General features: G+C 41.6%; 1 protein-coding gene and 1 pseudogene across 1 annotated transcript in view; one reads left to right on the top strand and one right to left on the bottom strand.

Moving 5' to 3' along the window:
• Nucleotides 1-9,819: 9,819 nt before the first annotated feature.
• On the bottom strand, nucleotides 9,820-30,989 carry LOC129691915 (heterogeneous nuclear ribonucleoprotein A1-like 3; annotated as a pseudogene).
• Nucleotides 30,990-62,627: 31,638 nt separating this feature from the next.
• The window catches only part of Bmpr1b (bone morphogenetic protein receptor type 1B), a 320,945-nt gene continuing 314,146 nt past the window's right edge, over nucleotides 62,628-69,426 (top strand). The window contains exon 1 of the mRNA XM_055628294.1: nucleotides 62,628-62,654. The gene's annotated coding sequence lies outside the window, so the exon portion shown is untranslated. The remainder of the gene's footprint in view (nucleotides 62,655-69,426) is intronic.

Raw genomic sequence — 69,426 nt, 5'->3', positions numbered from 1 at the left:
TGTGTGTGTGTGTGTGTGTGTGTGTGTGTGTGTGTGTGTGTGTGTGTTGGTATGAGGAGCGCCAGAAGGAACAGAATGAAAGAAAGATGAATTCTAAGATGCATGAGAAAGAAAAGCAAGCATGGAAACAGACCTCACACCTGGTATGTAATGACACCTCAGGCAATGACTGGAGATCCTTGGAGTTCACCAGCTTCCATGCAGTTCTTCTACTTAACAAGCTGCTCTAGGGAGCAAAGTGTTCCTTGTAGGCCAACACAGCCAGTATGTGTGTAATGTTAGTGTTGGGAGGTACTTCAGCAGCTCAGTCCAACACTTATTTTTGTAGTTGAAAACAGAAAAACCTATCTAGGAAAAGTGTTTTCACCTAAGGTTGCAGGGCCAGTGTGTTCTCTGTTGAATAGGTTTAGAAAGCATCCACATGTGATGGCATCCAAGAATACACAACAGAAAGGCTCGAGATAAAGGTCCTGGCAGAACCACGTACTGCATGACAGTTGATTCTCTCTGTCTCTTTCTCTCTGTGTGTGTCTCTGTCTGTTTCCCCTCCTTCTCTCCCTTTCTCCCTCCATCCCTTGCTCCTTATTCTTTGTAATGCTTCCTGAGCTCACAAAAACCTTTATGGAGTGGTCTGCAGTTCTCCACACAAACCTGTTTGTTTACGCTGCCTGAGCTTGGAGCTGGAAACACGTCTGAGCTCTCTCTTCCCTGAATTTCCTTCCCTGCTCCTTGGAAGGTTAGCAGCTAGGAGGGCAGGCCAGTGGTCTAGAACATACCACCAGTCTTTCAGTCAGAAGTTTACAGAAGTTTTCTAGTGTTGGTGCTCAAATCCAGAGCCTCACGTCAGTGCCCCATTTGCTACACCTCCACTCCCAAAGGTGGAGCAATTTTCAGTATCCTACAGGTTGATAGCTGTCACTGCTGTGAGAACCATTACATAAAGATGAGACATGTTGGGTCTTGGGGGATGGCTCAGGGATCAGTGCTTGCAGAGCAAGCATGAGGGCTTGAGGTCACAGCCTCTGTACACGTGCTAAAAGCTGGATGTGGCTCTGTGTACCTTTATCCTTGGCGTGGTGTGGGAAGCTGACACAGGGTTTGCTGGCTTTCAGCCCAGCTCAGGGAAGTAAGGTGGAGAGTGATGAAACAAAAACACATGGCATCCTCTTCTGGCTTCTGCACACATGCATGGGTCCATGTACCTCCAACTACATGCATGTACATGCATATACCACACGGAAGAACATGGCAACATGACAGCACCTGGAAATAGATCATCATCGCAGAATGACTCCATTTCCTAAGTGGAGATGGTTGGCAGTTTAACAGGTCATGCAGGCAACTGTTTGTGCATGTGTAAGTGCCGCAGACGTGTCTGCTTTTGTGCTGACTGAGGGAACATTTTAACAGTCTAGCATTCAGCTCCCTGTGCTCTCAACTGCCCCCTGCCCATACACATTGACGTATTTTTATTATCACCTTTACCCAACGTTGATTGCTGCTCTGTTTTCACATGAAACTTTCTACCAATTTTTTTTACAGTTTTTTTACAGTTTTTTCAATCTGTAGAAGGCCTTGAAAGCAGTTTGCACACAGCATTTTTCTACGCTTGCAGAAATCAACTTGAAATATTTATTGTCTGATCTGTCTACCTTTAAGCCCATTCCCAAAGCCGTACAGAAGGTGGCTGCTTGCCCTGAGCCTTGCATTTGGTCCCGCCCGTGGCCGCCATGGATTCTGTTTAGCGTGAGTGGAGGTGACTTGCACCTATAATCGTGGGTAAGGCAATTATGAAGTCTGACATTATTCTTGGAAGGATTTTAAGCAAAATATCATAGTTCATCAAAACCTGTCTGCAAAATGCCAACCAGTTAATAGTCATTTATGTACAGAAGGAAAAAATTATGCCTGCCAGACCACCTTCATGTGGGAGATTTGGCCATAAATTTTAAATATCCATTGTGAGAATTATATTATGTGCAAGGAAATCAGCATCCTGCGGTTTTACAAGTGGGCTGCAGAAGGGCACAATGCACAAAGGCCCAGTATGGAGAGACTTGGAGGCGGAAGCAGAACAGGCCTGGAAAAAAAAAAAAAAAAAAAAGGCATTCTTGGGACTCCTGGCACCTCCCAGAGGCTCAAACACGGTTCCTAAGGTGCACTGTTTCCTGAGAGACAAAATGGTGCTGTGTGGTCCAGAATGCTGTAAGCCCAGAACTACTCCTGGGTTTAGGTCGTTCATCTGTGCAGCCTGTGTGGGTCTCCTAACCTGTCAGCTTTAGAAGATCCCTGGGAGATGCAGGCACCAGCTAGAAACCTCACCCAGCGAGAGGGAGCTAACCCCCACAGAGGGCTGGGCTAGCCCGTCCTGAACAATGCCCACACCGTTTGACAAGTCAAAATGGAAAGGGGAAGTCTCATGGGACCCACCCTACATAAAGAGCTCCAGGCAATCAACAAGTCTGGGAGAGGAAGTGGGCGGCTTCCCAGGCGTCGCCCAATACCAGGTCAGCCCTAGAAACACGTGATACAAGCAAAACCAAAGAGACTCAGCAGGTTGCGTTTATAGATTTATTTGCACATATGTATGTACACACACATAGAAAGAGGCCATGAGGTGGGTAGGAAGAGTGGGAAGGAGGAATGGGAGGGGGAAATGGCATCATTACATTTTAATTGAATAAAAAAATGTGCTTCCTACTAAGAGTAGGCAAATTATGGAAGTTTTCCTCTGGCCATAGTGCTCATAAAGGTGGAGCCCTCTCTGCGTACATAGTCGGCAGTGGTGGTGTATTTCCGACATCTTTCTGATACAGAGAAAAATGTACAGTAAAGGAAAGTAGGCGGGAGTCTGAGTGGATCAGGTCACACGCTGCCAAGACTGATGCCTGAGTTCAGTCCTAGGGCTCAGCTCACATGCTGGAAAGAGGGACCCTATTCCTGCGCCTTGTTCCCTGACCTCCATGTGCATTCAGTGCTATCTGTGCATGTACATGTTCACGCATATACACACACACACGCACACCAGGTATAATAAGAAAGAAGAGAGAGAAAGGAGCCCTTCCCTTAAGGCAGATGCTGCCGTAGGACACAGGGCTTGGTGAGCAGTGGGCTGAGTTTCAGCATGGATTCTTATTTGTCTTCATTCACGATGTGATAGCAAAAATCCTGCAGATGGGATGAAACAAGCTGTTATTTCTCACAGGTCTGAAATCTGAACATCCAAGGTCAAGGTGCCATCCAGTTCCGGATGAAGGTCTTTTTCTTGGTTGTGTCTTTACATGGGACGGGGGGATCATCTCATGTCTTATGAAGACCCCTTTCATGGGGTCACTCATGACATAAACATCTCCATATGACATCACACCTTGAACTATGTCCACACTAAAAATTAGGGTGTCAGTACAAGAATTTGGAGGTGCATTCCACTCCCAGCACTCTTTGCTGTGGCAGCTTCCCTTGGCCAGTTGGTGTCAGTGAGAGCTAACAGTTAATCCCAGGCAGTGTTAGCCTTAAGGTGTCGTGATCATACTGCTGCCTTAACCTCCTAGGCCTTCCTCTTCTATGTGAGCACAGGGCAGCAGGCCTCCATCTCTCCCATCCATCCACTGGACCATAGCAATGTTCCTCCCTTTCTTTTTTCTTTCCACCCCAAATATGCACTGAAATCCCCAGTGAGCAGGACAAGGGCCCTGCCTCCAGTCATTAACTCCATATTCGAGAGATGGCACAATGTAATTTCTTTAATAGCCCTAGTGACCAGAAGTCCAAATAGAACTTTCATCACTAGAACCAAGGTGTTGCCAGGGCTCACTTATATTTATGGGGACTCTGAGGGAAGGATTTAGTACTGGCCTTCTCCAGTTCCTGGAGCAGAATCCTATTCCTTGGCTCTTGACCTCTTTCCAATGAGGACATCATTCAGACCTGTGCTTTTCTGATTCTCTTATGACTTCTTCTTTCATGCATCATGACCCTGGTGACAATGTAGGCCACCCTGAGAAGTCAGGAGATCCCTTCTCTAAAGAGTCTTGGTGCAGCCAGTCATTGTCTGCGATTCCAGATCCAATATCATCCTTGGCTACACAGTGAGTTTGAGACTAACCTAGGAAATATGAAACCTAGACTCACAAACCCAAGCAAACCAAACCACAACTTGAAAAGGTCCTTAGTGTAATCGCATCTTCAAAGCCCAATTTTTTAGGTCAGTATCACATTCAAGGTTGTGGTTCTTTGGAACCAGACATTGTGAAAAGTCATGGTTGGCTACCACAGCTTTCATATGGGGTGTATGGCCCATTTATGTTTTAAAAGTAGTGTGGCCTTTAGAATCAGTTCAGACCCAATCCTCGTTCTGTCTGCACTTACTGAAAATACAACCTTAGTCAAGCTGATGCATGGAAGCCTCGGTTTTACAATCCGTCAAAGCACAAAGATACTGTTACAGATGCCATATGGGGTTTGGAAGTTTACACACAGTAATACGTCACTGCTTGTACCTAGTAAAACATTTCAGATGTCAGATGCTATCATTGTCGATGCCTTCGCCTTGAGCAGGAAGCCCTGACAAAAGTTGGTACCCCTTTGGGTCGGTGAAGTTTTCAGAGGTTTCCTGGATCATTTTTTTTTTCTTCACATAGATTTTGATATTGACTTGGAAGTTACAGTTTTCATAAAAGGAAGTAACAGACTGCTCTGGGTCCAACCTGTTCACAGAGAGCTACACAGATTTTCAAAACCAGCCTATATTTTCAAGAACTTAATTTGGAAAGACCGCTCCCAGACACGTTTTGAAGGAAAATTTCAGCTGCGTGGATCTGGGATCCCATCACTCTCAGGGCTTGTGATAGGAGTCTTTGCTGGATTCTGCTTCTCTGTCCTCTTCGAACATTGATATAAACTGTCTGGACTCTGACCTTGATGATCTGGTGTAGTTAGGGCTGCCATTATGAATTAAATGGCACGTCCTATAGAGATGGTCAGAGCTGGGTTCCCACACAAAGCTGATTTCCTGCTTCTTTTTAATTGGCTTGCTGTGATCCTAGAAATGAAAAAAAAAAATTAGTTCAAAACTCAAGATAAAATTTGCCATAAAATTTCGATACCTCCCTCAGTAGCAACCTAAACTGGCAGAAAGGGGAGGGGTCCAGGCTATCCTTTAATCTCCTTTCTCAGGTTCTGGAAACCAACCCACCCATCTCAGGAAGCCCTTGCACACTGCTACTGACAGTGTACTGAGTCTCACAAGATCCACACCTTCTGTGTAGTCTGAAAAACCGCAACAGCAACATAATTTAAGAATAAGTGTTTGCCTGTTTTCCCACCCTTCCAGTACACACACACATGCACACACACACACACACACACACACACACACATCGTACATACATTTGCATATGTACACACAGACTCACCCATGGATGTAGCATACGAATCCCTTGAAGCCTACATGTGAATTGCTACAGAAGGACGCCCTCATGAATCTAGTAAGGTCATTGCTATATTCTCTGGACTCTAACAAGGACTCTTCTCAGTTCACACAGTTTTTCTCTTGAACATCAGTAGTTCTTCTTGGTTTCTTTTCCTATTGCCATGATAAAATACCTTGAGAAGAGAATCGTGAGGGGGAAAGCATTTATTTTGGCTCACAGATCAATGTGCATTATATGATGGCAGGGACACAGATGCAGCAGTAGCTTGAAATAGCTGGTCCCGGGCATCAACCATGAAGAAACAGAGCAGTGAATTGCCCTTTTCCAGTGCCAAGCTCACTCTCTCTGTCTTACTCAGTCCAGGCTTCTTTGCCCAGAGAATGACCGTAGTCACAATTAAGATTTTCCCATATCAATTACAGTCATCAAAATAATCCCCCATAGGCAAGCCTGGACTGCTTATCCACCACGCGATGCTAGAGTCTTTAAACGGACAACACAGAGCATCGTGGAAATAAAGATGACTTGTGGCAAGTGTGTCAGATGATCACTGTCATCAGCAACTCCTGGCACCTAGTGCGCAGGTACTGTGTGACACTGTTAAATGATCAGAATTGCCACCATGAGGGAATTCTAAACTTATGCAAATATACAGTAAATTGCAAGTTTACACTTCTACGGGATAGCAGATTCCTGAAGTATTATTTGCTTTGTGCTAGCTATATGTGATGTGTGATAGATTTTTTTTTTTCTGGAACAAAGCTATTTTAAAGCAGAAATACAAGAAGTTGTTGACATAGGATTAGACAAACTGACCATTGGAGGCAAGTAGGAGGTCCAGATTAAAATACACAAGGACACACACATGCCCTTACATGCACTTACACACATGCGCAAGACGTGTGTGCACACACTCACATGGACTCACATGCAAATGGATGCACTTATACACATGCACAACAGACATTCATGCGCATGGACTCACAGGTACTCACACACAGACACACACAGACACACATGCACTCACATACACACAAAAGTAAAATAGAAAAGGTCTACAGACTTTTCAGATGGTTCCGAGGTCATTGGATGACAGGGAAAATTGTATTTATAATTTACATCACACAGAAACTTGGGGTTTGTACAGATGTCATTGTGCAAAGTCCATTGGAAGAAAGCACAGGAAAAATTACCACTTTGAGGTAAGTGTGAGAGCCTTTTGATATCTCTCCAACACAGAAAAGAAGGATATGGATAAAGTGCTTGTCATTCCAGGTAAGATGACAGTTTCACCATTTTTAAAAAGTGAAAAGCCACTGTCTAGAGAAGCGACAAAGTATGAATCGGCAAATCCATTTTAAAGTTTTTGTAAATAAAGTTATATAATAGAAGAAAGTATGTCTGTGAGGCACATAAATGTAATTTTCAGGGACAGACGTCTTTAAAAGGGGCTATAGGCTTTAACCAAGTTTCAATTTTTCTCAAACTTGTCATTTGAGTTAAAGGAAAGTTAAACTCGGCCTTATTTTTGTAAGTAGGCTTCATGTCACCTGAAACAAATGCACCTACATCGTGAGAAGCATTTTAAATGGAGATGGAGCTCAAATTCACTGCCAGGCGAGCATCACAAATGAACGTCACAATTCTTGTTTGCCCAAGACACAGATGGCTGCTGCTCCTACAAGCCATCCCCGCCCTTCCTTCCTGTGGCCTGCTGATCACACTGTCGAATAACATTGACTTGAGGCTCTCAAAAATAAAGTTTACCGTTAATTTTAGTTAATGATAATTCATTTTAACAGCAATTTAAATCACTTCCTCTGTCCTTGGCACTGTGCTCAGACTTCACAGCGATTCTCCCGCTTACCACCTAGTCATTTTAGAGAGGAGGTTTGGTTCAGGAAATACAGAGGCTGTCACTTCCCTTCTCTCTGCCATCTTTGATGGAAGTAAAAGCAATAGATGAGTCATCCTGCCTTCTAAAGTCCATTTGTTTGACAAACCCGCCATCTAACTTGCATAGCCCTGGATATGCCCTAAAAGACACTGAAATATTCCCAATTTATACGAAAGAGCCTGTAACAATCATACTTTCCTTTTTAAAAAAGTTTATGTATTTATTCATTTTATACCCTGAATGCAGCCCCCACCCTCCTCTCCACCTGGTCCCACCCTCTTCCCCTTTCCCCACTCCCCTTCTTCTCAGAAAAGGGGAGCCTCCCCAACATCAACCCGCCTCCGCACATCCTATCACATTAGGATCGAGTGCGTCCTCTTCCACGAGGCCAGGCAAGGGTGCCCCACTAGAGAGAAGTGGTCCAAGAGCAGGCAACAGAGTCCATGTCAGAGGAAGACCAATCTGCCCATCGGCTACACATGTGTAGGAGACCTAGGTCCAGACCATATATGCTCTTTGGTTGGTGCTTCAATCTCTGTAAGTCCATTTCCCTAAATTGATCTCAGAGACTGAGACAGAGGATAATGGATTCTCCTTCCAGACTTCTCCGGGTGAGCATCCAACTGAGCTCTTTGTGACCCTGGGCATGGAAAGAGGTTTATTTAAGAGGTACACCAGGTAAAGCATGAGGAAGGAGCCGTGCACTTCCTACCGGCCAGGATTTCTCCATGACCAAGGGTTCAGTTGGCCACCCCTATGTCATACGAAGTCACACTTGTTGCTACACTACTGAAATTAATCCATGCTGGGTGAAAACAGCCACAACCCTGAGGCCGACCACCCCTGGCACTATAGAGACCAGCAGCCATAGACTACTGTTAAGTTCTCTGACTTATGGAGACATAAGACTTGTCTTATGGAGAAAAACCCGAAAATGTAAGGGTTGAACAATGGCATAGAAAAGGCTCAGGACCCTTGGGTTGTTCTGCACCAGCTTCCATGAGCATCTCTGGGCACCAGCTGTTAGATATGGTGGTGAGTAGACTTTTTCTTGTATTCCTTATCCTAAGTCTCCATCTCTGGCAGGGACAAACTACGTACTCAAATTAGGAATTAATGACTATTTGAATAAACATGATGGGCACAGTCCAGCCCTCACCATGTTTCTTCCACAAATCCTCGAAGAATTTGTGGAAGCTGTAAAGCCGCTCTTCTCGGTTGACCTGAAAGCTTTCAGGTTGGCTGAAAGCTTGCAGAAGTAGCGCCCCCTTACTGCCTCATCCACACTGAGGGCTAAGGCTGTAGATGAGCGGTGGAGAGCTTAGTGTCAAGGTCTTGGGTCTGACCCCTAGAGTCAGCAGGGGGAGAACAGTGAAGTCCTTGGTGACTAAGATATGGAAAGCATGATTCTTGGGATGTATAAATTTTAATAACAGCATGATAAAAGCTGACTTTCCCTTTTTCCTAATGTCTAGTTCCAATCCTATCTAGCAGAAACCATAGGCTGCTTTGGAAGCCCCTGGCCAATACTTGACTGCAAGAACCGTTGGCATTCTCTACTAGCATAATGAACTAACTGTGTGTGCACTCTCTCTTCTGCACTGGTTCCCAGATCCACACCCCCTGTGGATGTTTGGTACCTGTCTGGACCCCAAGGCTATAGAACTAGAAAGAATGTTAAAAATATTTGTTACTGCACTCTGATCTCCGAGGATTGCACTTCAATTCTTCCCATCCTGGGTCTCAGGAACAGTAAGCCTTCTCTCTGTGATGGCTTTCTCTTCACTTGCCTTCGCAAGGGCCAGTGTCTGAGGAAACACAGCCCAGCCTATGAACACATTGCCCTCCTTCATTTGTTTAGATCCCTTTAAAATTCTTTAATAAAGTTTTACAGCTTTCTGCATAAAATCTCTATGCAACTTTAGTTGTTTTTATTTCTAGGACTTATATTTTATAACTTAAAGTTACAGTTTACTGCTACTGTTTTGCTAGAGGAAAATGTTTAGAAGATGAATTAAGGATTATCTCCTTTTTTCTATGCTTAGAAAGTTTTGACTAAGATAGGATGATTTCTTTATTAAATCCTTGGTAGATATTTCTGGTGAAGCTTTGGAGCCCACAAGTTTTATTTACTTATTCTTTTTTTTTTTTAAGACACATTTATTCAGTGTCATTATCAGACTATTACATTCAGCAATCAACAGCATGGGTGAAAAAAGGTCTACAGTAAAACTCTTTGTTGGCATGCTTTACACTTTCCACAGTCCAGAAACCAAAATAAACTGTTATACAATTAGTCACAAATAGAGTTCTGGAGGTTTTTTTGCCCATACACATGAGCATTGTCTAAAAACAGGTCTTCTCTGTAGCAGCTAGGCCCTGCCACCACTGGGCTTGGCTGAGTTCACAAATCTGCTGTAACCTGTAGCTTCCCTGTCACTTCTCTGGCTCTTCTCTCCTGCTAGGCTTTGTTTCCTGGCTGTGATGTAATTAGAACCTCCTGCCACTGCCATAGCCACTGTTGCTGCTGGAACATCCATAGCCACTTTGGTTTTGTGGTTTAGTAAATTACTGACCTCCACCACCATGAGGGCCAGAGCTGCGGCCTCCAAAATTTGAACACATTGCCCTCCTTCATTTGTTTAGATCCCTTTAAAATTCTTTAATAAAGTTTTACAGCTTTCTGCATAAAATCTCTATGCAACTTTAGTTGTTTTTATTTCTAAATAAATAAAAACAACTTCGCTGCTCCAAAATTTGAAGACTGATTGTTGTAATTTCTGAAATCATTGTCACTTCTACCACCTCCAAAATTGCTTACATCACTACCAAATCCATTCTAGCCATCCCCACTGCCCCAAATCCATCACTAGCATGGCTGCCACCAAAGCTGCCACAACCACTGAAGTTTCCTCTACCAAAATTGTCATTGTCACCAAAGCTGCCATGACCACCTTCAAAGTTTCCAGAACCACGTCGGCCTCTCTGAGTGGATGAAGCACTAGCCATCTCTGGCTTTGACGAGGCTTTTCTTATTTCACAGTTGCGGCCATTCACAGTATGATATTTTTTTTTTTCTGCATTCTTTTTTTTTTATACTTTTTTTTTATTAATTACACATTATTCATTTTGTATCCCCCCATAAGCCCCTCCCTCCTCCCCTACCGATCCCACCCTCCCTCCCCTTTCTGCAATAACCATCTTATCCACGGAGTCATGGCCATCAGAGGTGACATAAGCAAAGCCTCTCTTTTTCCCACTGCCTCTGGAAGTCATGATTTCAGTCTCTTCAACTTTCCCATACTGCTCAAAATAATCTCACAGGTGACGGTCTTCAGTGTCTTCTTTAATACCACCCAACAAAGATGGGCCTGGCGTCTGAGAATCTTCTCCTGACGCAGCTCTCTTGGGTTCCCACAGCTCTTCCATCCACCTTGTGGGGCCTTGCTGTCATAGCGGCATCTGTTTCCTCCACAGTGGTGTGACAAGCCCAAAGCCCCTGGATTTCTTGGTGCTTGGGTCTCTCATTACAATACAGTTGGTGAGTGTCCCCAATGCTCAATATGGCTCCTCAAACTCAGTTGAGGAGCTTAGCAGTTGAGGCGTTAGCAGTTGTACCAGCTCCTTGGGAGACTCTGACTGAGACATGACTGAAGGGCTATGAGTTGATGAGAACCTTCGGCAATGTTTCCTCGGCCACGTCAGCAGGCAGAAAGCTCTCTCTCTCTCTCTCTCTCTCTCTCTTTCTCTTTGTAATATGTGATTTTTGAGGTTCTAATTTTTTTTGTTTTGCCTACACATTTTCATACAACTTGTTTAAAGTATTGTACCATTCAAAACATTTTCACATTTGATTTCCTCTGATCCAAAAGTCACCTAGAAATCATTGCCCAACACTGTAGAGTCCTAGTTATCACCTTGTTTTCTATAATGAACTTAATTTCTAGTGACTGTGAGAATCCCACTTCTCTACTGGACTTCAATTCACTGAAAGAAGATTCACTTTATGGTTAATCATGTTTACCTGTTATAAATCTATTGTATTCTTGAAAAAAAGATCTGAAGTTGTTTAATTCTCATAGTTGTTTATATATATGAGTGTGTGTATTTATAAATTTATCAGTTTATATTTGTACATATATATCCTTTATGTCAAATTTGTTAATACATATATATTTATATATGTCAGGTTACATACATTTAAAAGCTTTCAATTACTCATAAAGCTCTCATTTTATGTTACTATTGTCTTTTTTAATTTTGTCATTTTGCTTTATTACCTTGAAATTACATTAAGTGTATACAATTTTTAAATTACTATTAATTTTGATACATTTAATACATATGTTTTGTCATCATTAAGTTACTGCCTACACGTCTACTGATTTATTTTTGCCTTAATGTGCAATTGTTATAATGGCTTGGGAAACTGTAAATATAATTTCCCAGCTAAGTGAAGGTGATATGAATAAATGCAGGAAATCACTGGTTTACTGCTGGCATCTCAGCTTATTGTGAGTGAAGATGCCTGTGGTGTGTGTGTGTTGTGTATTTGTGTGTATATGTGCGTGGTGTGTAGGGAACCATATGTGTGAGACTTCTCATCCTGTATGCATCCAGGCCTCTGGTTGCTTTCCTTCTTGCCCACCAAAGCCATTCAGGCAAACCTTTACTCTTTTGTTTTGGTTTTTGTTTGTTTTGAGACAAGGTTTCTCTGTGTAGCCCTGGCTGTCCTGGAACTTATTCTTTAGAACAAGGTTAGCCTGGAACTCAGAGATCTGCCTGCCTTTCCCTCCCAAGTGCTGGAATTAAAGGACAGTGCCACCACACCCAGGAAGAGGTAAGAAGACATCAATCATATTACTCATAAATGTATAGAAGTTGAGGCATTTAATTTGATACTTGTAAATAGTACGCTTTATTTGAAAGCAATTATGAGAACAGTGGGCAAAACAATGAACATCCTAAAATGTTATATTTTCCAAATATCTGAGTTAGAAATATTACACATGACTACTAAGATGATAAACTCGGGATGCAAAACCAGAGAGCTTGACCCCAGAGCCTGCATAAAAGGAGGGGACACTGAGAAAAGCTGGGGCCTCCCTCTCCAGATGCTAGCGCCTGATGACGTTTCTACATACCGTGTCACATCTGGAACCTGTTAGAACACAAGGTTCCACCTTTTCCCAGAGGCAAACGCCTCTTTGAGCTCTCTTTGAAATCCAACAGCTCTTTCTGAACAGTTCCCATAATAAAGACTCTTCATGCTGCCAGCACATACTGAGAGAAGGCAAGGGTGTCGGGTTTTCCAGCACGCTACAGTCCCACCTACACTGATGTTCTTCCTGATATACAGGGTGAATCTATCTTCTACACCTCAGGCTGCATTGACAAATCATTAAATCTTTTTTTTTTTTTTTTTTTTTTGACTTGCCTCCCTTCATTGGGAAGCCACAGTAATGATGAGCCTGCTTCAGAACACAGTATGTACCCTCTTCTCACCTCCTTCAGGGTGACACAGTCTTAGGCTTGTTTTAAGAAATGTGCAGACTTTTTAAGTAGCAAATGTCATCCTGTGTCTTAACCAACTCAACTCTCATCTTCCTGAGGCCATTGTTTGGCTCATGGCATATAATACTACGAGTAGGTATAACGTTTAGAACATTAAATAGATTTATTTTCACTCATTTTCAACAATTCTGTCATTTAGAATTCTCCCTTTCCTTCTTGCACTCCCTCTTTAATTGGGGGAACTTTGGAACTTTGGCTGTGGATCTAATACTTCCAAGAGAATATTTAATGAGTTGGTGGCAGTTTTATTGTCCCTTAAACATTTAATGGGCTTTCTGCATAATTTCTTAATGTGTCCTTATTTGTTTACTTTTTATATTTTAAGTATAAAACTGAAAACTTGTGGTGTTGAGTTTTACGGGCCTGGCACCATCCCTCTGCTGGGGCTGTAGTGTTTGCGAGCCTTCCACAGGTCTCTGCTTTCTAGGAGTTAACTGGGAATTTGTCTGCAGCCTGGCATGGTCCCCACAGGTTAGGCTTGGAACAGCATTACAAGTCAACTGTGCTATCTCTATTGACTAAAGAAGATTATAGATATTGCGGATTTCTTTTTATGTTTTTTTTCTTATTATAATATACTGGAGGTGATCATCTATATATTGTTATCAAATTTTAAGGATCAACATCTCTGACTTTTGTCAAATAGCAAATATTTTGTCAAAAAAAGCAAGTATTGTGCTTGCCTAAGCATGTTCTAATAGAAATAAAATTGGAAGGAGAGGGTGAAGGTTGGGAATTTGTCACTTAAATGTACTGAGACCCTGGATTAGGTAAGAACTTTCCAGAATATTTAAGGCTAATCAACTACATTTAAACAAAATATGAGCAAGTGAAAATCAGAACATGTTCTCTGAAACAGTGGAATAGGTTATTTTTATTAAGTTGCTTTATCATTTTAAGTCAGTGTGGTTTATTTGATGAAATAAACGAATAGCTATGCAGGCCTGGAGAGGTGTCTTCATTTATTTGAAATAACTGTTTCACCCTTCTTGATATTTGAATTACAAGATAAAGAACTAACTGCAAACAATATTTCAATATAGATTTTTTTAAAACTTTCTTTTTGTGCACAACCATACTTTCTCTTGATATGTATGTTAACAATATAGAGGGAAAAAACAAAGTTTTCAAAATCTGTTCTTTTTATGTGGAATAATCCTCCAAGATAAAATTGTGAATACTTTAAAATTTTTATTTTTTTATTAATTACAGTTTATTCACTTTGTATCCTAGCTGTAACCTCCTCCCTCATCCCCTCCCATTCCCACTCTCCCTCCCTCATATCCTCCCATGCCCATCCCCAAGTCCACTCATAGGTGAGGTCTTCCTCCCCTTCCATTTGATCCTAGCATATCAGGTCTCATCAGGACTGGCTGTATTGGCTTCCTCTGTGGCCTGGTAAGGCTGCCCCACCCCCCTCAAGGGGAGGTGATCAAAGAGCCAACCACTGAGTTCATGTCAGAGACAGCTCCTGTTCCCCTTACTAGGGTACCCACATGGACACTGAGCTGCCATGGGCTACATCTGTGCAAGGGGTCTAGGTTATCTCCATGCATGGTCCTTGGTTGGAGTATTAGTCTCAGAAAAGACCCCTGGGCTCAGATATTTTGGTTCTGTTGCTCACCTTGTAGAGTTCCTGTCCCCTTCAGATCTTTCTCTCTCCCCCTTCTTTCATAAGATTACCTGCACTTTGTCCAAAGTTTGGCTGAGTCTCAGCATCTGCTTTGATACCCTGCTGGGTATAGTCTTTCAGAGGCCCTTCCTGGTAGGTTCTTGTCCTGTTCCCTGTTTTCTTCCTCTTCTGATGTCCATCCCCTTTGCCTTTCTGAATGAGGATTGATCATCTTACCCAGGATCCTCCTTCTTGCTTAGCTTCTTTAAGGGTACTGATTTTAGTATGTTTATTCTATATTATATGTCTAATATCCACTTATAAGTGATATTTTTCTGCTTCTGTGATAGTTCACTCAGGATGATCTTTTTCTAGTTCTCACCATTTGCCTGCAAATTTCATGATTCCCTTGTTTTTAATTGCTGAGTAGTAGTATTCCATTGTGTAAATGTACCATAATTTCTGTATCCATTCCTCAGTTAGGGGCATCTAGGTTGTTTCCAGATTCTGGCTATTACAAATAGAGCTGCTACAAACATGGTTGAGCAAATGTCCTTGTTGTATACTTGAGCATATTTTGGATATATGTGAGCGCCTTTAATTAATTTGTTTTAATTAAAAAAATAAATGTTTTTGTTTTTTTTAAATTTTTAAACATGTGGGAGAACTCACTGCCATTTCTCGTTTCTCTTTTGGGAAAGACTTTGAATGACCTGGTTGTGGATTACAGCTGATTTAGACAATGGTATATTTGTGCAAAAATCACAGCTATCATCAAAAAGGAATAAGATGGGTATAGTGGCACATACTTTTAATCTCCACCCTTAGATGGCAGAGGCAGGCATATCTCTGTGAATGCAAGGCCAGCCTGGTTTACACAGTGAGTTCTAGAAGAGCCATAGCTACATATCACCATGTCTCAAAAAAATTAAAAGAAAAGAATAAAAAAGATAATTTATTTTTATTTTTGATTGGTCATGGCCCAGGAACACAGATTTAAGTTATCTCAAAATCCATGTTCCAATGTGGAAGCAGTTTCATGAAGTTTACGGAACGAAAAATGCCATGGATCAAGATGAGTTTAAAGATACTTGGGTGGGTTCCTCAGAGAGGCAGTTACAGAAAGACGGAGGAAGCTTTTATCTAGGCTTTAGATGTTATCTGATGATATTCTTAGCTTTCAGGTACTTAGAAGTCTTGAAGTCAATAGATTCCAAAGGGTTTTTTTTTAATCTATTAGTCACAGGATTTTTTTTTTTTTCCAACACCGAGGTGGGCAAAGGAAAGCTGCTCTGGGAGCCAAAGCTAGCCCATGATAAGGTAATTAGCCTCTGGACCTGTAATGTTCCAATCTTTCTACAGTTCTGAACATCTAATCAGTGTCTCTGCAGACACAGCTTATTTTCAGCTGTTTCGTCCACAGGGGCATAACTCCAAACCCATCATCAGAAAAGGGGCAGACAGAATGTGACTCCGTGCTTCATCCTCTTGTTCTCACTTTCTGGAGAGTGACTATAACCAATGGTGACCTTTCCTATCACCTTCGCTCAAGGGTCAGATCTTGAGCGTTTTCTATCTATCTCTGGAACCACTCTTTCCACCCATTCCACAATGCTTGGGGTCTGCTTCACCCCTTTTCCTGTACTTCCTTTTGTAGGAAGCTTTTGTGCCTGCTCCTCCCTGGAGGTGGATCCTCTCCCTGCACTATGACGCTCAACAGATGGGTATATTCCAACCTCGCTATCCTCCAGTTTCTGGGTCACCCTGCTGCCTTTGTCCAGCCCTAGGTGGTCTCTATCCAGGAAGGAAGTCCTCACCAACATTCAGTGTCTTGCTAAGCCACCTTCATTTTGTCTTTATTTCTTTCTTGTTAATGGGATTATATGTGAAAGTTGGAATTCACATTTTAAAGTTAATTTATATTGGTCTAGGCAAGAAGACAGAACTACCACCACCCCTGATTCCCTTTCCTCCTGGCCGTTATGCTAATTAGCTACAGACTTATAGAAGGCTCCCTATTCTCTGGCCATTTTGGTGCAAATCTTCCCTGGAAGAATTTAACCAGCGCTCCATTAACAGCTTGGGGTTCTATTTCATGTACACACTGAATTAATTAGTATGTAATAATTTTATTATTGATGATTAATGAATAATTCATGCACAGTGGGCAAGCCGAAAGGAGTTTAGTTCATGGAGGTGGGCAAACTTGGGAACACCCTGGGCTTCTGAGTAGATTCTTCTTCACTGTTTGATGAAACATTCACTATTTGCTCGACAGGGAAACGTTTACAGTCTAATGAAGGGGTCACAACAATAAAAAACTCCTACAAATGTGTATTTTTCCCTCCCTGGGTAGTTATCACACATGCTTGCATTTGTCTTCTTTCCGAGAGGACAAAAATCTCTTTGAAATATCCTGTTTTCGCTAAAACCTGAAATGTGCTTTATGGTGTAATTCCACATAAAAGCTTCAGTCCTTGCAGTAAAATATAGTATTATACCTTAAACCCTAAACATTCTTGCTTGTGAGCTGAAAATTAAGACTTGAGATCCAGTCAAGCCCTTGCAATTGCTTTTGGAACAGGTGCCGGGGCAAAGCTGTGAAAACAGAAAGCTGAGCGCCAAGAATTCCCAGGGCCTTCAAGAATGGAACAGACAAAACGTAAGGGTGGTCTGGAGGCCCTGCCAAGCACTGGAGCTCACTCTAGTCGCTGTGTATTTTGAGAGCAAATGCACTGAAATAACAGGACCTTTTCCCTTTATTTTTACATTTTGAAAAAATATAGGGTCTCTGACACTTGTGAGAATTTTCTGTCTTGGAGGAAAGGTCTTGTCAGGAGGGCACTGATGCAGTACTTCTCCACTAGGAAGGCAAAAACTTGGGTACCCATTTCTGTGGCCCCCCAGTAGTGGGTTTCCCCACACTTGAGTGTTTCATGGTACTTAGCAGGCCTGGGAGAAGCTAGGCAGGGACTTGGTCCTCTGGTCCTATTCAGGCCTGTACCCTACGCTGCTGTCACACCGGACACTGTGTACACGGAGATGCCTGTGACACCGGGGGCACTCCCTCCCTGCAGAGCTTTGAGGGTCCGCTACCACAGAGTCTCAGGGCTCGGGAGCCCCAGGTTCTTTTTTGCTTTTTTGTCCCACCAGTCAACATCTCAGAAACTCGATTGTCTTGTTTGAACACAGGCTCAAACCTACTTCACAGGGTCAAACAAAAATATTCACAAGTGAGCCTCTGCCTTTTCCCCTTTAGGTCTAGGCACCCGGCCACGGCCAGGCACACACTAGGCAAGAGCGCTCATGTTCTACACACAGCTTTTCACAAGCGTTCTTTTAAAGGCAGAACTTGCCCCATTTCTGGCGGCACACACCTACAGTCTCAGGACAGGGGAGGCTGAGAGTCAGAGTGAGTTTTAGGCCAGTCTGTTCTCTGTGCAAGACCCTGTCTCAAAGAACAAGCAAAAGAGGCACAAGAAGCTATTTCAATGGCATTGTGAACTGTCAACTGATATGATTAGATGTGATTAAACGCTTAGAGAGACTTAGAAAGAGAGAAGTTGGATATATAGCGTCCTGTATCTAGTGTGCCTGGGATGAAAAATGTTTCCAATTTCAGGTATATTAATATTTTGGAACATTTACATACGCATAAATGAGATATCCAGGAGGTGGAATACAAGTCTAAACACAGAATCCACATATCTTTCATAAGCATCTTATACACACAGCCTAAAGATAGTTTCATGTAATGTTGTGTGTGTGTGTGTGTGTGTGTCTGCACTTTTACTGTGACATATTGCATGATACTAGTTGTGGTGTTCAATGTGTTTTGCATTTTGGAGCCTTTTAGTTTACTTGAGACAGAGCCTCATGTAGCCTAACTAACTCACTCTGTGTCTAAGGGTGGCCTTGAAATTCTGATCTCCTCATCCTATCTCATCAGTATGAGGGTTATAGGTTTGTGTCACCTTGGTAGGCTTGTGGGAGGGTTGGGGCTCAAAATCAGGACCTTGCTAAGCAATTTACTTACTCAGCTACATCTCTAGGCTCCAGATTTTGGATTTTCAGACCAGGGAGGCTCAACCTATATCATGATCATAAAAGAATTTTTTTTTTTTGATAAGAAAGAAAACTTTTGAAAAGAGACTAAGACTAAAATAAGAGAACATTAAAGGAAAAAAAAATGAGCGGTCAAAAATATGATGATGTTGGCTAGGAACACAGTCCATCCTACAGCCTGATGCCTGGTTACACCGAAGATCAAACTCTTAGTCCTGCGAGGAGAGCAGACAGGACCGAGGAGAGTGTTGATTGGGTGAGAACACAGGCAGGGTGGGTGTCAGAGGAGGCTAAGGCCTGGCAAACCAAGGCAGGAGTTGCTTCGTTAGTTACAGCACCTACAGCACCGGCTACTGACAGGCAACAAACGTTTCCGCCCATCTCCTCCTCTTTCCGGAAATAATGGGAAAGGAACAACGGCCCGAGGATTTAACTGCATCTGTGACTTCTCTTCTAACTTCTTAATTCTGAGAGAACTCAAACTTCACTGACAAGCTACCGCTAGTCACACCAACTGGTCGTCAAAGTGCTGTGCTCATCCAGACTCCACTGCAGGCTTCTGTAATGCGTGAACCGCCATGCGGGCTTCGTCTTCTCTAGTCCGTGAAGGTCCTTTCGTGACCTCTACATGCTGGAAGAGTCAGTCATTTTGATAAGCTGCCAACGGGCTCCCCTGACCTTGTGCAGGGTCAGACTGAAATGTTTCCTTTTGGTGGGAACATCAGCAAGCATGCTGTATCGTCCTCAATGCACCAGAATTCAGAGAACGTGTGCAGCTTCCCTCCTCCCTGCTATCAGCTTTGCTCAGTTGGTTAATGTGACTTCTTTACTGTGGACTCACGATTTCTATCCTTTCTTAAGTATCTGGGAATGAAAAGCTACCAAATATTACAGAGCCGTAATTTCTCTTTGTATGTTTGCTCTTTCATTTTGACCTCTATCAATGCTTCTTAAAACATTTATTTGACTGGTGGCGATCTCCCATTTTTTTCTCATTCCTTTTGTATTTATTAAGAGGTTCAAGGTTTTTCTCATTTCTTGGTTTCTTGGCTAAGATCAACCAAAGAATTCTTAATAATGATCCTCATGTTACAGAAAATGAAACTTGCTAAAACAACAAAAGTTCAATTGTTGAAGTTTGCTTTGAATTATTAAGGCTTTCTACAGCTAATTACTCCCAATGACTGCTTAATTCGATAATCCTGAATATTTCTAACTCTTTAGCCTTATGAGATTCCATTAAAAAGTCATACAGAACCTCGGGAAATTAGCTATTCTGTGACAATTAAAAGACCTGGAAAAGTGGGGTAATTGGTATAATTAGGGAAAATGTACCATCCAATAGAAAACCATGACAGCCACAGGCATCATGATTTCCATCGGATGGTGCTTGCTGAAGTCAATGCTTCGATCCTGATTGGACATGATGAGAGAGGAAATATGTTTATAGGGGATGGGTTCTTTAGTAAATGGGTGTGGCAAAGGTAAGATTGCTTTCCAGGAGAGGCTACTCTCAGAGGTAGAGGCAGCTTGAGAAAATGATTTGCCCCATTGATAAATGCAAAAAATACTCGGAGGCTCTGAGGTCCAGCCCTCATTCAGGAACTTCCCTGGGGGAGAAAAATTAAGAGCCTAGAGTAACCAGAGGTGTTAAGGAGGCAATAAAATCTTTTCCTCTGCGTGGCAGCCAGGATCTGGCTGAAGGAGGTGTCAGGGGCCATGAAAAGGTCCAAAGAACTTGAACTGCGAGCATCATTTAAGATCTGGCTGGGATAACTGATAAATCACAGCATTAAATGAAGCAAAGTGTCAACCTGTGCAGTCATTGGAGATTGTGTAATAATTCAGTGGTATTTGGAAAAAAGTGAATAAATTAGTATTGATTTCCACAACAAATTTCGTTTAAACTTTTATATAGTTTTACGCTTATCCATTTAGTCCTTATTTTCTTATACTCATAAAAGCAATTGCACTATTGAATTCTCAAGAGCCTTTTAACTCTGAAATACTTTAGCCACATTGTCATAGATGGGGAACTTAAAGACAAAGAGAAACACATAAATTTTGTAAAGGTTGACTCAACTGCCTTTGTATAATATTTATATAATAAATGAATATTTATTTACTAAGCTTTAATTGTAGCAAGCACTGTGCTAGAGTCTAAAAATGTTAGGACTAAGTAGATCATGCTAATATCCTGAATTCTTTGAGGATATCTTGACAGGTGACCATGAAAACAAACTATTAATATGTAAGAGCTAAAAATGGGAAATTTCTCCCTGAATGAGTACTCCTGGGTCTTAGAGAAGATTGTAGCCCCGGCTAGCGCAGATTAATAAGTGCCTACTCAAGCAGAGCACAGTCCATAGCAAAGGAAGAGTTTGAATGAAAGGATGGAAGCAAAGACCAGAAGCAAACAGGAGCTTAATGCTTAGCAATGAGCATTTACACTCCAGCACATGGAAAAGGTTAAACATGTGTCCTATTAAACTCAGTCAAGACTAGGATTTGACTCTATTGGGTACCAGGAAGACATTTAGCTCTTTAGCGAGTTGTATCATGGGTCAGTATTTTGCAGAATATGCCTCAGGAGGATGAAATTGGAGATGACTAGAGATGGAGGAAACAATTAAAATGCTCTCAGTTTAACAATCTAGGTTGGAAGCAATGGCTTCAATCTGTATAGCAGCCCTAGGGACAGAGAGGAGGGGAGGGATTTCACACATGTTTGGGAAGCATGGGGTCATCCACAAAGTTGCATATTTGAAGGTAAAAAGAAGGCCTGGGGTCTAGAGCTGAGTGGATGAGAGAGGGAGAAAGAGTAAGAAGTCGACATTGAAACAAAGCAACAAGTTAGACCAGCACACATAGAACGTCACACCACAAGAAGTTGGGTGTTATAAAAGCTGTGATGGGGGACACTGGAGAAAGGTTTTAGGATTGATTTCTATTTTAAGAATCTCACTCTGGTGATTATGTATATAGGACAAAATTTAGGAGGATGGTGATGGAAAGGGAAAAGCCTTTTAAAACGCCACTGCAGTAGTCCCTGTGAGAGGACTGGTTACGGCTAAGTATTTAAGGATGTGATTCATAGTGGTTATGGAGACACAGTTCCCTATGATCCTTATTTCTTCCTGTCTTCCAAGCAGAAGAAGCAATGGTTTTGGTCATAGGCTGTCTTTTCCAAGTGCTATCCCTCTGCAGAGGAAGCCATCTAGGAAGATAGAAATGGTGTTTGCCTCTGGGACAAAAGCAGTTACGTTTAGTAGCGATTATAAAGAATAGGATTTCCTATCTTCAAGGATCCTGTTTGGTAAAACAACCTGTTAGGCATGGGCTGGTGTCATGCAGCCCTCTTGTGAGTAACTAGAGCTAGAGAAGATGATAGGAAATGGTGGAACTGTAGGAAAACGGAAATATGTCAGCCATTATTCTAAGTAATAAACAACCTCTATTTAGCTCAAATGTATGAGGCACATTAGACTGTTAGCTGACAAAGACTGAGATCTCAGACCACTGACAATTCTTTTCGTAAAAATCTTTGTTTAGATTTATTTATTTTAGATGTATGACTCTTTTACCTGTGTCCTGATTGTTTGTTTTTCTTCAACTTGAGGAAAGCTTGCCTTATCTGGGAAGAGGAACTTAAACTGAGAAGATGCTTCTATCAGATTAACTATAGGAAAATATATAGGGCCTTTTAAAATTCAAAATAGATTTTTTTCATAAATATATTATGATTATGGTTTCTCCTCCCCTAGCTCCTCCTCTCCACCAATAATAAAACCCCTCCCAAGTAAATCCGCACCCTTGCTTTCTGTCATTAAAAACTAAACATGGTCCTAAATAATAATAATAATAATAATGACAAAACAAACAAACAGAAAAGAGTTTAAGAAAAAGCACAAGAAACACAGATAGATGCAGAGATAAATACATTCACACAAACAGAAATCTCACTAGATACCCAAAATTGGAGAAGATAATATATAAACAAAATACCTGTCATTAAAAAAAGAAAAAGAAAAAGGCCAGACCAAGCACAAGACCAAAATCCCTCCAAAACTACCGCTGAGCTGGTTTTGTGCTGGCCATCTACTGCTGAGCCTGAGGCTGGCTCTAAGCATTGTTTGTATACCCAGTGAGACGCCATTGGAGAAAAAGGAAGTTTTCCTTTGTGAATGGTTGTCAGTTGTAGGTAGCTTCCAGGTTAAGGATGAGGGCTTGTGTCCGCTTTCCCTGGTAGCACTAGGACTTCCTCTGGCTTAGACTTGTGCCGGCTCTGTGCAGGCTGTTACAGTCTCTGTGAGTTTATATGTGCGTTCGCCCCTGCTATATTTAGAAGGCCTTGTTTTCTTGTTGTCTTCCATCCCCATTGGCTCTTTAAATCCTTCTGACTCCTCTTCTGTAGAGTTACTTGAGCCCTGAGAAGAGGATTTGATGGAGACCTCCCATTTACAACTGTGTGCCCCAAAGTCTCTCACTTATTGAACATTTCTAGTTGCTGGTCTATGAATTTGTTTCCATCTGGTGTAGGAGGAAGCTTCTCTGGTGATGGCTGAGCAAGACACAGATCTACAAGTATAGCAGAGTATCATTGGGAGTCATTTCATTGCTATGGTCCTTTAGCAGAACAGTAGATTTTGGTTTTCTCAGGTCCATGGTCTATATAGTCTGTTTCCTGGCCACCCAAGCAGTGTCAGGCATGGCTTCCATCTCACGGAGTGGGCCTTAGATCCAATCAGATAGAGGTTGGTTCCTCTTACAGGTTCTGTGCCACTTTTGCACCAGTGTCTCATGTGGGCAGGTCACCACTGTTGACGGAAGGGTTTACGCCAGGCTTGGTGTTTACTGCTCTGCCTTGGAGTGTACAGCCTACCTTCAAGCGCCACGAGCACGAGTCGGTAGGGGTGAAGTCTCTAGGTGACCACCAGCTCGACTTCTCCTGTTCAATGAATTGTGTTCAGTGTTCTTTGCAGCAACGGAGCCTTGCTGTGAGTTTATTGAGAACAAACAGTAGCCTTGGTGGCAGCCTGCGTTGTTTGAGGTTTCCATGGGGCCCCTTTTGGCAAACAATTTGATTAGATGTAACTCATTCCTGGCATTGGAGATTTTATTTGGTAGTGAGAGATGCCTAGTTGGGGCTTTCTCTGCCCTGTTATTTAATGATTCCATTCATATTTCTTTTGTTTATGTATATATTTTGAGAAACTTCTACTACTGTATTGTTTCCATTTAACCCATCAAAGGTTGTAGGGCCTTTTTTTGATGCTTGATGTAGAGAAGACCAGACTATTGTAGATGATGTCACCACTGAGAAGTGGTCCTAGGTTGTATAAGAAGCCAAACTAAGAAAGCCGTGAAGAGCAAGCCAGTAAGCAACACTAAAGTATGTACCCTGCTTGAGTTTCTACCCTAACTTCCCTCAGTGAAAGACTTACCTGAGAGTTTAAAGATGAAATAAATCCTTTCTTCCCCAGGTTGCTTTTGCTCATGGTATTTTGTCACAGCAATGGTAACCCTAACTAGGGCAAGCCTGCATGTATTGTGTGTACCACATGGATATCTGGTACACTCAGAGGCCAGATGATAGCATCGGGGCCCCTAAAACTATAGGTACAGAAGGTTGTAAGCCACCATGTGGTGGCTGGAAACTGAACTCAAGTCCTCTGCCTGAGCAACAAATGTTCTTAACTCTTGAGCCATCTCTCCACTCACTTCCCATCCTTATCAAGAGGTTTAGATTGTCTATTGACTCATAGTACACCAGAGCTCCAACAAGAAATAAAATAGCATGTGAAGCAAATGTCCCACAGCAAATAGTCTAAGTAAGGATTCTTGGGAATACAGAAAACTTTAAAAAACCAAACATAAGCCCAAAATAGAACAACAAAGTCCTTGATTAGAGGAAAAGAGACAAAACTTCATCCACAGAAAGAGGCATAAAACCAAGATAAGGCCATAGGATAAAAGTGGGCTGGAGTCCTGAATAGAACATTAGAAATTGGTTGGAGAGACCCTGAGAGGCCTCTACTTATGTGCTTCCAATGGTCAAAGAGAGATCAATTCGGATGAAAAAACTCAGGCAGAGACCCGGGCATACATGGTGTCCAAGCAATGAAAGAACAGATGATGAAGTTAGTTTTTTGGGTTTTGTCCATATGTTTGTTTGTTTTGTGATTTCATTTCAGCAAAAGGGGGAAAAAATAGGAATCAACATGGTAGACTTTTCTCTGCCTGGAAGACTACAGGGATGGAGAGCTGACCGAAGCACAGTGACCTCTTAGCTTGAGTGGATGGGCAGATTGGTGCTGTTAGCTTAAGTTCTGATGGTCCACTTCAAGGCTGGCTTGACCTTGGAACAAAAGATAAGAAACGGGCAACTGGCTTGTGGTGCTAATAAAGCTGGAGTTAATGGATGTACGAGCAAGAACCAGAGGAGTGCTATTTTACTGCACCCATCCTCAGAAGAGAGTGAGTCCCTTCACATTTCCAGGGACTGCATGTCACATGTATTTCAAACGTTTTTCTCCATCTCTGCCTTCTTTGTGTTGTAAACATGTGATTTGTATGAGTATTTTATTTCTGGATTTCTAAGACTTGTTGCTTTATAAGAAGTACTTCTTAAGTGCATGATTACGTAGTTATTTGCTAGGAATATTCAGGAGGCAGTAAAAGAATATTCAGATTAGGTGTGTCATAAGAAATGAAGACATTTGGTTATTTCACTTTACAAGATAAGTGAAGGCTGGAAGCTAGCCCTCAGTTTCTTGAAAACCTACATTCTGGTTCTCCTTCCCTTTGTATTCTTCCCTCTCTTGAGACCTCTGCTCATCCTCCTGGAAGAAGTTTGGTAGCTGCTATTTCTCAATCAACAGTTCATAGTAGGGAGAGAGTGGCAGCAAGAGGGCATTGCTAGATGGAGCAAAAGTTCTACACCTGGGAAGCAGGTTTGTTTTCTAGAAACAAGGGGCTAGCTTCAACTCTCTTGGCTACAGTTCAGTCCAGAAATATTGGCTAATTGAGTCACAGGCCTAGCCCAGATTAGTTACTAGCAAAAGGAAGTAGAGGCTATCTGGGATTGACATAAGAAAGGATGTTCAAGTCTCACTGAATTCTGAAGTTGCCACTGGAATCTTGAAAAGTCCCGGTGACCAGCTGGAATGAAAGCTCAGTTAATACAGTGGTTACTGCACAAACATGAAGCTATGAGTTTGATTTCCAGGGCCCACTTGAAAGGGCAGAAGTAGTGGTTCATGCTTATAATACTGGTGCTGGGGAGGTAACTAAGCATATAAGGAGAAATGTTGTATGAAAAAGGCAAATGCATGTGTTAGGAAATAAAGATGAGCATTCTTGTCCAAGTTTCCCCCTCTGGTTATGCCAGTGATAATTGTATATCAAGTAAGTCCTGTCATGGCCCATTATCATATCTCTGTGGTTCCCTTGAAAAGCCACACAACACTGGGGTTACAACTTCAAGCAGGAATACCAGAGGACAGCATGCTAGTTATTTAAAAAGAAGGAGGAGGAGAAGTAAAGATTAGGAAAGTAGGAACATTTCACTCAATGTATGCTCTGACTCTGTGACATTAATCATTAGCTTTGATATTTTTACCCTGCCCGCTGGCTTTTTGCAAGATTCTCCTAAAGGCATAAAAACAGTCATTTCACACTAGCATTTTACATGATACTCCAGGAAGGCAGAATGCAAGAAACCACATGATCTTCTCGGTACAACTGGTGACTCCCAACTTCAGCCAGACGGGAAGGAGAGATACTCCCGGGACTCCTGTTCCTGTTTGGTTAGCTGGGTAGCTTACATGCTTGCTGTTAGTACATAAATCAAAACATGTTCTTGCTAGTTTTCATTGCTCTGTCAACTCAGCACAAACCACAAGGGAACACAAGATTCCACTGTCTTATTTCATTCTGGGTATTCTTGAAGGGAAGAATTCTTTAGGCTCAAATTTCAGAACGTTTCTGTGCTATCTATGGAAGTCACAGAGGTACGGGGTAGTAGGAGAAGCTGACATTATAACTTATACACAGTAAGAGTGCAATGGACATGGAACACAGGGATTCAGTTAGAAGGTCTGAAATCCTTGACATTCTAGAAGAGCATAGATCATTCCAACCATGTGTAAGTTTTACACATTGCCCCGACTTCATGAGGAGAAGGAGTTCAGTTTTATTTACCACTTGCAAGGTCTCTCTTATTTTTCATAGAACTACTCAGACAAAAGCACGCAGAAAAGTGATGAGAGATAAATCCTGAGATGTCCTAAATTTAATTACAAGAACCAGAGGATGGAGGAGGGACCTGATAGGGAGCTGGTTAACCTTACTGGCAAAATCAAAATTATTCAGTTCCTAAATACATGTTAAAACTGACTCGAGCTGTGCACAGTGGGGTCACATTCCTGTAATCCCAGCACCCAGGAAGCTGAGACAGGTAGATGATGAGTTCAAAGGCAACCTGGGCTACACACTGAGACTTTGACTCCAGAACCCAAAAGCCCATCAATCAAGTTACAACATAAACCCTAGAATGGAAACTCCGTGATGAATCGCCAGGGACCATTGCATTCTGCCTTTACCCGCAGCCAATGGACCACTCTCCTGTATCCAAATCCTTCAGCATTATACTGTTCCATCCTACAACTAATAAAGTGTCACTATAAGCAGCTGTGCCTCTCTTCCCAGAATCTTCATTATAAAAAGGCTGGCAGACTCGTTCTACTTGGATGGATTTCCAACTGCTGTCTAGCCCTGCTGGCTGGTAGCTGTGGGAACTTGTCCCAGGACTTGGTCATTTTCTGGCTAGCATCTGTCATGGCTCAGTAAACCCCTTTTTGGTCTCAAGTCTGCCTTTAACAAAAGAGCATGTTGTGTCACATTTCCAAGCGGCAATAGCCAGTTTTAATGCCTGCCTCTCTTTTGATTCCTCCCTCCCTCCCCGCTTCCCACTCTCTTTCTTTTCCTATTTCCTATCCTTCACTTAATCACCTTTTTTTTTTTTTAATGATGCATATTGGGGCTGGAAAGATTGCTCAGCAGGGAAAAACACTGGCTGGTCTTTCAGAGGGCCAGAGTTAGGTTCCAGGCGCCCACATGGTGCCTCACAACTGCCTGCAACTCCAATGTCAGTGGCTGCAATGCCCTCTTTTGGCCTCCGAGCACCAGGCATGCACACGGTGAACATAAATACATGCACCGGGGACACTCATACACATAAAATAAAAACAGTAAATCTCAGGACTCCACCCTCTGGGAGAAGGCCAACCCCAGACAATAGTTGTGGTTCTCTGCTATGCTTGAAGACAGGAGCCTCGCATGACTGTCTTCTGAGAGGCTTCATCCAGCAGCAGCTGATGAAAACAGATACGGAGACTCACAGCTGAACAATAGGCCAAGCTTGGGGAGTTTTGCAGGGGAGTGGGGGGAATGGTGGATGGAGCTAGAGGGGTCAGGAGCACCACAAGAAGACATTCAAGAGTAAGCCATCCTAGGCCCATGGGGGCTCACAGAGAGTGAACCACCAACCAAAAAGCATGCATAGGGCTTGACCTAGATCCCCAACACATATGTAACATGTACAGCATGGTCATCATGTGGGTCCCCTAACAATGAGAATAGGGGCTGTCTCTGACTCTGTTGCCTGCCTCTTTCCCCTGGCTGGACTGCCTTGTCTGGCCTCAGTGGGAGAGAATGCGCTTAGTCCTGCTATGACATGAGGTGCCAGGGTAGGTTGGTACTGCCTAGGGGTACCACCTTCTACCATTATGTGTGTGTGTATGGGTAAGGGTATGTCCACATACATGTAATTGTTGTTTGTGTGGATGCTAGATACAGCATTTGCATGTGTGTGTGCATGTGTGTTCAGGCCAGATACCAACATCAAGAAGCTTCCTCAGTCTTCCTTTGAGACGGTCTCTCACTGAACATGGAGCTTGATGATGGTCTAGACTGCTTGTCTAGCAAGCACCAGGGATCCTCCTGCCTCCTCTCTGGTGCTGGGCTTGCAGGTGCACTGTCATGTCAGCTCCTAAATGTAGGTCTTGGGGACCAAACTCAGGACCTCACACTGTGGCAAGCATTGAGCCATCTCTGTAGTCCAACTAGACATATTTTATCAGTATGTAAGTGACAAAATAAACCATTTACGATAATACTTTTAGACTCTATTTCAATCTATCTTACCCAAACCAGTGACTTCCCACAGAGAGTCCACACTTGGTCTATACTTGATAGTATTATTTATTCCTCCTGTGGTCTGGTGTTAGGCCAGAAAGTCTCTGCTTAGTCTGTAACAGTGATATACTGTCTCTCATGACTCCCCTACTTCGTTCCTTTCCTTTCTTTTTAGTTCTAGGACTTTTGAGACAGGGTCTCAGCCTGTAGCACAGGCTGACCTTAAATTCATGGCAACCTTCCTGTCAGCCTCATGTCCAGAGTGCTGGGACCACAGGAGTGATTGCACCGACTGCACTGACTTGAAGTGGACTGGAAAGAATGGGATGACAGGAGACACGAAGTCTGTGATGCCAGTGAGTAGGAATCCCCAGGTGGGCCTCTGTGAATCCTCAGCCTGAAAAACAGATGATGGGCAAATCATTAAAATTGTGTGAGGTTCTGTGTGAGTATATAACTTTATAGCATTTCAAAAACAGCATTTTTTTTTCAAAGTGCAGCATAATGTCCAGAATAATTGAAAAAATTGCTAAACATATAGATGATAGGGACCCAGCTTCTGCATAGGTAGATGTTATTAAACGACTAAAGCAAAAGTCTTGTGTACAGTTTTTTAAATTTTATTACATAGATGTTGATAATTATAATTAGTAAGTTACACTGGGGGGGTTGCCTTGGGGTAAAAATGAGTGATTTATATTTGATAATATACTGCATTTATAGGTAATATAACATAGCTGTTTATAAGTAACATAACATAGTCACTGAAAAGTAGCATCTTGTGCTCCACGGATATAGTTTTATGTATAAAACACAGAAATGGAACATTTCTTGGAACCGTCATATATTATTTCATATAAAGCATTTTCTGCTCTCAGAAACATCAAATGAAGGATAGAAAAGGAAACTATAGCTTAGGTAAGGAACAACTTTCCATCAAAAATGGAATGAGTTGTTTGTGGGTAACAGAGAGCCTCCAGTCCACGGGGAGGCGTTAAACACGAGAGGCAGTTTCCCAGGTAGAAATATACCTCCACAGTTGATCAGCTCTTCTGTTCACCTCCGCCTTTTCATCTTGACAATTTTTTTTTTCATCTTGATTCAAGGATGTGATTGTCCAAAACTGAGAAACTGTAAGCCAATAAGGAAATATTTAAATATTATGCCATCCACAGAAAACAACTCCTACATTTCATTCTCTTTCATGGACATTTAAGTCTTAGACATATTTTCAAAGGATAGGATTGTGACTCCTAACGTTTGTAAATTGCATGTAATACCAGCAGCTCCTCTGTTACTAATTTTTCCTTCGTGCATCATTTACCTCTTACTCGTCATCTTATGAATAGCAATATGGTGACAATGTAACCAGTTTTTGGTATTGAATGTTTGACGTTTCCTTACTCTCTGCTATTATAGACAATGCTAGCTCAAAGCTTTATCTACATCTGTATTAATTGTACAATTTTTAAATGGCTTAGAACAATACATACTCCTACTTTCTAAGAGGGAGGCCCACCCTCCTGTAAACCCATAGTCAATATGTTAGCTGGCCTTGGTGGTGGCGGTGCAGGGGAAGGGAGCTGGGGAAGCTAGGGGGAGGCTGAAGGGTCAGGTCATCTGAAGTCTTCTCAGGGAAACTGCTTGCCTCTCGTGCCTCACATTCTGTCAGGCCACGTGGGTTATCTTACAGCACGGCAGGGGGATTCCCTCCCTAGGGAGTGAATGGAGAGGTTGTCAATCATACCCTTATGATCCGGCCTTGACATTCATACCTGGCACTTTCACACTGTGTCCGTTAGCGAGTCAGTGTGGAGCCTTCTCCACGTTCAAGATGAAGGGGATCGAAGAAGGAGCACTGACAGTACTGAAGACATACTTCTAAAACCAGCAGAATAAATTATCCTAAAATCATTTCCTGAAGATGAGGCTTCAAGGAGTGCGGCCTGTGAGGGATTTTTGCCTGTTTCTTAGCTGCCCTCTGGAGACCTATACCGCATCACTCTCCTGTCTGCTAGTTTTATTTCTCAGTCTTCCAGACAGCGAGCATTCCTTTCAGAGGAGGATCCTTGTGAGAAGAAGAGAACAGGGTCCCCTTCTCCAGGCAGACACAGGCCCCAGTCAGGACTCACAGTAAGGGGAACACATGTGATATTAATACCGTACCCCAGCTTTCTGGGCCTGGTGGCTCTGCCTTGTGCTCAGCGATCATCTCGGAGGAGTTGGGTTTTTTGTTGCTTTCTTTCTTTTTCTTTCTTTCTTTCTTTCTTTCTTTCTTTCTTTCTTTCTTCTTTCTTTCTTCCTTTTTTTCTTTTTGTTTGTTTTGACCCATTAAAGACGATTTGATTTCTTTTTCTGTTCTTCACTAAAGAATGACCTTGCCTAGTTTTCAGCTTTGAACTTGAGATAATGAATACCTGGAAATAAGGAGAATTTGCTTCCTTGATGGAATATTCTATGTACATTTTATTAAGCTTGGCTGCGTTTCTAATCCCTATTTGTCTTGACTCCAGCAATTTCCTAAATAAGGATAGGGCCATGTTGTTGAATTATGACAAAGATATCTGTCAAGTGAGTCAGATTTGGTTTGTTACAACAGCAGCAAGACTGTGAGACACAGGCCGGAACCTCAGGCCTGTACTTGAGAAGCATTGGTGGCCTTTCTCGGTTGTTCCATTTTCATTTCCTGGAAGGGGAGGTGAGATACCCGCAAAGCTGACTGCGAGTCATGAAGTGCTAAAACTTGCAATTTATGTTTCATAAAATACAGCCAGCATCTTTATGCCAGTTAGCATGAGAGCACAGCGGCCTATTCATATGCTTTCTGTTGAAGTAAATATTCAGATTATTATATTTTTATACATGTTATTATCTATACGTGACTGTCGTATAAAATTACTCTGTTGATCTATGTGTTTATAGAAATTGTTGCTTGGATGCCTTTTCATCTTATTTTATATGTATTAATGTTTTGCCTGCATGCACGTAAGTGCACCACAAGCAAACAGTGCCTGAAGAGGCCAGAGAGGGTATTGGAGTCCCTGGACCTGGAGTCACAGATGGCTGTAAGCTACCATGTGGGTGCTGTCAATTACACCTGGGTCCTTAGGAAGAGCATTGGGTGTTCTCAACTGCTAGGTATCCCTCTAGCTGTTATAATTTGTTTCTGTATTGTCTAAATCAGGCTGTAATTACCATCCACTGTAACTTAAGCCCGTCTGTTTCTCTACATCAAGTGGAATATAAACACTAAGAAAGGACGATGTTGGCAGGGAAAGTGTGGAGTTGAGGGTGGTGGAAATTACATATTTAAATTATTTAAATACGTAAAATTTTCTTTGATTAATTATGCTGAAATAAACCAAAAAAGAACAAAAAAAGTTTAATTATCACAAGTTTGGTGTTCTTTAAAGGCTGAACAGTTGTGATTTATCGGGAAAAGATGGTTTTATAATATAAAGTTTTGGGATCTTCACTAATAAAAGTATACACGATATGGTGGAGGAATTTGACGGTTTTAACTGCCCTGTCCATATTGGCCATGTGGTCTGTGCAGCTGATCAGTCTAATCATAGAGAGCAAGATCATGTGGCTGGTTGAGTTGAAGCCAGACACCCTGGTGCTCTGTCCCAGCTGCTAATATCTGGATGTGATATCATCACTCTCAGTTCCAGCAGCAGGGGTTTGGCCTGTCACAAAGCTTGTGGGGGATAATTGCAACATTGTTTAAAATATAATTGCTTTTCCATCAGAAAATTTAAAGTAGAGAAATCACTTTTCCAGGCATCAAATAAACAGAGTTTAAGAACACGCCTATAATCCTAGCACTCGAGAGGCACAGGCAAATGGATCTCTGTGAGTTTGAGGCCAGCCTGGTCTGCATAGTGAGTTTCAGACCACGCCAACCATTCAGGGCTACATAGTGAGAGATCAGCTGAAAACAAAACAAATAGAACACAACAAATTAATTAATAAGCACTGGGTTTAAGAAAAAAAAAGTAAAAAAAAATTTAAAAAAGAAAAAGAAAGTAAAATTGACAATAATTTATCAAAATACATTCTTATTAAAAAATTAAAAATACATCCCCTTTCTCAAAACATATAACTTCATTTGTTAAAAATGAATAAATATCCCTAAATAAACACACATTAAATAGTTTTTATGCTAGTGAACAAATTCTAGTAAGACTCAAGTAGAAAGCTTACAATGGCCAGGAGTCCATTCTGAAATAGTCTCATTTGACCCCTTCCCAAGGGACACTCGTCATCTGTAGGTTAAGAACAGGATATGCTCTGACAAATGCCCGGCTGGACCATTTGGTCATCATGTAGACATCCTACATGAACATAGGCAGCCCGGATGTCATAGGCTACTGAATACCTACATTGCATTAAAATTTTAGGGGACCACAGTCTATATGCTCACTGTTGACACAAACCTGTGGCAGAATTTTAATTTGAATGGAAACATCCATCTCGGAATCATATTTTTTTATTACAGCCTATGAACGGATTTTTGCCCTCTGAAATATCACTGTATTTCTTATTTGTCAACCTGGACTTTACATCAGTGCAGAAAACGATGCTAGGGAAAGCGTTGCTCTGAGCCAAGAGTTTCGCTCCAGTCAACCCCTGTTAAAGTGCTTATTCGTCCCTCAAATCCAAAACAAGGCTGATCAAAGGGGCCTCTGGTGTAACTTCTGTCTGAGCACCAGATAAACTCCGGGTTCTTCAACATTAGTTTGATTGAGGGAAAAATGCTGGGTTGGGAGGGCCAGTCTTCCAACTTTATGTGAGGAAATGAATTTGTAAGTAAGTTAATTTTTCTAACATGAAAGGCTGTTACGTGTCTGTGGTGGGGCTGGGGCCCGCCAACCATAATTCCAGGATATTAAGATATTTACATGCTAAAACAAAAAGGATGGATAGGCCGCTGAAAAAACCTTTCCCACTGCAATGCAGTAACGAGTTTTATGTGTACCACAAACCTGCAATATTTGGATGCTGACCCAAGAAGCTGACTGCAATTTCCTGATTGTTTTCTTTTCTTTTCTTTTTTTTCTTCTTCTCTTTTTTCTTGTTTTTATGTTGTGTTGATTTGTGGGACTGAAACTATTTGCACTTCAAAATGAAATGGCCATTTTTACAGATGTGGAAAGTAGTTAATTTCCAGGAGGCTGCTCCAGAGGTTTGGTTGCTATCAGGTAGAAGATCTAAGTCCTAGGGCAAACAAGCCTTGGAAGAGGCACCGCTTGCTTTAGGTGACCACACCTTAAGTAGTTTTAGGGGCAAACTGTATTTGGACACACCCTGCATTTCTCCACTTTTTTTTTTTTTTTTTGGCAGTGACAGTCAGTGGGCAGAAGTCATAACAGGTGGGTCACATATTGGAATGCAGCTTAAAAGATTATATTGCCACTAAAACTGGCCACTCCACCAATTTTATTGAAACCTTTTTCTTTTTAATACTACTTGGAATTTGGAACAATGTGAGGGAAGCGTTTCTGTTTTATCACTTATGCTGGTTGCAGAGTCGGGGGAAAACAGCACCCATGGGCATTTCAGCACTTACTTCTGTGCAAAAGGGAATATGATTAGAGTAAGGAAAACCTCATGTGTCTCCATGTCCCCAGAACTGATTGTTTATAATAACAGAAGTGTGGGCTAATGCCACCAGAGGGAAAGCCGTGATTATAGATAAAGCTTCCACGGTAAAAGCCTCTGACATTTCATTTATTTCTCTAAAATGCCTTGAAAATGTATGCACTGTATTCAGGAACATTCGATGTTCAATGAATGCATTTGTGTAAGTTATAGCAGAGAAGCTCTAAGCACCCCGGCTGTCCCACTAACAGCAATAACTCAGCGCCTAATTTCTGCACCTGTGAGGCTTTCGGCCCTGTAAAGGAAGAGACCTAACTCCAACCTCTGTTATGACTTCTGCTCATTCGGAAACTATTTGAGGGGTGCAGCGCAGCGTGCTAAAGTTTTTTGTTGTTGTTGTTGGGCCTGGAACCTTCTCACAGTCTGTACAGGGAGGCCATCAGGCTCATCAGGCCATGAGGCTCATGGTACGTGTGCTAGAGCAGAAAAAGGGATGTGCCCTTTCCCTCTCCGCCAGGGTTTGGGCTTCCCCGCTGAAAACCCCAACTTGAACTTCTGGATACAACCTGCAAATAAGGTTACACCACCCAGGAAGGGTGGCATGCTGTCCCTCTGCCTTGCTCTGACGCTAATGCTACGGCTCTCGTGAAATGCTAGAAGTTTACTCCGAGCATTTGATTTGTACCTCGAGATCCACTGAGAACCTTTTCAAGATTGAGTGGGTGAGTAAACTCAGGAGGAAATGGATTTGGGTATCCACATGTATATCGTTATCTATAATCCTGGCCTACAACAGAAGGTAACAGACAGAGCCTCCATGTGTTCTCAGTTGCCACAGTGAGTTTACGGTTGAGATCCCTCATCGGTATCTTCTGGAAAGGCAAGTTAACAACTCCTGGGCTTTCTATTTTTATGTGTCCACTCTTTCTGATCACTAAATAGAGAAAGCCTTGAATTTTGTACACAGGCCTCACAAAAGTTGGCTTCTAATAAGCCAGACATTGAACGAACAATGGGAGATGGCCCAACACATTCCCTAGGGGAATTCTAATAATGTTTGCTTCTACTTGGGCTCATTTTAAAATAATAATGGGCTATCTGATGGTCCCTAGGGTACCTTAACATAAATAATTTGCTTTTAATTTGAAGACAAATCTCCTGTAACCCTTAAGGTAACAGAGAGAATTGGGGGGATTTTGGTCAGGGTGAGATAGCACGAATCCTCCCGTTATTTTCATGGGCTGTAACTTCTCAGTGTCTCTAATTGGTACGGTCTGTATTCCCTGTTCAGCTCACTGTCCTGCCCCCCAGAAAGCACACAGACTCTGTTCAAAGGTTTGAAACTGGAGATAAACGACCTGGAGGGGACAGGAACTCCACAAGGAGACTAATAGAGCCAAAAACCCTGGGCCCAGGGAGGTCTGCAGAGCAGGTGCTGTCTCTGGACTTTCTCTTACTGATACATAGGGGCCTAAACTTCAGCTTGCTAAAGAGGCCATTACCAGTGTAGCTCCACCCTGCTTTTCCAACTATTCTCTACTGTCTAGGGCTCCACCCTGCTTTTCCAACTATTCTCTACTGTCTAGGGCTACTTACCATCCACCCCAGCCTGGTGTGTACGCCATTGCCCACACGTATCAGATGCCGCCCTTCAGAGACACTGCCCACTCGTCCTTCCGTGTAGCATCCCTCCCTTCCCATTATGGAGCATGGCTTCTTGCATCCTTAATCACTCCAGATGCTCAGGACTGCTTACAAGTGATCAGTTTCTCCTACTGTGCGTTACTTGGAAGGACTGTTTTCCCTGTCATTCTATTTTATATTAGGTGGTTATGTGGCTCACATTTTCCAAGATGGTATAAGCAGACGTGTGCCATGTATCAGGCAGATATTTCACGGCAGAAGTTTTAAGAGGAATTAGAATCGACAAGGCCACCCCTTGGGTCAGCTATCCTGAAAGTTCTTGTGGAGATGGAGTCTGCCATCCTCACCGAGAAGCAGCTGTTTGCCGACCAGAATTGGATATGGAATGTGAAAGAGGAATAAGTTTCTGTGCATGTTCCAAATTGGCAGAGCGTTAGTGTGTCTGCCACTGTGGCGTAAGTTCATTAACATTGACGGAGTTGCTCACACCCGGTTCGAGTGTCGCTTTAAGAATCCCGGTCCAGCTAGAGAGATGGCTTAGGGGTTAAGAGCACTGGCTGCTCTTCCAAAGGTCCTGAGTTCAATTCCCAGCAACCACATGGCGGCTCACAACCATTTATAATGAGATCTGGTGCCCTCTTCTGGCCTCCAGGTGTATATGCGGGCACGACACTGTATACATAATAAATAAATCTTAAAACAAACAAAAGAATCCCAGTTCCATGCCTCCCTAAAACGCATGTCCGTCAGAATCCTCCCAATGCGCTGATGCTCCGCGTAGAGCTGTGTTGTTACACGTGTTATACATGGGGATACAGTTTACATGACCCCCCCCCCCCTTCATAGCTTAGCGCTCGCAATCACCCATTCCCATTTTCAAGAATATTGTCTGTGGTTGATCTTTAATGGTTGTTTTCAAATAAAACAGAAAAAGGCTGCCAGGCAACCTGCTTCCCTCTGGTGCACGTTATGATGAGAGGAAGTTTTTATTTTTGTTTTAAATACAATTTTTGTTCAAATGAAAAGGAGAAAATTAGCCCATCAGATCATCAGACCAACCTCCTAACACTATTGCTCACTAAAAATCAGGACCTACCTTTTAAACTTTATTTATTTTATCCTGGAATAATTTCAAATAACGAGAGTCGGCAATTTCATTGCTACAGTGCATGATCAGTGTCCAGGTTTGTACCTGCCTGCTCTTCTCTGTGGCTTTACCTTTTGACCTCAGTTACACATGCTCAACTATAATTAAGAATGTTAAGGGGGGGGGGAACGGAGAGATGGCTCAGTGGTTAAGAGCACTGTCTGTTCTTCCAAGGGACCCGGGTTTGGTTCCCAACACCCACACGGCAGCTCACAGGTGTCTGTGATCTCAGTTTCAAGGGATCTGACTCTTTCACACTAATGAACACAAAATAAAATTATTTTTAAAAAAGAATGTTAAGAGGGAAATTTCTGAAGCAAATATTTCATAATTAAAAAATCCCTTTCATTATGACATGTTGTTATAATTCTTTCATTTTATTAATAATCTCTTACTGTGTCTCATTTATACAGGGAAAGTATCACATAGCCAAGATTTGGTGCTGCAGTTTTAAGTATCTGTAGAATGAGCATGGTAGACCATTTCTGCTGTGGACGAACAGTACCATTGTAATTGAATGAGCCTTACTGTACTCACCTAAGTTATTTGCCAATGCCATTGCTTTCTGTGGAAATTTGACTCATTATATTTATTCATTATACTTATCCACAGGTCTAGGTTCTGTCCCATGCACTGAGAATCAATAAAGTATAATCCTTACTCCAGGGAGCTATGGCTTAGTGGGGGTAACCACAATGCATGAAGGCATATAGGCAATGATTGAGATACACATCCTCCTCTCTCCATGTCTATCTTTTTGCCTTGAGACATGGTCTCTCATGAAACTGGAAGCTCGCCACTGGGCTAGGCCAGCTAATCATCATACTATTGGAAGCCAGTTATGTCTGCCCTCTAATGTTGTGATTATAGGCACACAGAGCCAGTGCTGGCTTTGTTGTTGTGGTGGTGGTGATGGTGGTGGTGGTGCTGGGGATATGAACTCAGCACATATGTATGTTTGGTTTTTATGAGGATAGAAAGAATATTGCTTGTATCATTAGGATAAAACACATTTAAATTGATCTGTTTGACTCCAGTTTCTAGATCACCATTTTTTATATGATAAGGGCCTAGTTTTGGACAATAGTTTTAGGGAGTGGAGAAGAGCAATCACTAAGAAAAATAGAGCATTGTTAGCAACTGCTGAGTCTCTGACATGCTTCTCCTGTTCCTGAGGCTCAAGAACAAAAGACAATGGAAATGAAATGGCCTACTGAGTCAGAACCAGAATGTCCAGCTAAGATTAAGGCCTGACTACACACCCTCCCCATTCTCCCTGGGGAGAACCTGCCTCCCTGCATATGGGCAGAGGCAACTGTTCTTTGGAAGTCTTGCCATACAAGACAAAGCAAGTTAGCAAGCTGGTGATGTCATCAGGCACACAGTCTAGCTTGTAATGTGCCTCTGTGAGGTTAAAGAATGATGTTCAGAGGGCAAATGCTCTTGTCCTAGCCTGCGGTAAGTGGACCTGGGCGAATATCTTGTCCTATCTGTCACCACTGGTGTTTATCACTGCTTCGGAGAGAACACCAGGACTCAAACTTTTGGCACTGAGAAGAGCATGTATCTATTAGTCCAGTGGGGACCCACCAATAGCATCTTGCTTTAACTTTCCTAGCAGCTCTTTGGGTCCCAGACATTCCCCTGAGGGGTCCACATTGTATGTGAATGTTTGGACGAACACTGATGTAGATAAACACTTGTTTGTAATCGTCTCAGTTTAGAGCTTGATTCAATTCTACGTGTAAGCAGAAGCCCTTCTTCAGTTTCAATATCCATTCATTTTTTTCTAGGAATGTAGGCACCCGGCAAACAATTGCCATTTTTCATTTTTTGGAACTTAACTGAGAGTTGTTAATTTCTCTGGAAAATGTAATTGACAATATAATCCATTGTATCAGAGAAATATCATTCTATCAATCTATACTGTAACTGTGACACTAATAACCTGAGCTACAGATTCAAGAATCTGGTTCCTTAGTGACTGTGACTTGTTAGCTTTGTCAGCTCAGTTCAAACTAGAGTATCTGGAAAGTGTCTCAGTGAGGGACTGTCTACATTTAGTTGACCTATGGGAGACTGTCTTAATCAAGTTAGTTGATATGAGGAGGCCTAGCCCACTGTAAGGGGTACCATTCCCTAGGCAGGGTGTCAAACTGTAAAACAGTGGAGGAAATGAATTGAGAACAAGCAAGCAAGCATGCATGCATTCATTCATTTCTCTCTGTTCTTGACTGTGGATGAGATGTGATGAGCTGTTTGTTTGAAGTTCCTGCTTCCTTGACCTCCCTGCAGTAATGAACTATACCTAGCTAAAACAAACCCTTTCTCCCCTCAGTTGCTTTTTCTCAATTTATTTTGTCACAGCATCAGAAAACTAGAAAAGTGATCTTATTAAACTTAGTTGAACCATGTATTGAAATATATACTAATTTTTAATATAAATCACATTTTTTTTCATTAGAGAACTTTTCAAAATATTGTGAAACACGGGTCCAGAAAATATATCACAGTACTGCTTTAATTAATTTCAGGGTTCAACATGGAGCACCACAGTGTGTGTAATTTATACGGCATATTATAATATGATATAAAATTATAAATATAAGTGGCGTTGTGGCTAATGTGTTAGTAAGCTGTCTCCAAACTCTGAAAAGGTCTATAAGGCATTGTCTCTTATTTTTAGTGGCAGAAGATGTAATACCCAGCTATTAATTATTCTAGAAAGAAGATCATGACTTGTGCATAAAACTTCCAAGGATGCTACAGAGCCTGGGCCTTTGTAGGGATTACCTTTCAGCCTGGGCCCTGTAGACCTCTTGCAAAGTTTCATCTTTAGCGAGTTAGGAGCACTGCCTTAGGAGCACTGCCTTCCTCCCAGTCTTTAATGGAGTGTTGTGGTCCTTTATGCAGGAACATGAGTTTGTCATGCTGCACTGACCCACATGTCCTTCCCATTCACAGTCCTAGAATCAAGCTGCTATGTCAAACTTGAGGACACAGGATCCCAAAGCTATTTGTTTTCTGACTCCGGTGCCTAATCATCGGCGTTTTTTATCTCCTACCTGCAGATGAAGTTCTTTATGTACTGCCAAGGACCTACTCTAGTGGTTGTGATTAATCACCACTATCTTCACAGTATTTTTAAATGCACCAATAATAACAACTAGGAGCAACCATTTAATTCCATGGTCTTTGTAACTACCTCTTCTGCATGTGACAAATGCCTCTCCATGGTCCCTTGCACCAGTAACTCAGAGCCTATCATCAGTTCTGATGAACAGTGCCGTGTCTCAGCCTGCCTGCTGTTTTCAGTGCTCCCTTTAGCTAGGCCCTTTCCAAAGGCCCACTGTAGAGGACCTCTCAGGACCTCTCCCCGTACCACATCCTGGCTTCAGTTTTCTGGAGACAGGTCCTCTGTGGAGATCACATGTAGCCAGTTCATTTGGATGCATTCCTGGAGTAGCACCCGTCCGGAATTAAGAAAAGAACATTGGGAAGAGAAATCGGCTGCAGCAGAGATCATGTTGGATCCCACAGTGGGGGCTGTGCACGTGGATGGCCCTTCACAGGTGTTCATTTGAAGTCAGGACCTGGAGACGCTGCAGCTCCATGGTAACCTGTGAGAAGACACAAGCAGGCCTTGAAAATGGGACATGACCTTGGGTGATGATCTGCCTTTGGCCAAAAGTAATTCTCAGAGAAGGCTGTATCTGAGAGCCATAAACAGCCAAGGTATTATTGTTAATATCTACTAGGGAGAAGGAGCAAAGTAGTGTTCCTAAGAGGTGATCTGTGGTGACCTCCAACATTATTGGTTAGAGGTGTTGGGAGAAGAGGGGACCAAAGAGATGTTTAAGGAAAAAGAAAATATGGGTGGGTTCATGCTGCTGCCCTCCACCCCCTTTCCCCTGCTCATTGCTACTTTCCAGTTCAACCGTAATATAGAAAAAGCTTGGGAGTCTGACAGATGTACTCTCTGATTAGAGTCTGAAGCAGGCTAGCTGTGTAGCCTTAGATAAGGTCTTCAAACCTGTAGGTGGCTATACACCCTTCCAGGTGATGCTAGAAAGAGTTCACATAGGGTGACTGTAGTTAACACTGAGTGTTGGCCTTAGTTTTTAAAACTCTTTTACTTACATTTCTTATATCTTTTTCTCCCTACTCAACCCCAGTCCCTTCTAACACCACAATACTAGGTAGGAGAGAGAAAGGGTTAGTGGGAGAGGGGGTGCAGTTCTCTTAGCTGCTTCCTGCTGGTTAGGGTCATCAGGAGCCAGTCCAGTCCTCATTTCAGAAGATTTCCATCTTCTTGTTTCACAACAGTAACCAGGAGCAGAAAGGAGGAAGCAGTAGCAGCCTTGTTCTTTCTCCAAGCTCCCTGCTCTCTGGGCTCTGGCATTTATTCTCTCTCCAGAGTCCTCAGATTTAACTATCTGCAGCTGGCAAAGAGCTGCCCTCAGAGCCCGCATGAAGTCAATAGTCTGCTGCGTGGACTATCCGAATCAGTCCCGCCTCCCACACCTGGGATTAAAACAAAACCACGTTTACATCCAAAACAGCCGAGTTCTCACACATTCCAGAGGCTTTTCTCAGTGCTTCACACCCACAAACTCATGTGCACTAGCTACGTGAGAGGGATTCTTGCTGGATGTGTCAAACTAAGGGTAGGGATGTGGGATACCTTGTCTAAGATCTCAAAATCATCGTTACAGGTTTAGGGGTTTGGGATTCCATTGTCATGGATGCAGTTTTAGCCTTTGATTATTGTTTACTGTTTCAGTTTCTTTAAATACAACATTTTATTAGAAGAACTCATTGTGTAGAATAGCACACAGTAGGCACTCAGTAGATGCAATTGTTCTGGTTTCCTCTGGGGCGCATTTCTAGAGCTGTCTAGAGAGTGGCCTTCTGTCCACTTAAGAAGGCCTCACTGAACTTCTTATCTCTTCCTCCCCGGTGCTGCCTAAGCTTTGGCACATGTGGCAAGGGCACTGTGAGCACTTGAGGCAGAGCCCATATGTTTTATTCCCTTGTATTCATATATTGTATGAATAGGTACAAAATATTCTCAATATATTCACTAAGTAAATAAGAAGGTGATAATAGGCACATTTGTCAAAATGTATTATTTATGATAATTAGTTTTCCATAAAATTGATTAAAATAGTTTCAACTTAGAGAAATTAAAAAAAAAAACAAATAGGCTACAGTCTAGTAAATCTCTATTAAGCAGAGAAGAATTTAGTATCACTACAAAGAAACTCTGGTTACTAATTAGGTTATTCTTCCCAGAAAGATTAAGTTTCTTGTGCAAACAGGATAATGTAACAACTCAGACTGGATGATTCTTTAATTGGTTTATTGGTTCCTCTCCGCTGGCTCTATTCTGCCAAGAATACTTTGAGTTATGTTTAATTTTAATATTAAGCATGACATCAAATTTTCTAGAAAATTGAGCCTTAGTAGTGAAGTCATACTGATAATATCCATAGAAATCAGTGGACAAGAGGTAGCGTCCTGTCTTACAGTTCCGAAGGGTCACACAGAACAAGCTGTCAGCCATGCTAACATGACTTCATTATTGCATGAAGTCTGGAATAAGGAGAGGCCTTTTGATTACTCCCATTTTCTGGGGGTTGGAAATAATGTGATTTTTAACAAGAAATTTGGATGTTTATTTGCTTACACTGTTGTGCTCTAAACCTTACTGTGTGTTATGACTAGACATAATATCATTTGAAGTTGTGACATATAGTTTGGAAATGTAAAATGATATCTAGTTAAAAGAATCAATGACGAAATCAGAACCGATGATATACATCTATAGCCCCAGCTACTTGTGAGGCTGAGGCAGGAGAATTATTTGAACAAAGGAGTTCAGAGGCAGTATAGGTAAAACCCCAAGAACCCATCTCTTTAAGCAACAACAGTGACATAACTATTAGAATGAATAGTGACAGTATTCCACAAGACAAGTTGATACAGTTTTCTTGTTAATTTTTTTAATCTTTCAATTCTTTTTTATATAATTTTTATTTTTATATTAATTACAGGTTATTTACCTTGTATCCCAGCTGTAGCCCCCTCCTTTATTCCCTTCCAACACCATCCTCCCTCCCTCATCTCCTCCCTCCCCCTCTCTAAGTCCACTGAGAGGGGAGGTCCTCCTCCCCTTCCATTTGGACTTAGCTTATGAGGTCTCTCCAGGACTGGCTGCAATGTCCTCCTCTATGGCCTAGCAAGGCTGCTCCTCCCTCGGGGTGGGGGAGGTCAAAGAGCCCACCACTGATTTATGTCAGAGACAGTCCCTGTTCCCCTTATTAGAGAACCCACTTGGAAGCTGAGGTGCCATGGGCTACATTCAAGCAGGGGTTCCTGGTTATCTCATGCATGATCCTTGGTTGTAGTATCAGTCTCAGAAAAGACCCCTGTGCCCTGATATATTTGATCTTTGTGATGCTCCCATCCTCTCCAGGTCTTAGTAACTCCCCCTTCTTTCGTATGATTCCCTGCACTCTGCCCAATGTTTGGTTATGAGTCTCAGCATCTGCTTTGATACAGTGCTGGATAGAGTCTTTCAGAGGCCCTCTGTGGTAGGCTCCTGTCCTGTTTTTTCTCAAAATCTCAAGTGACAACATATATGCTGGAGAGGTTGTGGAGAAAGGGGAACCCTCCTCCACTGCTGGTGGGAATGTAAACTTGTACAACCACTTTGGAAATCAATCTGGCGCTTTCTCAGACAATTACAAATAGTGATTCTTTAAGATCCAGCTATACCACTTCTAGGCATATATCCAAAATATGCTCAAGTACACAACAAGGACATTTGTTCAACCATGTTTGTAGCAGCTTTACTCATAATAGCCAGAACCTGGAAACAACCCAGATGTCCCTCAATGGAGGAACGGATACAGAAATTGTGGTACATTTACACAATGGAATACTACTCAGCAATAAAAAACAAGGAAGTCATGAAATCTGAAGGCAAATGGTGGGATCTAGAAAAGATCATCCTGAGTAAGGTATCCCAGAAACAGAAAGACACACACGGTATGTACTCACTTATAAGTGAATACCTGTTAATTTTTTTTAATCATGTGTATATGCATTTGAGCGTGTGTGACCACAGAGGTCACAAGAGTGTGTTGGACTACCTTGGAGCTGTAGTTAGGGGGTTGTGAACCGGCTCAAGTCTCTGTGGGGAACTGAACTCCTGACATCTGCAAGAGCAGTAAGAACTGTTAACTAATGAGTTCTCTCCAGCCCATGGACTTGGTTTTCTGGGACATTGTTTCCAGTATTCTGTCTCATTTTAAGAAAAGAACATGTTGTATCTGATCATTCACATTTTTCTAGCAATAATATTATACATATTACTGTATCAAACCTATATAGGGAAATAATTTATCCTATGCTGTTTATTTTTGCACTTCTTACATTTTAAAGAAACAATTTCTTTTATTTTTTTGAGATTGCATCATTTCTCCCTTCCCTTGTCTCCCTCTAAGCCCTAACAAAACTCTGCACTGTTCATCTCTGTCTTCCCAGCCTTACTACAGCTCCAGCTTTTAGTAAAAGCCTGCTTACTGACTGAACCGGTACAGAAGGGGCTGGCCTATCTCTATAGAGACTCCCCAGAGGAAACTATAGAAATTTCAGGGCAAGTTCACCTAATAGGAAACAAAGCGCTTTGCAGCGACTGTGAAGCAAGGAAGACTTAGGACTTAGGGCTCAGCTCTCAAGTTCATTTGTCTTCCAACGGCCAGATGCTGTCTTAATGCCTAGTTACTTACCCATTAAACATTTATTCAGTCATGTTAAACTATTTTTACTACATTTTGACTAATATCAGACAAGATCCTAAATATTGGGGAGAACATGGCCAACAGAGCACAAATCTTGCTCTCACAACTGAGTGTGAGGAAAAGAGCACATTTTACTTTTGTTAAAAAAGTAATTACAGAAAGGATTTTTAAAAGTACGTTATTCAGTTAATTAATATGACAGTGTTTGCTTGTGGAAGTCACCCAATATCTACCTCTGGCTTATGTAAATATATGTAGACACATGTGCACAAATGGGGAAGGGGAGCAGAAAGAGAGGAGGAAGAGCTAGGTGTCTTTAGATTTAAATATGAACATCAAATCATGACACAGAGAAGAGGTGAAGGGGACAGAAACTAGGAGTCAGTCTCTTCCTAGACAGCTTTTTAGTCTTCATTATCTAGTATTAGCAATAATGGTATGAATACAACACATTGTGATTTATTTTATCAATATAATAGATTATCATGCTAATAGAAAGGAATCGCTAGGCTAAAAGGGTCTGAGCAACCCAAGACTATTGGTATGAATTACCAAAAGTTCTCCAAAAAAGCTATGCAAATATATACTGATCCATGTTTAAAATTTTTCAGCTCTTCATATTGTCAACAGTATCAAATATTAACAGTCTTCTCACTTGAAACTTGTGGCCTGTACGTGTTTTTTGTTTATGTTCGTGTATTGCTTTTATATGGCATGCGTCTATTTTCACGCACATGGTAGTTTCTGAGTTGAAGAACTTGCTAACCCTAGGTCATGTAATGTGGCAATATTGGTTTCTCTTGACACACTTGCCAGACTTGGCTCTGCATACTTTCTAGTAGCTTTCTGGGATCAGCGTAGGCAAGGCAACAATGAGCAGTCCACACACCTGACTGCCTCCCAGGAAGCAAAAAAAAAAAAAAAAAAAAAAAAAAAAATCATGCTGGTGGTCCACCCCATGCTCTGTGACTGTCTGCAATTGTATCTCCATCACCCATATATTTACTTAGTACTGATTTGAAAAACTATTGAGAGTATGTGTTAAGATTGTCATTCTTTGTTTAAAATTTCCCGATCATATGATTAATTGGAAAACTACAAACAAATCAATTCACTGCACAGACCTTTTATTTGGAGACATGAGTCTTACATATGGCCTTTTTCTGGTGTTTTTTATGTCTTAGAGATAGCAGATAAAATATGGAAATTTTTTTTCTTTCTGCTGTGATATTATATAATACATACCTTGTATTATAATTTCAGACAGTCTGTTGTTCTCTCTCATTTTTCATTTTCAGTTATTCCTTACATGTGTGGGATCTGTGTGCCTATGTGTGCACGTGCAGTTGAGGCCAGGCACAATCTCAGGTGGTGTTCTTTAGAGCAGCAGCACACTGTGTGTTTGAGACTGTCTTTCCTTGGCCTGGGGCTCACTGCGAGCTCACTGAGCTCTCTGGGGCTCAGCTGGCTGCACAGTGAGCCCAGAGATCCTGTCTTCTCAGAGCTGTGATTACAGGCATGTCATCACATTTGGCTTTTTGGACCCAGATTCTGGGGAATGGACTGAGGCCCTCATGCTTGCACAACAAGCATTTTGTACCGACGAAGCTATCTCTCCAACCTGCTTTTAATTTTAGTGGCAGCAAACGGCTCTCATATGGAACTGCAATGATTCTTCTGGTTACATGCAACCTTGTAATTAAAAATGTTGTGTGCTAACTTACTCATAAACTTTTTCTTGTAGTTTGGATAGTTTTAAAATTTGGCATTTCCATGTACAGAAACTCTTAATTTCACATGCTCAAATGTCTTAAAATATTTTTGATATTTTGTTTTTTAAAAATATATTTTTTTATGGATATGCATGTTTGTTTGCATGTATGTATGTGTACCGTTTGTGTGCCTGGTGCCCAGGATGCCAGAAAACCATGTCAGAGCCCCTAAAATTGAAATTATGGATGGTTGTTATCCAGGTTTTTTTTTGTTTGTTTTTTTTCTGGAAACCAAACCCTGGTCATCTGTCCATGAGAACAGCAAATGCTCATAACTGCTGAGGCAGGCTCCAGCTCCTACTCACAAGAATCTCCTTTGAATCTTTGCTTAAAAATGAATTTTTAATTAAAATTTTATTGAACTTTATTTTTTACTAATTAAATTTATTCTTTGACAATTTTATGCAGTTATGTGATACATTCTGACTATGCCCACCCCACCCTCTCTTAGTTCCCTCTTCCTGTGTCAGCTTCTTCTTATCCCTACCCCTACTGTCCTCTTTTCTATGTTCATGACTTTTTTTTTTTTTTTTTTACCATCTACTGAGTTTAACCAGTGCAGTCAGGATGACCGTATCTATGGAGCTAGGTAATAAGGCCAAATGGGCACAGCATGGGTACACATCTGAAGATAATGACCCACCCTCTTCCAGAATCCATCTTCTTAAGGGTCATTACAACAAACAGTAGTTCTGTAAAGGCCCTTTAACGGTTTATTTCTAGGTACTTCTTATTGACATTATCGATGGTGTTTATTAGATGTTATATTTTATTTGTTTATGTGGGTATGTGGAAACATTACTGGCCTCATCTATTTGCTAATGTCTACCAGCTTTGCTAACTGTTCTAGTGATTATCCTGAAGTCTTTCTGGGTAATTACAACATCTGTGGCTAAACACATCTTTCTATTTCACTTTTACCCTCTTGTTTACCTTATCTCACTAGGTGAAATCATACTTAGGCCACTTAAGAGTATTAAAAACGTGTTGCCTCTCATTAGAATGTTTGAAATTTAGGGCATTGCTCTGTGAGGTTTATACACTGAGGATCACTGAACCGGTTAAGAATCCTTTGACTCATTTGTTTTGCAGTCACTCTGGACATAATACAGTAAATTAAGGTGTTTCTATCTCAGGAACCACAAAAACTTTCATATTTTCTTTTCTGAACTTAGGAAGTAACATTATAGTTTTAAATCCGCCCTTCTGTTTTAAGGAAATTCACATGACAGAAATATTTAGTTACTTTATCAGAATTTAAATAATTAATGCAAGAATGCTGTCATTGCATTAAAATGCCTCAAGGTATTATCCTTTCCTACCTCAAGACTATTCTAAAGACTTCTCTCTTTGCCTAAAGTACACTTCTTCTTGCCTTCCATGTTCCAGCCTCCCGCCTCTTTTTTTCACAACTTTTATACATTTTAAAATGACAGTAATCCAGACTAGGATCAGAAGGAAAGAAAAGAAGACCTCCCCTACCAGTGGACTTGGGGAGGGGCATGCGTAGAGAAGGAGGAGGAAGGGAGGGATTGGGAGGGGAGGAGGAAGGGAACTATAGGGGGGATACAAAGTAAATAAAGTGTAATTAATAAAAAATTACAGTTATCTATTTAAAGGTCACTGTATCAGATAAACCTTCAGTGGCCCCCATGTTGTAGGAATTCCCAGCCTCCTCTCTTCAGAGATCATGCAAGTGTTCCCTGAGGAATTCCTGTGTGTCTGGTGCTGTTGTAGGTACAGGAGCTTTACCTGTAGATATGTATGTGTGCTAATCTTTAGTGGCTGGATTACCTACCAACAAGTGCTGAAACAGCGGTGAATCTGCCATTGTTCTCTCCAGAGCCTAGCATACATTTGGAATGGAATTCCTTGAATATTTGCTAAATACAAAATCCAAGCAAGGGAGAAGTCATTTTGAGGTTGACAATTACACTTTAACCTTCATGAGTTGTATAAGTCCAATATTTCATACTAGAGTAGAAACACACATATATATGTATATAAAAAATAACCTTACATTTGAATCAATATATAAAATTCTATACTCATGCATAAAAAATAACCTTATATTTGTTCCTATACCAATGAATTAAAAATATTTGAGAATGAGAATGGTTTTATGTCGGAGAACATATTCAACAATATATTATTTTCTCCTATTATTTCTATATATTTTCTATATGATATTCTTTGAAGCTGTTTGCCTGCACTTCCTACTTATGTAATAAATTTTTTCCTTCTCAAGTCTCTGATGGCATTGATGACTGGGTAGTTATGGTTTCACAGTTAGTCTTAAGTTGTTTAGGATTTAAGAAACTGTTTTAAGGTCTAGAAAGATTTTTTAGGTTGATAAATATGAGATATGATAGAGAATGATTTAGGTACAAAACTTTAGACTCACCTAGATAAGATACATAGTATTTTCTTCAAGATTACCAAGTACAAATGCACTTAACATTTTGAATGTTACTTTTACATATGGCTTTCCTGATTGTTTCAAAACTGTTCTTACTGTATGCAGTTCATTATAAAAAGTCCATATGCACTTGGGGAAACAAGTTAGGTGCAAAGAAAGTAGCAGAAAAATTAATTATAACATTTTTGACAAAAAGTTTTTTATATTTTTATCCTATTTTGCTTCAGGTAATAAAAGTGTAATTGGCAAAACGAAAAAAAAAAAAAAAGAAAGAAAGAAAGAAAAAGAAAAGGAAGAAACTGAGAATCTCCAGTCCTACAACCCCTAATACTGCGCTTTAACACAAAATCCTTAGGTATTTGTGTGACATTAGCCAGGAAGCCGTGTTCTTTCTCCCTGATGCTTTCTGGATTACTCAAGCTAGTATTCTTTTATAAATTTAATCTTCTTAGGCTGTACCTAACTCTTTCCTAACCCCCTAAAACTCTTCCTACGCCCGGGTTCTCTGCAACATCTAACGCATGCCAAGTGCACCAGGAATCAAGGAAGAGAGCTTGTTTTCCTGCGCAAGCGCAGAACAGCCAATGCAGGATAAGGACGATCTTCCCGGAAAGGCTCGGAAAACCCCTTTCCTTGTTTCATCCAGAACATGTTGTGAATACGAGGGGAACTGTATATAAACCCTGCATGATTTATAAGCCAAAATCATTGGAAATCACTCATATTTATATAGAGTGCCCAGGGTTAAATATCTTCATATCAATATTAATATCTGTTCTGTATCTGCTTCAAAACAATGTGCATGTGACTTTCCTTGTGTGTAGAGTGGCTCATATGTTAATTAGATCACATTTCCAAACACACACACACGCACACACACACTTCAGGCAGCAGTTAGGAGAAGAAAACTACGGCTCCTTCAAACCCAGCCTGCTGTCTTTAAGGAGTCTTCCTAGAAACCCACACACCCGTTGACTGTCCTATCATTGACTGGAAGTGAGCGCATAACAACACTAACCTGAAAAAGTGGCTGACTCATACAGGATCTGGTCTGGGTTGCAGTGTGTTCAGTCAAAAATGTTTTGGTTAATTTTTCTTAAAAAATAAATATTTCTGGGAAACTAATGATAATTGTTATACACAGCACAAAATTGCCTAACCTCATTAACATATGTATGTTTCTGTTACCTGTAGCTGAATCCTGGCTCTTCTAGGACCTGTTTGCTCTACAATATTCTTTCTTGCAAATGTTGCCCTTTCCCAGTCACTATCCATCAAAGAATGCAGATGTGATTCAAGTTACTCACAAATTTCCAGAGTTACTTCCAGAACACTCATTAATATTCCCCTCTACAATCCCTTGTTCTTAGGAGTCCTAAAACGACCCAGCACTCCTGCTCTCTAGCTGTGTCAGGGGAGCCTCTTCCAACCCAAAGTCAAGCGTCGTACCTGGGGCTTCATGCGCTCAAAGAACTCAAGTGTGGTTTGAGTGTTTACAATCTAAACAGTGTTCATAACAACTCTGATGTGTCTGTTGCATGTTGCTGTTTACTTAGCTGCATGACGTGGATGTCACAATTTTAAGAACTATGATGTGAGAAAAGTGGGCATGAGATGGGAAAAGCAGCTCTCTCCTACTAGGGTGGGTATTTTTGTTTTAAAATGTGTTGTTTTTCTTGAAACATTATTTGTGTCCCTGTGGAAAGATTTGTTATTACTTTGAAATTAGTGGATATTTTATTATTAATTTGTCTGTTTAAAGCCATATAGTAAATATGCATGGACAAAATTTTTGTAGGCCTCTAATTTTTTTAAGCAGATAAATTTTAAGCAAATGAAGTTTTCCTGGGACCAGAGGGTTTAAGAAATGCTGAGGCAGATCAAAAGAATAAACAAGTACATAAAATTTGTAAAAAGAAAAAGAAAGGAAAGAAAGCTAATATCCTAGTCTTCATTTCTCAGCCTGTGGAAAATATGTGTATTTCCAGTGTGTACTGGAGGAAGAAAGGACAAAGCCCACGCTGTCCAGCGTATGTAAGGTCCTGGGAACACCTCTAATCAGAAATCTCAAGGATAACTTGGGCTCTTCATGTCTAACAAGAAATTCCATCATTTTCTCCCCAAACAGTTTCGTTTCTTCCACAAAATAATGTCCCAAACTGCCATTTGAAGATATTTTAAAAGCTAGAAAGCAAAAGCAAATCTTCATGCCACTTCTTCCGTTTTTATGTAGGCTAACTTACCAAGTTCTGTCCTTCCTAGCTTGATAGTAGTTCTTAAAATTGTCAACTCCCCTCTAGTCCCAGCATCACTACAAGGTCTTCACTTCTGATGTCTGTGACTGGAGTTTAAATCCCTGTCTCTAGTCCCACCCCTCAATCCTGTATTCCACAGATCACTCAGATTTTTCTGAAACATGGAATTATGTAACCTTCTCACTAAAATATTTTATTGACTCCATATTTGCATCAAGGTAAAATATGAACTCGTTGAAATAGCACACATGATTTACTCAAAATAAACCAATAATATTATAACCGTTATTCTCTCTCTCTCTCTCTCTCTCTCTCTCTCTCTCTCTGTGTGTGTGTGTGTGTGTGTGTGTGTGTGTGTGTGTGTACATACACCTGAACTCAACCTCAGGTGTTGTTTCTCAGGAGATACCCATATTTTTACTTTTAATTATTATTGTTGTTGTTATTGTTGAGCCATGATCTCTCATTGGCCTGGACTTGTTTATTAGTCTGGCTGGCCACAGGAATATGCTTGTCTCTACCTCCCCTCTGCTGGGATTTCACGAATGTCAGCCAGCTTACCTGGATTTTGTTCTGGGCATAAAACTCAGGTACTGAAGCTTACATGACAAGTACCTTACTGGCTTAGCTACCTCACCAGCTCCTGTGACCCCCTTTAAAGACAAGCCAAGACACAGAAAGGTTAGACAGTATGTCTGACTTATCTGCCAGGAAACAGATCCACTGTGAGTTATAAAATAGAGGCTCAATTACCGTATGCACACCTATAGCGTTATGAGTTATCAGGGAAGGAGGGTCTGAAAGGGAACAGTAAAGATGGTCCGGGGGACTTATGGGTTAGTCTGAAAACACTGAGCACATGAGACCCCACGTGGACTGTGCAGTATTGTCTGGAGAGTGTTTTGGAAGCTTTGCTGTGGGTGTGCCTGCATCAGGTGTCTGTTGATAGTTAAAAAGATGCTGCCAGCTACAGAAGTTTGAGCTGAGAAGAGCTGACCGCAGACTGGATTAGAGTGAGAAGTTAGGGCCCTCTGGAGCCCCTGAGTGTCCTCCATTACTCCATTACAACCATGAGGATTTCAGAGGGTAAGGGCAGCTGTGTCCCTTCCATCTCCTAAATCTTGGACAAGCTCCTTATTTGGTCAATGCTAACAGAACTAACTATTCAAGGGAAGAGAATGTGAAATCCGATTCCAGGTTAGCCAGCTTAGGAATGAATCAGCATTCCTTAAGCCATCAAGAAAAAGTTTGTGAGGAGTCTGACCAGGATTTGAACCCAGACAGACTGGCCCAGATCACATCATTTCCTAACATTTGTGGCTTCACATCCCACATCTGGAAGAGTGTGCATACCTGAGTTTCCACAGACTGCTGTAGTCCATCCTCTCCTTTGGCCTCCAAGAGCTCCTGTGGGAACCTGACTCTGAGATGTTCAGCCCTGTACCGTTCCTGTGTTGGATGCTATGCTGTGTCCACACGAGAGCTACTTACTTTTTTTGGTCTTAGATAAACTGCTGTTGCCTCCAGAACAAAATCTTTGACTCCCCAAGTTTGGTTTACACGTCTCTCAAGTGATAACACACATTGTGCCCAGGTCCTTAAGACTCAACACAGCACAGCCCCTGTATGGACGAAGGCCTATCTGCTCCCTGTACATACACATCACCCAACAGTATCTATACTTATGAATTAAGTTATAAGTGGAAAAAATCACATTCCTTAGTGACTGTTTATTAATTCATTGTACTTCAATTGAAACACTTTTGTCTTGTTTTTTTATAGATTAACATTTTTAAAATTTATGCTTTATTAATTACAGTTTATTCACTATGTATCCCAGCTGTAGCCCCATCCCTTGTCCTCTCCCAACCCCGGGACCCTGATTTTTGTCTTGTTTAACATGTCCTTGGTATCAAGTGGGTATGACATTTGTTGAATCGATGATGCTCATAGTTCAGATCATTGAATGTTTTCTGTGTTGTTGAAAAGGACAAAGAGGAAGTACTCAAGTAAAATTACTTGCATGAGTTCAGTAAGACTAGTGTCTGTCACTTGTTTTTCTTTTCAGACAGTCACTAAGGTAAAGTCATGCTATAAAATTCTCTGTTTGGTTTTTCTTTCTCTGATTTCGGTGACATCACCATAAAGGTGACTTCTTAAAGGCTTCAGTGATACCCTGCAATAAAGATGTGAGTAAAATAGTGGTTACTTGAGGAGGGGCAGAATGCTAACTCCTCCAAATTCCTGCTGATCATCCTGTTAGACCCGACTGGTGGGAGAATGTGTTCAGCGGTTGTATTGTTTGCAAGATCAGATAAAGTCCAGGGAATGAAGTTGTTATGGTGTCCACTCACAAGGAGACTACTGTCCAGATGTAACCAAGACCTCCCTGAAAACACATTAGTTTCCAAAGGAAAACTAAAGTTAAAGAATATGCCCTGAATTAAAGAGAATCCTAAATCTTACAAATTCATCCATGAGGGGAAAAAAGTGAAGAGGGAAGTGCCATGAATTGAACCGTGATCAAGGAAAAGCTTTGTAAGGTATGTATGATGGCTGTTTTGGCATGCTACCACTACGAATAACCACTATGAAGGACAGAATCAACAGTATTGGCCACCTAAAGCAAACACAGGAAAGGTAAGTCTTTGAGAAATAAAGGAAGAAGGGTTAATTGGAAAGTTTGTGAATCTGGGTTCTGTTTGTATTTACTTATAAGGGATAATAATATTGTAAGATTTTATACCCCGATTAGGTGTGTCAATCAAAACAAGTGTTGGCCAGGCTGGTGTGAAACTCAAGATGCTCATGATACGCTCAAAACTGTGGAAATTCAAGTGCAGAGCATTTTGTTAAGCAAACAGTTATGGCTAAAGCAGAAGTGTAAACAGGCTCATAATTCACAACACATCCAGTTTTGTTTTTTTTTTTTCCGTGTGCAATTGTTATTTTTCCACCTTCAGAGTAAAAGCCATATGATAACCACAAACTAGATCTGAACTAAAGGATTTGGTAAGACCCTGTTTTATGAAAAACAGGTGTGTGTGTGTGTGGGGGGGGTGAGCGAGATGGACAAGGAGCAGTATGGTAAAGTCCTGTGACTTGCTGTTCACAGAGTTCTCTAAATCTTGAGAACTATAGATCTAGTAATGGGGGAAAAGCAATAGTCTTCTTCCATTTCCAAATCTGTTCTTCTTACATTGACATATTCTTCACTTTCTTTCTACAAAGCAGTCTGGGATTCCAGTTGCACTACATTAAGACCCAGACACCCTGTGTGGAATATGGCTGAGTACAGTGAAGTCTGATCATGGCTACACATGATATGTATGGTATGTGTATGTACAAGTGCATATGTGAGGGATGTCAGAGGTTAGTGTTGGGTTGGGTGTCTTCCTGGATTGCTTATCATCTTCTATGTCGTGTCAGGGCCTCTCACTTGAACCCAGAGATCACTAATCTAGCTAGCACCTAGAGTAAGCATGAACAGAATACACACAACTTATCTAATATTAATTTTTGTTTGTTTGATATGTAATATAAATGTGTTTGAGAAAGCAAATCTATATTTTGTTATGAGAGCAATTGATAGCTGAAATGGTAATGCTAGAACTGTTATCCTACCTTCCTATAGTTTCCGTTTGTTATCAAATCTATGCTATATTCCAAGGTGTCAGATTACCAATTTTGCATTTACAACCTTTGGGAGCTTTCATTTAAATATATTATATAATTTAAAATGATATAATATATAATTAAGTATTACGACCAGTTTGTAACATTTTAATTGTTCTTGCAAAACATCCCTTTTAAGTGGCAGATTCAGCTGGGAATTAGACCACTGTGATAAAGGCTCCATGAGTCTAACATAGCTGTGAGGTTCGGTTATCATTTAATTGTCATGGTAAGTTGCATGATTATTACGTACCAGGCACAATACTAGATGCTGAAAATATTAAAAGGTATAAAATATGTAAGAATAACAATGTGAAAATAAGCTGAGGAAAAGGGAGCAGTATTTTATGATAGAAAAGTCTTGGCTCAAGGGGTCTGAAAGGAGAATGCCAGAGGATGAAAAGCAGCAGTCTGGGGACAGATGGATGGCAGAGCAGCCAAGGGGTGTGGTGGGGAATGCAGAGATGCTTTAACAGTGCTCTGTGAGCTCCTATCTTTGGGAGGAGATGTACAGGCCAGAGTTGGATGGGCCCTCAAAGTCCTCCTGAGATGATGAGGTTGTTCTTAGGTGCAGGAGAAAGTCAACATTTTGTTCCCTCCCAATTAGTGAGTTGCAATCTGATCTTTCACACTTCTTGCCATTTAAACTTAGTACATATTTGCCTCTACTTAATGAATAGCATTAACTAATGAAATCACAAGTCTGACCTGTATGCTTTGCAATAGGATTCTGTTTCAAAGAGGAAATGTATTTAGAATACAATCTGCTCCTATCATTTCCTCCTTCATCTCTCTCTCTCTCTTTCTCTCTCTCTTTTGTTTGTTTGTCTATTTGTTGTTCAGTTTAATGAATAGCATTGTCTTCTGTCTTCTGGTCCTTTTTTTCCCCTTTGACTTTGGTTCTTTAATATTAATTTTTCATGATAGTGGCTTTTAGAATTCATGGAGTATTTATGCCTTCTGCATTATCTCCTGAAAGATACACATTAGTGTCAATACTCAAAATATTAGCACTTGTAAATTGTATAATTTCACCACATAGGACAAAGAGGATCGGGTTAGATTCATTTGTCAGCTTGACAAACTTGAAAAGAGGGCACATCACCTGAGAAATTTCTTCCATTGAACTTGCCTGTGGACACATCTGTGGGGACATTTTCTTGATTGCTAGTTAATGTAGGAGGGTCCAGCCCACTGTGAGGAAGACCATCCCATCCCAGGGCAGACAGACCTGGACTACATAGGAAAGGAGCCTCAAGGAAGCCAGTAAGAGGCTGTACTCTGAAGTCTCTGCTTTGGTTTCAGTCTCCATGTTTCTGCCTTGGCTTTCCTCCCCATAAGCCAAACAAACTCTTTCCTCTCCAGGTTGCTTTTGGTCATAGTATTTATCACAGAAACAAAAAGCAAACCAGAACAAATGGTAACAGCATTTCTATAATGTCTTCTTACCATTTACGTGGTTATATTCAGTATAGTTGTTTAAGGCTGGCAATATGTTAAAACCATTTTTTTCATATCATTTTTAATATCAGGGCTTGAACAAAAAGTCTTGTATATGTGAAAGCTTTGGCTCTGCTAATGATTTCCAGCCCAAGCCTTTCCATGTTACCCACCTTTGATACAAGGTCTCATTATTTTGCTTAGGCTCATCTTGAACCCATGATACCCTTTTTCATGCTTTGGAGTAGCTAGGATTACAGGCTTGGAATCCCATAACAGCACAATATCTGAGACAGAGGTTGAATCCTCCAACTTTCAAACACTTCCATTGACTTAGAAATAATTGGTAGAAAGAACGGATTAGTAAGATTCCAAACCGTATCCTTTCCAAGTGGTGAAAGCGGAGTACTGCTGTCTTTGAGCGCATCTGTCGCTTCTGTGCTTTTTAGACTCTAGCTCTGGAGGAAACTGGCCGGTATACTCCTTCCCGGGGCACACATTGTAAATATACTGTGAGTCAGGGAGAACATGGAGACGTTCCAATCTGGCAATCACCAGAGAAGGAAAAAGTCATCAGGAACATGAGACTCTAAAGAAACAGATGTAAGAATTACTTTTTATAAGTTTTGTTACAGAATTTTTTCCTAATTCTTCACTTTTAGGAAGAATTATGTAGGTGTACAGATCAGCATGGTCCAGGAAAAAAAAAATCCAGCAAACTGGGTTTCACAAATTGAAAAAGATGCAAGGGCCTGGGTGTGGTGGTAAATGCCTGAAATCCCAGGAGGCAGAGGTGGAAGACCGTGGGTTCCAACTCAGCCTGGGCAACCCCACCTCAGACTGAAAAACAAAGGAGAGGAAAGGGGTCTTAAAAATAACACTACAGAGATGACATTTTATCCAAATGTAATTTTAAAGAAAATGAAATCACTTTCCTATGTCTGTTTCACATTTTCTTTTTCAGTTTTACTTCTACTTAAAATTCAGGTTTCTAGTTTCCTTTATAACAATAATTTGTGATGGGAATATAAATTCCATGCAATTTATTACTGTGTAATTGAGGTTGCTTTATATAAAGTCAAATTAGATCAGAAGAAAAAACCACAAAATTTTAGAATATTAAAGTAATTAGATGATGGTTTTATGTGTGATTTTTCCTTTTCTGATAGTGATTTTATAGAAGTGAGGAAAAATACAGATTAACACACCAGAAAATGAGAGCATGTTGGATAGTATTTTAGGGTTGTTACTGATATATCTGTCACAGTGAATTACAACAATATACCAATTCAAATTAATATCTATCAGATAAATAACCACTTTAGTCTTTTAAATAACTTTAGTCTTTTATACTTTTTTTGGCTTTTTAAAATCTGTTTTATTTGGATTCTTATACCTATCACCTTTTAAACCCCTCCAACATTAGGTAGGAGAGAAAGAAGGTTAGAGTAGGAAGGGCATGGGTCTCTTTAGACTACTCCCTGCTGATCAGGGTTGTCAAGTTCCTTGGGGAAAGTACAATCTTCACCTAGTCAGGACATCTCCAACTTCTTCTTGTCTCTTTTTTTCTTGACCACTCGACAAAGTAGCAACAGCAAATTTTTCCAATTTATATTATGGTCCTAATCTTTTTAAAAGTAATGCTAACCTTATATGGATGATGTCTGAAGTTTATTAAATGGGGTTAGGGTTAGAGTTAGGATTAGGGTTAGGGTTAGGAGCAAGAACCAGAGGAAGGAACACCTGTGCCTCCTGTCTTGGGGCTCTGCTCTTTTTGTATCCTCTCCAAAGTCCCCAGAATTAAATCATCCTCAGCTGGAAGAATCATGCCCCTGCCAGAGCATGCAAGAGGCAAATAGTCTGCTGCTGTGGGAAATCTGAAGCAACCCCATATCCAACACCTGGGACTAAAACAAAAACATGTTTACATAACATAACTGGATTTTTAAAGACACCAAAATTCTCACTATGCACATTACATATAAAACAGATCAAATTTAATTTAATTGATATTCTTATTTAAAATGCTTTATGCTACTTATGTGGCATACACAAAAAGCAACTATCATAGGAACTTGGAGTTCTTTGAACTTTCTCTGCACTGGAGGAGTTCCCTCTAGCATAACTCATCAATACTTCTGAGCCTGGCCTCCTGCCGCGGTACCATGCAATCTGCTACAAAACACAAAAACAAAATCCAATATTGAGCTAAAAACACTTATTTTTTAGGAGGCACAAAAGACTGCAAATTAAATACCAGAAGAGAGTGGTACAAAGTGTAAAAAGACTCCTCAGGAGGCCTGGCAGAGGGCCTTCAGGAGAAGCTTAAGAAGTGCCCCAAAGGGGACAGAAGCTGCCCTGGCTCTTATGTGTATGCCCAGCCTCTACCTAGAGCGCTGGCTGCTGAGAACCCAGGGGAAGCCTGTACCTGAATGATCAGGGACTCAGTGTTCCTTGCTTTCCATCCTTTGTCAGATCAAGCTAATGTGTTGTCTTAGTTTCACAATTTTTAGCTTTTTCTGTGTTCATGTCCGGTCATTTGATACTTGAAAAATGTCCCCACTTCTCCTGAGGCAGTGAGAGCATCGATTGAGGCGGAGGGTCTGCAGCCAGACTGTCTGCTCTCTAGCTCTCCCTCTTCTACACTCTAGCCTGGTCCTGGGGATGGCATCGAGCTTCTCTCTGCCTTGTTTTCCTCATTTGTAAAGTGGAACTAAAATAACGCTCACCTGTCCTGAGGCTTCAGTTTGCTGATGAATCTGTTCTACTTAGGGGTGTGCCTGGAGTGAGCTATAATTGTTTCTTCTGTTGTAGAAGCTATCTCTACATTGCATCGTCACGCACTCTTGTATTAACAAGCAAGTTCTTCATTCTACTACAGTTGAGAAGTGGGCTCTTTATGTTGTATGCACAAAGCCAATGTACAGTGATGGACTGCTAGACTATTTGCTGAGGAGCCAGGAAAAGGCTTCTTCCTTCAGTTGAAATGTTTTCTTTATTTGATTCCTAAAGCAAGACTCACCCTTTAATTTAATGACTAGAAATAAAATAGTTCCAGCACAGGGCTGAAAGAGATACTTAAGAGCATTCTGTCCTTGCAAGGGACTTGAGCTGGGCTCCCAGCATCCCTGTTAGGTAGCCTGTAACTCAAGAGCTGAGGGATCTAATGTCCTCTCTAGCTACCTGTACTCATGTGCATACGCCCACACACAGACACACAGGCATACACATAAATGAAAAGTCTTTAAAAAGTATGTACTTTGGGATGCTGCTAATCTAGTATGTCTTGGGTTTATGATAAAGTATTAATCGCAGAAGACATTTATAATCTCAAAATCAGAAGATAGAGAAGGGAAAGTTGTGAGACAGAGGGGAGCTGAAAGTATGGAACTTTATGTTATTTCACTTTAGGTCTGTTCAGTTTTCCTATGTGATTTTTTTAGAAGAGTCAATTCCAGTGTGCCTGGACAAATGCCTTCCTTAGTTAATATGTCTGCAAATGATTTGACAGCTCTTGCCAAATGGTGGTGATGTTTTGCTGCCTGTGTTTATAACTGGGAGGACCAAAAACAACAACAAAAAAATCTTGACTTGGTTGAAATTTGGCATGTCACCAATATCTCCTCATGGTTCTGTGGTCCTCTTTATTGCTTTTGAGAGCACTGCAGACAGTCACTATCTCTTTTCGGAAGCATCCTTCAAGGTTTCTAGTGATCTTACAGCATGTTATTGTCCTGGTCCAGATCTTTATTCTTCATACATCTTTCTTGATCAACTCTGCCTGTCTGCTTCTCCCTCTCCAGGAACCTCTAAATGATCATCTTAAAAATCCTCATTCATCCTTTAACCTCATGGTTTAACAATACTCCCATTCTGCATCTTCGTCTAAATAGGGAAACCCTGTCTCATTAGCCTATCCAAGGTCATTCCTGTTCCCTACATACACCACATTTGTTCATGCCCCACCCCAGGAGTCTCTCCGCACCAAAAGCTGTATGTTCATTCACTAACTAACGTGTTTCTGATGTTCTATTTTTAGAAGAGCTTATCTTTCTGTATTAGGAGTTTAAAGAGGGAAGGATGCTTTTGATGGTCAACTGATTTTGATTACTGAATGGCTTGCTCTGTGAATACTCTGTTGCTGCTTCATGAAGTGCTATGTTCTACTATCCTCCTTGAACATGGTTTATGGATCCCTCTTCTTTTCTTCTATCCAAAGACTTTTTTTTTTTTCTGGAGACCTACAGAGGATTTCTCTTCTCATTGGAGTTCTGTGTAGCCCTTTCTATAATGTCCAATTCATTTAACTACAATTTAAAAAGGGCAGAAATTCTAAGGGAGCATCTTACACATCTGTCAATAAAGGTTACTAGTAATTCCCACATTACAGGGGTAGATCTATTCAAGCTCCTTTCCTCCTTAATGTCAGGAGAGGGAAATGATGGAGAATCTGACTGAGGACCAGACAGTAGCTTTGCAGATGTATTCTTAACTAAGGAAGGCATTTGTCCAGGCACAAATCATATAGGAAAACTGAACAGACCTAAAGTGAAATAACATTCCGTGGTTAGATATTTACAGTTTGGGAAGGAGGGAGGTGATGCAGAAGGGGGAGGGCTGTAGTTATCTGAGAGGATGAAGCGAAGGCAGCAGGGTGAATCCCACCTTTCCATTTTCTTCAGCTGTAAGTACTGGCACCCGGGACCAGAGCAATGGCCAATAAGACAGACATCAACGAGCAATTTACCTATTTAGAAAACTTCTATACAGCTTCTCTTTTCTTGCAGTCCGGCTTCAGGAACTATAACAGAGATATACAATGGAGCAAGCAGAATCCCTCGGTCCCCCCAACATTGTCATTTCAGGATAAGTGTGCCCACAACTTACCAACTCATTAATAAACACCAGGAACCTCACCTGCTCCTAACTGGGACCTGAAAGTAAATTTGTAGTCACCTGTATTTGTTCTCTTACTTACAGGTGAAAAGATTTTTACTTAATGTCTGATTCAGTGAGAACAATTTCAGAACAAAAGGGATGAAATAAATGGTAAGAATTAAATCTACCATAATGAGAAAATCGTAAGAAATCTACACCAGAGTGGCATATTATTATATATAAATTACACTTCGAATGAGGACAAATGGGGTTGCTCAAAATATTTGGAAAAAAAATTACAAAATGAGGGAACAGATTATGTTGGAAAATGAGCATCTGATATTTGGAATTCACGAGATATCACCTTGGGAAACAGTTGGCAAAATGGCTGACTTTGAAAGAGTTTAGCTCTGCTCCCCCAATCTCCGGAGAAGTTGAATCACCTTACTTTATATTTATTTCCTAAAGTGCCAAAACACTTATAGACTTAGCCAGGAGACCACAAAGTAAAGATGTTAAATAAACAAGCCAAACTGTAAAAGTTCATCAAACGCAAATGGAATCTTTTTGGGTTCCTTTTATCTTTACAGTTTCAGAACATCAGTATAAAAGAAAATTTTCATTTTCCTAGGAAGCCCCCACTGTATGCCTCAAGACTCCTAACCCCTCACCCGAGTCTGCGGATCTAATTTGATGTGCCTCCCTCTTTTTTTTTTTTTTTTTTTTTTTTTTTTTTTTTTTTTTTTTTTTTTTCTTTTTCTTTTTATGAGGTGTGTGACCAAGGTTTCCATAACTTCTCCAAAGTGTCGCTGGCCCTGAAGAAGTTGAAGTTCACCGCACTCTCCCTTTTTGGAGCCCTTCCCAGCTCGCACCATCTCAGCGCTGCCTCCAAGCGCTTTGTTTCTGGGAGCTGAAGGGGGCGTGCGGCGAGGCTCCTGGACCAGCCGGGGCCGTTGGTCCGGCTGCAGAGACAGGGATGCTCTGAGGAGGACGGGTCTGGAGGTGGCTGGGGCCGCTCCAGGCGCCGGGCCGCGTAATCCCTGCGCTAAGTGCTTGGCTCGCAGTCTGCAGTCACTAGTGGGAGCTGGAGAGGGCGAGCGAGAAAAATTCCAGCGGCGGCGGCGGAGCGGGAGGAGGGAAGGGAGCTGCTGCTGCGGCGGCGGCGGCGGCAGAAGTTGCCGGCGTGGTGCGCGGAGCGCGGGCGCGGAGGACGCGGGCCAGGGGCGCGGCGGCGGGTAAGGTGCTCTGGGGGTCCGGGAGGGGGTGCGGGCCGGGGGTCCCCGGGAGAGCCCGCGCTTTGTGCGGCGGTCCCGGCGGGACACGTGCTCCTCGGAGAGTGGGGCGCTCCCGGGCCACGAGCGCGGGGGACGCCGCGGGGTTCCCCGGCTCGGGACCAGCCACCTGCCTCGCCCGCTCCGGGGACCAGCCCGGAGGGCCACCGCGCTCAGGGCATGGCCGCAGCCTCCGGTCCCTTCGCGCTCACCCCAGCCGCTCCATCCTCTCCGTCCTCCTCTCTGCCCCGCTCCTTCTGAGTTTCGCCGACGCGGAGCCTCACTCCGCGGCTGACTTGCCTCCCACCCTCGCTCCCCGCACTCCTTTCCCCCCGTCCCGTGTCGCCCCACGCTCTTCCCCTCCGTCCCCTGCAGGGTGAGGGTTTCTGACTTTGGAGAAAGACCCTCCGGAAGTTGTGCGGGGCGGCAGGTATCTTGTTTCTCTGAACCTCTCCAAGGGGGCTGAGTGCTCGGTGCTGTGAGCGGGGACCTTGTCGCCTCCTTGAGTTATTAGGGACTGCTCTTTTCTTAGTCACCTTCCCCCCAAGGTGAGGTCAGTTGCCTTGAGCGGCCACAAAGGTGCCAGAGAAACAAAACAGAAGAAGCGAGCTGAGGAACAGAAGGTTCCAGACATATCTGCAGTGAAGCGGAACCACCTGAGAGAAGGTTCCTAGATTCTGGAAAAACAAAAGGCTGCACCAGTCCCCAGGATGGAGTTCAGCTGAAGAGCATTTGAAAATAATCTGAAAAAGCGCTTGGTGTAGGTACATCTTGCTGCTCTAACTTGAGGCCAAATCTTTAGTTTTCATATGTATATTTTTCGGGATCTTGGTCACAACTTCCCTAATTATTACTTTGGGAAAGTTAAGGGAAATATTCTATGTCAGCGGGGACATTTATGTTTTTGGAAAAAAATAATTTCATCTTTGTTCTTTTATACCTTTTTACACTCTGCCGATCAAGGAGAATTATGTCTAACTGCAAGGAAAATAGGAAAGGATTTGTCAGTAATTTAAAAAATATGAGACATTCCAGGGATCAATAATTTCTTTGGAGAACTCTCATTACAAGTTCGTTGTCGAGGATATTACATGTTAGTAAAATATGTGAGTTGTGACACACTTGGATCATTGTGCGACACCAAAAAAAAAAAAGTTTGTGTGTTGCAAGCAAATCATACCAGTGATGGCTTTTTATGGAAAACTTAGCCTGAAGCTAATTGCTCCCATTTCAGTTTTCTTTAGTCCTGCATAGTGTACCTTTGTTTTTAGCAAAATATGGCCCAGGGCTACAGGACTGGGTACACTGTGTTATTTGTCCAGTCTGAATTACCATTTAGAAAACTACCTTTTCCTTTTGGTCACAGGAGGCAAGCTGATATGATCTTATTATGCATGTGTGAGGGGCTGCTGCTGAATTTTAGTAGCACTGATTTGTGAATTGAAACCAAACTGTTTGGGTCTTGGTGAGTTAAGAGTCTTGATTTATGTCCGGCTCATGACTCATCACTGTTGACAGCACCTATGCCACCTTGTTGACCAGGTGCAGCCGGTGTGGAGCCGGGCCGGGCTGTCTGAACCCCCCTGGTAGATTAGGATTGTCACAACCTAACTTCTTAACCACCAAGGGAGCAACTCATAGCCTGTTCAGAAGTCTCTCACGAAAAATATTTAAGCTCGCAGGATGTGTTTTTTTTTTTTTTTTTTTTCTTTCATGGCTACAACTTTTTCTATCTACGTTGGAAGTGGGTGGGGGAAGAGGGAGGGAAAAAGATTGGGTCACATCAGTAGCCCTTCTTGAGGCTTGTTTTCAACCGGAGGCCAACAGTTTAACTCCCATAAAATTCAACTGTTTTACCTGTAACTTACCTGGAGCATGATGGTTGGAAAACAGCTGTCACAGCTGGCTGCTGTGCTTGCCTATAATCTAGCACTCAGGAAGCAACGGCAGGAGGGGTTGAGAGCAATCTGGTCTGCATAGTGAATTTTAGGCTACCCAGGGTTACACAGCAAGATTGCATGTTAAACAAGGAATCAAATTAAACAGAGCTCCAAAAAATTGGAGAGAAGTGAACACCTAGGAGTCGACTGGGACATTTACAATGTTACTTTTGGGTATTTTTCATTTTCATCCATAGAAAGAGGGAAAGGCTGATGTAGAGTTTACTCCAGGCAGTTTTTCATATTTGTATGGTATCTTTTCACTTAGATGCTGAAGCCTTTTTATCTCTCTCTCTCTCTCTCTCTGGTATCTTGATTACGTTTGTTTTCACTTAAATATCTGTGTGCCTGCTCTGGACATCTCATCATTACACACTGTGGAGACATTGCACAATTGCAGATATAAGAGAAACACAGTCCTCTCTATTGGGCTTGTGCTATGGAGAGGGAAGAGAGTGGGTTATATAAGCACAATCCATTGCTGGTAGTGAAGGTTGCCATTAGGAACGTCAGAGTTATGTGATGGGAGCCTAGAACCAGGTGTGTTCCAGGTGCATCCCTGGTCACAAGAAAGTAAACCCCTGAGAAGAAAAAAGGGATCACACCCTGGCCGGAAATGATGGGGACAACGGAAATGAACTCAGAGGCATAACCAGGCCTGAAGGATAAAACATGTGATTCAAAGGACACTTCACTGAGCCCTGTGGAGGATGCTAGAGAACCGAGCAGACATGACATAGCACATCTGTCTTATGAGAACGGGAGTGTCTACGGTGAGATGGTGTGGGAAGTGTGCAGTGATGTAGCTGAGAGGCTGGCCAAGATGGAAGCAGCAGTCATTGATCCTTATCACTGAATGGAAGGATCATCGGGTTGATTCATCACCGCTCATTCATTTTTCTTCTAGTGTTGGGGAAAGAACCTATAACCCTGAGCATTAGACAAGGGCTTAGTACTAAGCTCCACCCCCAGTCAGACATTTCCTTCCAAAGGTCAGACAGACTTCAGTCCCTTCTCACAGTTTTCAGATGTAACTTCCTTATCTTCCTTCAGGTGGGAAACCACAGTGCACCCCAGGAAGTGTGGCCTATTCTCAGAGCCGTGGATGACGTCAGGACAGTTGTCAGGACATGTGGTTCTTTTTGAACGGGGTACAGGGAGGGCAGTTGTCTACCCTCACTTCATTTGTGGTAAGGGAAGCCACAGAGGAAGGAAAGCAAGTAGAAGTCCTCTAGTCTGAGTGGCTTTGTTTTCTGCCAACTGTGAAACTTGGGAAGCTTCCTGAAGGACTCCCTGAGCTGTGCGATCTGGACATCACCCACCATGGAATCTCAGCCCCTTGCCGAACCATGTTAGCATGTAGGCAGCAGTGACAGTTGAAATAATGCTGCATGTTTCATTGGTCTGATTTTCCGTTTCCTCTTTTTCAACCAGTAAATAAATGGCTGCAGCTTAATCAGTTACAAAGTAGTCTTGGGATTATTTCCCTCCTGAAGATAGTATTTGCTTATTGGCTAAAAGAAAAGAATGGTATGGTTCAATTTATGTATGTCTGTAACATTTCTTGCCTGGCTATATTGAGATAAACATTTTAGTCATTTTTATAACAGTTAGATAGATAGGGATTTAAATAGGTACAGAAACATCTGTCACTAGTTAATTTGATGATTAATGGCTTTAAAGTGATTCCAGGAAGTCAGTAATGATCATGGCTTTGTCTAAATTAATCTCTGACTAGGAATCAGTGTGTTTTATCTAACTAATACACTTTACAGCCATCTATAAAAGGCACTAAATTGTCGGCTCTTTGGAAGAAGTTGCTCTTCTGCCATTGTCCAACACACTTTAGCCATCACACAACCAGCCTGCCCTGAAGCGCTTTCTCTCACGACAGGATGCAGCAGAGGACTCAGTGGCAACCTTAAGCAGTGTGGTTGGGCCTCATTCTTCTATGTGTGGACCTCTTCTCCCACTACTTTTGGTCATTTCCAACTGGCCAGCGGTCCCTTCTGTACCTGCCTGCTCTTCTTTCTGCCTCCACTGCCTTTGCCAAACCTCTGCATGATTGCCCACTGGCTTCTATGTCAGATGTTTTCTCTGTTGATCTGGGACCGTTCTCAACCCTTCTATTTCATGCTCTCCGGGCAAGAAGATAGCCTGGCGGAAGCACCCTGATTTCAGGTGACTCAGATTGTCGGGAAGCGTGGCTACAGTGGACAGAGCTGGGGAGGGTGGAGAGTGAAGCCATGTGTTCTCTTGGCTCCTTCTCTGCTCCATTATCTTGGGTGGCCTGTGCTGAAAGTCACTGTTCCCCCTGGGGTTCAGATTCTGGTCTCCTTGAGCACTTTGCTTTGTGGCTCACAGCTTTTTAGGTTGTAGTTTGTAAATAAAGCCTCACTTTCTGAGAAGATGTGTGAGGGAAGGTTCTGTTTTCTCTTCACCTGCTTTCGGCACACCTCCTTTTCGAGGAGTCTTCTTGGATTGATTAGAGGAGCAGTTGGCCTTCCTTACCACCGGTGGACCAACTTTCAAATTGTAGGATTATCCTTCCCACATTGGCTCATGAGCATGTTATTATTTAAATATTTTACTGCCAATCTTTTTACTGGTTTAAACTCTTTGCTTAATAACTTGTATTCTTTTTATGCATAAATTTTGCTTCTTTTCTCATTTTCTATTCAGGAAGAGAGTGCAAATTTATAGAGTCATTGCTTAGGGCCAAACACTGGGTTAAGTAGTGTGGATACACAAAAGACAGTCTTTGACCCTTGTTTGGAGTATACACTGGGGCTGGAATAAACAACTGAATGCAAGGTTTATAAACTTAGTTTGGTAGTAGGGTGAATGAAACATACTGTGACGAAAGAGAGATGCAGGGGACAGGGGTGGCGGGATCATTTGTGTGAGCTCATAAGAAACTCAGATTCAGGGTCACGTGTAAGTGACTGCCAGTAACCTGCATATCAGTTGTGCAGGCTGGAAATACATAGGTGTTAGAGGCTTTCCTAATGACACATGTGATGAATTTTCTATGCAAAATCAGGAAAATAAGTAATGCCGATTAGTTTTAGTAAGTTTCTTGCCAGGTGTGGTGGCTCACAGTTTTAATCACAGCAGTAAAGGAGCAGATGAGGGCAAATCTCTGAGTTCTAGGCCAGCCATGGCTATGTTGTTGAGATCCTGTCCAAGAAAGAGAGAGAGAGAGAAAGAGGAGAGAAAGAGAGAAGAAAGAGAGAAAGAGAGAGAAGAAAGAAAGGAGGAAAGAAGGATAAGAAAAAAGAAAAAAAACTAAATTTTTTATATTATGATCTAAAATTAAAAGTTTTATATGTGTATGTTTACCTTAAAATGTTTTCTAGTGTATTTTGCATCCTTAAACTATGTACATCATTGTGTTGCTTATATTTCCCTCCTCCTTCTGTTTTTTGTTTTGTTGTGGTGGTTATGTTGTTACTGTTTTTGTTTTTTTGATACAGGGCTTCTCTGCGGAGTCTTGGCTGTCCTGGAACTCACTTGGTAGACCATGTTGGCCTTGATCTCAGAGATTCTGTGTTAATATAGGTGTTTTGAAACATACTGATTATAATCTGAAAATTAAGCAACGATGTTGTTCATCTACCTAGTGGGTGTATTTTTTTCCTTTTTAATGAAGATTTTTTTGAAAAGGTCATTATGCAAGAATAAAAGGAAATTAGACAATATTGCCACCATATAAAAAACTTCTGGAAATTCAGAGATTCTCACATGTGAGAGTGCAGGAATCAATTACACAAATCATATAGATATTTTATTTGATGAGAAGTCCTTTGAATCATGTCTTTTACAATACAGAAGGAGCCACTGTTAACATTTTTGGGCCTGTGCAAAATCGAGAGTCTAATGTGCTTTAGCTTTCTTCCTCTTTTTTTTCACTTGAATCTGTTTATACAATATTTCTAACTCAAGATGAGGCCTTTCTGCACTTAAAGTGACTCGGGAATCTACATTTCAAAAGAGCTTACTTCCATTCTTCCTTCCTTCCTCGCCCCATTCTGAAAGCAGAGACAATATGGATGAGGATGGTATATGTAGAGTAAATTACTCCCTCATTTTAAGTGTTCCCGGAAATTGGAACCACCCGGTAAGAAGTTGGCAGCTGTGGTTAAAGGACCTGGAGTAGGTGACCTCAGGTTGCTTCATTTTTTATGAGTCATGTTAGTGTTGAAGCCAACAGCCAGATGGACTAGAAAGAATCCATGGCCAGACTGCTTTGAAGGCCTTACTTACTCATCCCGAATGCCTGCTAGTCAATTTATATAATGTGAGATTAACTAAGAAAAGTTACAGGGAAACGCACAGTATTCCAAAATAAATGTAACTACTGCTAAGCACATGCATGTGCGTGTCTCTCTCTCTCTGTGTGTGAGAGTGTGTGTGTGTGTTTGCAGGCATCTAGATTTTCATGTATGTAAGTACTCATAGTGTGAAGGCCAGAGTTTGACATCAAAAAAGTGTAGGTGCTCTACATTTTTGTTGTTGTTGTTGATACATAGTCTTTTACAGAACTTGGGAGCCAGCCTGTTTGACTAGACTGCCTGGCCTGCAAGCCCCATCATTCCTCCTGTCTCAGCCAGTGCTGAAATGACTGTCATAAGCAGCCACACCCAGCTCGTTTTTGCTTCTGTTTTCTCTTTTCACATGGACTTTTGAGGATCAGGCTCAGCTCCTCATGGTTGTGTCTAATTCCTAGATGGTAAATCTGTTCTCTTCACTGCCTATGTGACACAGAATTCTAATAATAAACTTTTTTATCTTAT

This window comes from Psammomys obesus, unplaced genomic scaffold (assembly GCF_907164565.1).
Source record: "Psammomys obesus unplaced genomic scaffold, mPsaObe1.curated_primary_1811, whole genome shotgun sequence".
NCBI classification, from domain to species: domain Eukaryota; kingdom Metazoa; phylum Chordata; class Mammalia; order Rodentia; family Muridae; genus Psammomys; species Psammomys obesus.
This window is presented reverse-complemented; position numbering and strand designations above follow the sequence as displayed.